The sequence below is a fragment of the Bos indicus x Bos taurus genome, chromosome 24 (assembly GCF_003369695.1).
Source record: "Bos indicus x Bos taurus breed Angus x Brahman F1 hybrid chromosome 24, Bos_hybrid_MaternalHap_v2.0, whole genome shotgun sequence".
Taxonomy (NCBI): Eukaryota; Metazoa; Chordata; class Mammalia; order Artiodactyla; family Bovidae; genus Bos; species Bos indicus x Bos taurus.
Window position 1 is genome coordinate 15,323,323 of NC_040099.1, and position 72,089 is coordinate 15,395,411.

The following is a 72,089-nucleotide window of genomic DNA, read 5'->3' on the forward strand; positions in this document are numbered from 1 at the left end:
TGCATCCCATAGATTTTGAGTTGTTGTGTTTTCATTGTTATTTGTTTATAGAATTTTTTTGATTTTCCTTTTTATTTCTTTAATAACCTGTTGGCTCTTTAGAAACATTTTGTTTAATCTCCATGTGTTTGTGTTTCTTATAGCTTTTTTCTTATAATTGATATCTAGTCACATAGCACTGTGTTTGGAGAAGATGCTTGATATGATTTGAATTTTCTTAAATTTACTGAGGTTTGATTTGTGACCCAAGATGTGGTCTATCATGGAGAATGTTCCATGTGCACTTCAGAAGAAGGTGCATTCTTCTGAATTTGGATGAGATATCCTGAAGATATCAATGAGACCCATCTCATCTAATGTATCATTTAAGACTTGTGTTTCTTTATTAATTTTCTGCTTTGATGATTTGTCCATTGGTGTGAGTGGGTGTTAAAGTCTCCTACTATTATTGTGTTACTGGCAACTTCTCCTTTTATATCTGTTTGTGTTTGTCTTATGTATTGAGATGCTCCTATATTGGGTGCATAGATATTTACAATTGTTATGTCTTCCTCTTGGATTGATCCATTGATCATTATGGAGTATCTTTCCTTATCTCTTGTAATATTCTTTATTTTAAGGTCAATTTTATCTGATATGAGAATTGTTATTCCAGTTTCTTTTGCTTACCATTTTCATGGAATATATTTTTCCATCTTCTCACTTTCAGTCCATATGTGTCTTTAGGTCTGAAGTGGGTTTCTTGTAGACAGCATATATATGGGTCTTGTTTTTGTATCCATTCAGCCAGTCTGTGTCTTTTGGTTGGAGCATTTAATGCATTTACATTTAAAGAAGTTATATATATACATATATATATATATGTATGTATGTATATATATATATATATATATACACACACACACACACACATACTCCTATCACCATTTTCTTAATTGTTTGGGGTTGATTTTTCAGATTTGTTTTCTTTACTCGTATTTCTTGACTATATAAGTCCCTTTAACATTTGTTATAAAGCTGGTTTGGTGGCACTGAATTATCTTAACTTTTGCTTGTCTGCAAAGCTTTTTATCACCATTAATTATGAATGAGATCCTTGCTGGGTATAGCAATTTTGGTTGTAGATTTTTCCCTTTCAGTACTTTAAATATATCCTGACATTCTGTTCTGATCTGAAGAGTTTCTGCTGAAAGATTAGCTGTTAAGCATATGGAGTTTCCGTTGTATGTTACTTGTTGATGCTACCTTGCTGCTTTTCATAGTCCAAGATAGACCAGAGGTTTATAACACCAATAAAAAATGTGACTGAGAAAAAAAAGTTCAAAAGCTTAATTGGGCTTCACAGAGCCAATAAAATTGACAACTACAACAGGGGAGGTGGGGGAAAGAAGGGGAGAAAAATCCAAAAGATTCTATCAGATCAGTCGCTCAGTCGTATCTGACTCTTTGTGACCCCATGAATCACAGCACGCCAGGCCTCCCTGTCCATCACAAACTCCCAGAGTTCACCCAGACTCACATCCATTGAGTCAGTGATGCCATCCAGCCATCTCATCCTCTGTCGTCCCCTTCTCCTCTTGCCCCCAATAACTCCCAGCATCAGAGTCTTTTCCAATGAGTCCACTCTTCTCATGAGTGGACTCCAAAGTACTGGAGTTTCAGCTTTAGCATCATTCCTTCCTAAGAAATCCCAGGGCTGATCTCCTTTAGAATGGACTGGTTGGATCTCCTTGCAGTCCAAGGGACTCGCAAGCGTCTTCTCCAATACCACAGTTGAAAAGCATCAATTCTTCGGCACTCAGCCTTCGTCACAGTCCAACTCTGACATCCATACATGACCACAGGAAAAACCATAGCCTTGACTAGACGAACCTTTGTTGGCAAAGTAATGGCTCTGCTTTTGAATATGCTATCTAGGTTGGTCATTACTTTCCTTCCAAGGAGTAAGCGTCTTTTAATTTCATGGCTGCAGTCACCATCTGCACTGATTTTGGAGCCCAGAAAAATAAAGTCTGACACTGTTTCCCCATCTATTTCCCATGAAGTGGTGGGACCGGATGCCGTGATCTTCGTTTTCTGAATGTTGAGCTTTAAGCCAACTTTTTCACTCTCCACTTTCACCTTCATCAAGAGGCTATTTAGTTTCTCTTCACTTTCTGCCATAGGGTGGTGTCATCTGCATATCTGAGGCTATTGGTATTTCTCCCAGCAATCTTGATTCCAGCTTGTGCTTCTTCCAGTCCAGCGTTTCTCATGATGTACTCTGCATATAAGTTAAATATAAAGGGTGACAATATACAGCCTTGATGTACTCCTTTTCTTATTTGGAACCAGTCTGTTGTTCCATGTCCAGTTCTAACTGTTGCTTCCTGACCTGCATACAGATTTCTCAAGAGGCAGATCAGGTGGTCTGGTAGTCCCATCTCTTTCAAAATTTTCCACAGTTTATTGTGATCCACACATTCAAAGGCTTTGGCATAGTCAATAAAGCAGAAATAGATGTTTTTCTGGAACTCTCTTGCTTTTTCCATGACCCAGCGGATGTTGGCAATTTGATATCTGGTTCCTCTGCCTTTTCTAAAACCAGCTTGAACATCTGGAAGTTCATGGTTCATATACTGCTGAAGCCTGGCTTGGAGAATTTTGAGCATTACTTTACCAGCATGTGAGATGAGTGCAACTGTGCAGTAGTTTGATCATTCTTTGGCATTGCCTTTCTTTGGGATTGGAATGAAAACTGACCTTTTCCAATCCTGTGGCCACTGCTGAGTTTTCCAAATTTGCTGGCATATTGAGTGCAGCACTTTCACAGCATCATCTTTCAGGATTTGGAATAGCTCAACTGGAATTCTATCACCTCCACTAGCTTTGTTCGTAGTGATGCTTTCTAAGGCCCACTTGACTTCACATTCCAGGATGTCTGGCTCTAGGTCAGTGATCACACCATTGTGATTATCTGGGTCGTGAAGATATTTTTTGTACAGTTCTTCTGTGTATTCTTGTCATCTCTTCTTGATATCTTCTGCTTCTGTTAGGTCCATACCATTTCTGTCCTTTTTCGAGCCCATCTTTGCATGAAATGTTCCTTTGGTATCTCTGATTTTCTTGAAGAAATCTCTAGTCTTTCCCATTCTGTTGTTTTCCTCTATTTCTTTGCATTGATCACTTTGCATTGATCACTTTGCATTGAGGAAGCCTTTCTTATCTCTTCTTGCTATTCTTTGGAACTCTGCATTCAGATGTTTATATCTTTCCTCTTCTCCTTTGCTTTTCGCTTCTCTTCTTTTCACAGCTCTTTGTAAGGCCTCTCCAGACAGCCATTTTGCTTTTTTTGTATTTCTTTTCCATGGGGATGGTCTTGATCCCTGTCTCCGGTACAGTGTCACGAACCTCATTCCATTGCTCATCAGGCACTCTATCTATCAGATCTAGGCCCTTAAATCTATTTCTCACTTCCACTTTATAATCATAAGGGATTTGATTTAGGTCATACCTGAATGGTCTAGTGGTTTTCCCTACTTTCTTCAATTTAAGTCTGAATTTGGCAATAAGGAGTTCATGATCTGAGCCACAGTCAGCTCCTGGTCTTGTTTTTGCTTACTGTATAGAGCTTCTCCATCTTTGGCTGCACAGAATATAATCAGTCTGATTTCGGTGTTGACCATCTGGTGATGTCCATGTATAGAGTCTTCTCTTGTGTTGTTGGAAGAGGGTGTTTGTTATGACCAGTGCATTTTCTTGGCAAAACTCTATTAGTCTTTGCCCTGCTTCATTCCGTATTCCAAGGCCAAATTTGCCTGTCACTCCAGGTGTTTCTTGACTTCCTACTTTTGCATTTCAGTCCACTATAATGAAAAGGACATCTTTTTTGGGTGTTAGTTCTAAAAAGGTTTTGTAGGTCTTCATAGAACTGTTCAACTTTAGCTTCTTCAGCGTTACTGGTTGGGGCATAGACTTGGGTTACTGTGATAACGAACAGAGATCATTCTGTCATTTTTGAGATTGCATCCAAGTACTGCATTTTGGATTCTTTTGTTGACCATGATGGCCACTCCATTTCTTCTGAGGGATTCCTGCCTACAGTAGTAGATATAATGGTCATCTGAGTTAAATTCACCCATTCCAGTCCATTTCAGTTTGCTGATTCCTGGAATGTTGACATTCACTCTTGCCATCTCTTGTTTGACCACTTCCAATTTTCCTTGATTCATGGACCTGACATTCCAGGTTCCTATGCAATATTGCTCTGTACAGCATCGGACCTTGCTTCTATCACCAGTCACATCTACAGCTGGGTATTCTTTTTGCTTTTGGCTCCATCCTTTCATTCTTTCTGGAGTTATTTCTCCACTGATCTCCAGTAGCATATTGGGCACCTACTGACCTGGGGAGTTCCTCTTTCAGTGTCCTCTCATTTTGCCTTTTCATAGTGTTCATGGAGTTCTCAAGGCAAGAATATTGAAGTGGTTTGCCATTCCCTTCTCCAGTGGACCACATTCTGTCAGATCTCTCCACCATGATCTGCCCATCTTGGGTTGCCCCACGGGCATGGCTTAGTTTCATTGAGTTAGACAAGGCTGTGGTCCTAGTGTGATTAGATTGATTAGTTTTCTGTGAGTATAGTTTCACTGTGTCTGCCCTCTGATGCCCTCTTGCAACACCTACCATCTTACTTGGGTTTCTCTTACCTTGGGCACAGGGTATCTCTTTATGGCTGCTCCAGCAAAGCGCAGCCAATGCTCCTTACCTTAGATGAGGGGTATCTCCTCACCTAGAACATGTCAAAGAATAAGAATAATAAATGTTTTTCTTGAGTCACTGCTGTTGGTGTCCTTTTCCTCACTGGGAGTCACAGTCCACCTTACCTTCCTAGGATGCCCTCCAACAATGTGCTGATCTCTGGACCTGCTGAGGGTGCAGCTCAGATTCTAATCTGGTTCTACTCCTGTGTGTTCTTGCCTCCAATGTCCACAGCTTTCAGAGCTAGTGTGTTTTCTTTTGTGGGAGCTCTCAGTGGCCTTTTATATATTCCATAGACACAGAGTCTGCCTAGTTGATCATGTGGATTTAACCTGCAGCTTGTACAGCTGGTGGGAAGGTTTTGTGTCTTCTTCCTTGGCCAAATTGCCCATGGGTTTCAATTGTGGTTTTATTTCCACCTCCACATGTGGGTTGTCCACTGGGGTTTGGTCCTGAGGCCGTCCTGGAGGGCTTGGGTTTGCCCTTATGAGGGCCAGGTGTGGAAGTAGTGCAGCTGCTTGGGTCGCAGGGGTTGTGGCAGCACTAGGTACTCATGAGAGTTTATGGCTAGGGCAGCAGGAAATATGGTGCTCTAGAAGGGTATGGCAACGAGTATTGGCCAATACACTCCAGTATTCTTGCCTGGAGAACCCCCCTCCCTGACATAGAAACCTGGCAGGACACAGTCTACAGGGTTCCAAAGAGTCTGTCATGAAATAAGCGACCCTGCATACATAGATGCAAGACATTTTTGCCTGTGGCAGCTCTGCCTCAATGAGAGTTGAGCATGAAGGTGGCACAGCTGCTTGGCTTATGGGGACCCTGGCAGTGCCAGGTGTATAGGGACATGGACTGCCTCCACTGCAGAAATTATGGCCCTATCAGTCTTTTTTAGAACCTCTTGTAGCTGGTCATCAGAAGGCCTCTTTAGCCAGTCTTTCTATGTAGCTCTACTCATTCAGGCACATAGAAGGCTCCCTAGCTTGGGATCCTTCTCTGTTGTTTGCTGCATCAGGCACATAGAAGGGACCCCTAGCTGGGGTCCTACTCATAGATGTGCCGTAGATCATCACATCAGTCACTTAAAGGAGCAGCCTTGGTGGGGTCCTACTCTGTAGTTCAGTGCATCAGGTCTTTGATGGGCCAGCCTCTCTATTATTCAGATGCTGGCCTGTGGGGAGAGAGAGGCTATGGTGATGGCTCCACACTCTACGTATGACTCAGAAGTACCACCTTGTTTCCATGGCTGCAAGGCTTTTTCCACAGTCATTTTCCCCCAGTCTTCTCCCTCACATTCCCTCAATGTGTCTCTCTGCAGTCAATGGCAGCCCTTGCCCTGAGATTGCTCCATAATCCCTAAACTCCAGCTCCCAGCTGCTGCACCTTTCAGAGGACCAGCGTTCCTGTCCAGGGTGTGTATGGCTGTGGCAAGGACGGTCTGATTCTCATTCCGTTTAGGCTGTCACAGATCAGCTGTTTCACTCTCAGCCTTAAATGTTTCTCTTCTGACTCAGACAGTTGCCCCGATGTTGTGATCGGACCCCTGCTTCAGTTCCCCCACCTGCTGAAGGTAGGTCCAGTCCTACTAACACTCTTCTTTTTCCCCTAGTTCCTTCCTCCTACTGAGTTTTGTATGGTTTTATATATTCTTTTCCACTGGTCAGGTACTCCTGTTTGCTCTCAGCTGGTGTTCCATGTGCACTTTTGTGTCTGAAGGTGTATTCCTGAGGTATCTGTGGAGAGAGATGTACTCCACATCTACTTACTCCTCCACCATCTTGTTCTCCTGTTTGCAGTTTTGGACAAGTGAAAATCAACCTGCTATGACCACTAATGTTCAAATCTTTGTATTGATGTAGGTTTTCATTTATTTTAATTAAATATCTAAGTGTGAAATGGCTAGATCATATATTACACGCATATTTAAGAACTCATCAAATATTTTCCATAGGAGTTGCACCACTTTACATTCTTACCGGTAGTGCACAACAGTGCCAGTATCTCCACATTCTAGCCTAAAGTTATAACATTTGTAACATGTGTGTAGTGGGTCTTGTGCTTATAATTTAAAATTTCCTCTTGATTATTGACTATATTTTTATGTTCCTTTGCATCTGTCTTCTGTGAAGTAAGAGAGGGGAGTAATTGCTCAAAAGTTTTGCCATTTAAAAATGTTGTTTTCTTATTAAGTTTTGATAATTGGATTTACTTATTTTGAATACAAGTTCATTATCAGATATAAAGTGAAAGTGTTAGTTATTCAGTCATGTCTGACTCTTTGTGACCCCATGGCTCCTCTGTTAATGAAATTCACCAGGCAAGAATACTGGAGTGTGTAGCCATACCCTTCTCGGGGGGATCTTGCCCTCCCAGGGATCAAACTTGGGTCTCCCACATTGTGGGCAGATGCTTTACCATGTGAGTGTCCATATATGACACTCACAAATTGCAAATATTTTCTCCATAACTGTTACTTATCTTTTCTTTCTTACAGTGTGCCTTTTGAACAAAAGTTCCATGGCTTGGAAATCCTCTCAAGGTAGTAAGCTAAGCCAATCACAGACCTCACTTCATCTGGTTACTCTTTTTCAGGCATCATTGTCCCTTATTTCAAGACACTGAGTGTCTTGAAAACCAGTGTTTCATATATTTTGTTTACTCCTTTGGTTGTTTCATTAGGAGGGCAAACCTAATTCCTGTTTTCCTTCTTGAATGGAAACCAAATTTTCCTTAATCCACATGAATGTTTTTAGATAATCTTTCTTTTCTCTTAATCAAGAGTATTTGCAAGTACTTTGTCGAAATTTAATCTCAGTAAGACATCGTCTATTTCAATATATCATTATTTTTAGATACCCCTCCTCCCAGAAGTCTAATGCCACTTTATGATCCAAGTGAGATTTTTCCATGTTCCAAAGTGCTATAACCCACTGACTTTAGAGAATCATCTCTAGCAGGAACCTCGTGCCTGATACCCAGGATTCACACAGCATCATCAGCTTCTTCCATCTCAAACTCTTTGAAGCATTTAGTGTGATTGACCTCTTATAGAATAAAATACTTTTTTCTATCTACCTATACCTAAGTCTCTAAATACTTAAGTTTTATTTTCATCATATTTCTACTTCTTCTACATAATGTCTTTCTAAATTTATATTATCTAGATTCCATCTGTATGGCAGTACTCTAAAATTATTTCTCTCCCTTTGATCTCTCCTTGAGAATCAGTCACGTATCTAATGCTGACTTAAAATCTCCATTTGGCTGTCTGTATCTCAACTCAATCTAAGTACTTTTCCCTTAACACTTCTCTTTTCTCTCCTCTCCTGACCAATCAACAAACCGATCAGACTCTACCTTTATTCCACTGAATATGTGTACCACTTTTTTAAAAAGTCTATTCCTCTTTTGGTAGACATTGAAATTTCTTTGTGTCCTGGCTATTACAAATAGTGCTACATTTAACACTGGGGTGCATGCATCCTTTAAAAATATGATTTTCTCTAGATAGATGCCCAGAAGTGAAATTGTTGGATCATATGGTCATTGTATTTTTTATTTTTTTTTAAAGGAAACTATACTGTTCTCCATCGTGGCTATACCAATTCACAGTCCCACCAATAGTATAGAAGGACTTCCTCCCCACACCCTCTCCAGCATTTATTGTTTGTAAACTTTTTGATGATGGCCATTATGATTGTTGTGAGGTGAAAACTCATTTTAGTTTTGATTTTCAATTCTCTCATAATTAGTGATGTTGAACATCTTTTCATGGATGTTCTGGCCATCTTCATGTTTTCTGGCTACTTATATGTCTTCTTATTTATAAGGCTTCATGAGGTGTTTTATATTTTGGAAATCAGTCCCTTGTTGTTTGCTGTGTTTGCAAGTATTTTCCCCCATTCTGGAAGAAATGTCTTTTCACTTTGTTTGTGGTTTTCTTTGTTTTGTGGGAGTTTTTAAGTTATATGGGCTTCCCAGGTGGTGCTAGTGGTAAAGAACCCACCTGCCAATGCAAGAGACATAAGAGATCTTGGTTCTATCCATGGGTTGGGAAGATCCCCTGGAGGAGGGCGTGGAAACCCACTCTAGTATTCTTGCCTGGAGAATCCCATGGATAGAGAAGCCTGGTGGACACCTCTCTCCACAGAATCAGACATGACTGAAGAGACTTAGCATGCATGTCCCATTCATTTTGTTTGTTTATTTTTATTTTCATCACTCTAGGAGGTGGATCAAAAAACTTATTTTAGTGATTTGTGTCAGACACTGTTCTGCCTTTGTTTTCCTCTGAGTTTTATAGTATCCAGCCTTACATTTAGTTCTTTAATTCATTTTAAGTTTATTTTTGCATACTATATTAGATAATATTCTATTTTCATTTTTTTTACATGTAGCTGTCCAGTTTTCTCTAGCACCACTTATTGAAGACACTGTCTTTTCCATTGTATATTCTTGCCTCCTTTGTCATGGGTTAATTGACTGTAGATGTGTGGGTTTATTTCTTGGCTTTCTATTCTGTTCCACTGATCTATGTTTCTGTCCTTGTGCCAGTACCATGCATTTTGATTTCTGTAGCTTTGTAGTATAGTCTTAAGTCAAGAAGTTGGATTCTTCTGTCTCCATTTTTTCTTAGGATTTCTTCAGCTTTGGGATCTTTTGACTTTTCACACAAATTTTATTTATTTATTTATTTTTTTTTTTTGGTTCTATTTATGTGAAAAATGTCATTGGTAATTTGATAGCGATTGCATTGAATCTTTAGGCTGCCTTGGCTAGTGTAGTCATTTTGACAATATCAATTCTTATATCATATATTATCTTATTTCATGTTGCACCCTCTTCTTTTTTCTTTTTTTTTTTTCAAGAAGATGACTTAAAATTCTCTTAAGCTTCATTTACTGATATTGAGATGAACTCTTTAGTTTTTACCCTCTAGCAAACGCTTTACCTCTTCTTCAGGTTTGAATGACAAACTTGCTTTGTAGAATATCCTAGGTTGTAGATTTTCCCTTGAAAGTGAAAGTGAAAGTTTCTCAGTCGTGTCTGACTCTTTGTGACCCCATGGACTATACAGTCCATGGAATTCTCTAGGCCAGAATACTGGAGTGAGTAGCCTTTTCCTTCTTCAGGGGATATTCCCAATTCAGGGATTGAGCCCAGGTCTCCCACATTGTGGGCAGATTCTTTACCAGCTGAGCCACAAGAGAAGCCCAAGAAAACTGGAGTGGGTACCTATCCCTTCTCCAACAGATCTTTCCAACCCAGGAATTGAACTGGTGTCTTTTGCATTGCAGGTGGATTCTTTATCAACTGAGCTATCAGGGAAGTTTGATAGCTTATAGCACTTTAAATATATCATGCTACTCCCTTTAGGCTTGTATAATCTCTCCTGAAAAATAAGCTGGTAGATTTATTGTACTTCCGTTTGTGATTTTTTGTGATTCCCTTTGTGAGTCTTTGTTCTCTCCCTGTCTTTAAAATTCTTTATCTTTAACTTTTTCTATTTTAGTTATGATGAGTCTTGGTGTGACTCTCTTAGGGTACATTTTGTTTGGGACTCTCTTTTCATCCTGAACCTGGATATCTGTTCCTTATTCAGGTTAAGGATCAGCCATAATTTTATCAAACATTTTTCTGCCTGTTTCTCTTCTCTTTTTGGCACCCTGATAATGTGAATATTAGTATACCTGATATTGCTTCAGAAGTACCTTAAAGTATCCTCATTTTACATTTTGTTTTTATTTTTATTTCTCATTTCTACTGTGTGATTCTCAATAGTCAGTCTTCCATGTCACTTATGCATTCTTCTGTATCACTGAATCAGCTGTTAATTCATTCTAGTGCATTTTTTCATCTCAGTTATCATGTTCTTCAGTTATGATTAATTCTTTTTTATACACCTTCTCATTCTTTACTAAAGTTTTCACTGTGTTCTTCTATTCTTTTTCTCTGTTCAGTGGCCATTTTTATTATTACTGTTTTGAACATTTTATCAGGTAAATTATCTCTGTTTCATTAAGGTTTTATTTTGTGATTTCATCATCTTTCATGTGAAATGTATTCCTCTGTATTTTCGACTTTCTGTCTATGAAATTTGGTGAAACTGTTTCTTATCTCAGTCATGGAGGAGTGTTTTTGCATGGAGGGAGCATCCCTAAGTAATCTGTGTATTCCCAGTGGTTTTGATGGAAGAGCTGGAACTGAAGTGAGAAGTGAGTTCAGGCTGCTGCTTTTCCTGGATTATACCAGCAGCCATTGCCTTGAAGGGAGATGGAACTAACACTAGAGCAACTAGAACCAGAGCTGTGTGCAAGCTGAGACTTCTCCCAGGCTCAATGCTAGCTGCTATTCTATTAGAGGCTGGGGCTAGAGTCTGAGGAGTTCAAATAGGTGTCTTGAGGGAATTGGGATTTTCCTTATTGTGATGGAAGTCTCTGCTTTGGATGAGACATAGCCAGGACCTGAGGGCATGGAGCTACAGTTCTGAGTTGGCTCTTCTTTCCCCATGTTTGCATGTGCACTGGTGATGATGGTTTCTCCATCTTGGTTAGAAGTGGGCTTGGGTCCTGAAGGGTTGGAGCTGCACTTCTGAGCTGGCTCTGCTTTTTTTCTGGTGTGCGTACATTTACACATTGGCAATGGCAGTCTCACCCTTAGCAAGGAGCAGTGCTAAAGCGTGTGCTTCATATGGGCTAGGGGTGCATTGGGGAAGTACTGGAAGGTCAGCCAGAACATCAAGCAGTTTTCAATCTGCTGATTTTGAACTGGGATTGGGAATAAAAATCTATGTATGTGCTCTTTAAGAATGGATGCTCAGTTCCTTACAGGGCTTTAGTAAACCCCACTGGTTTTTAAACCAGTTAAGGAGGCTCATCTTCCTCATAATGGATCCCAGGGCTAGGGTGCCTAATATAGAACTTGCATCCCTCACTCCATAAGGATGATCCCTGAGGCTGTGATATCATCTTCCTTTTCTACATCAGCCACTAGGAATGTGGGTCATGACTAGATTGCTTCTCCTCCCCTCCTACCAGATACCATGTGGTTCTTTCTTTACGGCTACTGTAGAAAAGCCATTCTGCTAATCGATCTTCAGATTGGTTTCAGTGAGAGTTGTTGTATATGTAGTTGCAGTTTTGATGTATTTGCACAGAGCCTCCTACTCCATCATCTTGATTCTTCTTTCTCTCTCACGTTTCTTTCTTTCTCTCTTTCTTTCCTTCCTTCTTTCTTTCTTGATATGGGATCAGGCTCTGTACTAAATATCATCAGGGTATGCTGAATAGACCAAGTGGCTGCTTGTGTCCTTTTGTAGCTGATAATTATTTGGAAATTTTAGATGCTTTAGGCCTAGTGATTCCTATTAAATCACAGTACACAGGGATCTACCATTTATTTTTGTGGCTAACTAGAACTACTAGTCGTAGTGTAGTAGTGTTAGTCACTGAGTTGTGTCTGATTCTTTCTGACCCCACAGAGTGTAACCCACTGGCTCCTCCATGCACGGAATTCTCCAGGCAAGAATACTGGAGTGGGTTGCATTCCCTTCTACAGAGAATCTTCCCAACCCAGGGATTGAACCTGGGTCTGCTGCATTGCAGGCAGCTTCTTTTCTGTCTGAGCTACAGTGCAGTGCCAGTTATAAATACACAGGTGAACAACCTTTGTAAAGAAAATTTGTGGAAATAATACTACATTTTACCACTTTTGTGGTTTAAACTTTGAAAATAATTTTATTTGCATTTTTGTTTCATCAACATAGCACTCTGAGAATTCAGGATGTTGTGATGGATTTGCATTGTCATTGTCGTCTATATTTCCTTGGCTTTTCCTTCTCTATGCAATTCTGGGTTAATGTGAGATCCAAGAGTGTTTGCATTGGAGTTAAGTTAGAAGAGAAGCACTGGCCCTATTCCTTTAACATTCATATGGTTTATGCACGGTTCTAGTACTGCTTCAACTTACCAATGATATTTATCTGCTGGCTCATTTCATGGGCATGGAGCATCAGCCAGCCCTGCAGCTCCTTTAACTGCTGCCAGATTCTACTTCAACATTCTAATTCCTAGATCTGGTGCATATTTAGGTCCATGAAAAAGAGTATCAGCTTCTCTTGTACATACCCTGCATCATAAATGTTGGAGGCTTGGAAGTGGTGGTGAGACATCAACATGGGATCTATTATATTCTGTGTCCCCAGTTTATCCTTGTTGTTTTTTAGTCAATCAGTCATGTCTGACTCTTTGCCACGTCACAGACAGCAGCACACGAGGCTTCCCTGTCCTTCACCATACGACGGAGTTTGCTCAAACTCACATCCATTAGTTAATGATGTCATTCAACCATCTCATTCCTTCTCCTCCTACCTCCTGTCTTTCACAGTATCAGGGTCTTTTCCAATGAACTGGTTCTTCACATCAAGTGACCAAAGTAGTAGAGCTTCAGCTTCATCATCAGTCCTTCCAATGAATATTCAGGATTGATTTCTTTTAGGACTCATTGGTTTGATCTCCTTGCAGTCCAAGGGACTCTGAAGAATCTTCTCCAACACCACAGTTCAAAAGCATCAGCATTTCAGCCCTCAGCTTTCTTTATGGTCCAACACTCACATCCACACCTGGCTACTGGAAAAACCATAGCTTTGACTATATGGAACTTTGTTAGTAATGTCTCTGTTTTTTTAATATGCTGTCTAGGTTTGTAATAACTTTTCTCCCAAGGAGCAAACATCTTTTAATATCATAACTGCAGTCACCATCTGTAGTGATTTTGGGGTCCAAGAAAAGAAAGACTGTCACTGTTTCCATTGTTTCCCTATCTATTTGCCTGAATGGAAACAGTAAGAGAGTTCCAGAAAAACATCTATTTCTGCTTTACTGACTATGCCAAAGCCTTTGGCTGTGTGGATCACAAAAATTTTCCACTGTGTGGAAAATACTGAAAGAGATGGGAATACCAGATCACCTGACCTGCCTCTTGAGAAATCTGTATGCAGGTCAGGAAGCAACAGTTAGAACTGGACATGGAACAACAGACTGGTTCCAAATAGGAAAAGGAGTACGTCAAGGCTGTATATTGTCATCCTGCTTATTTAACTTATATGCAGAGTACATCATGAGAAACGCTGGACTGGAAGAAACACAAGCTGGAATCAAGATTGCTGGGAGAAATCTCAATAACCTCAGATATGCAGATGACACCACCCTCATGGCAGAAAGTGAAGAGGAACTCAAAAGCCTCTTGATGAAAGTGAAAGAGCAGAGTGAAAAATTGGCTTAAAGCTCAACATTCAGAAAATGAAGATCATGGCATCTGGTCCCACCACTTCATGGGAAATAGATGGGGAAACAGTGGAAACAGTATCCGACTTTATTTTTTGGGGGCTCCAAAAATCACTGCACATGGTGACTGCAGCCATGAAATTAAAAGACACTTATTCCTTGGAAGGAAAGTTATGACCAACCTAGATAGCATATTGAAAAGCAGAGACATTACTTTGCCAACAAAGGTTCGTCTAGTCAAGGCTATGGTTTTTCCAGTGGTCATGTATGGATGTGAGAGTTGGACTGTAAAGAAGGCTGAGTGCCAAAGAATTGATGCTTTTGAACTGTGATGTTGGAGAAGACTCTTGAGAGACCCTTGGACTGCAAGGAGATCCAACCAGTCCATTCTGAAGGAGATCAGCCCTGGGATTTCTTTGGAAGGAATGATGCTAAAGCTGAAACTCCAGTACTTGGCCACCTCATGCGAAGAGTTGACTCATTGGAAAAGACTCTGATGCTGGGAGGGATTGGGGGCAGGAGGAGAAGGGGACGAGAGAGGATGAGATGGCTGGATGGCGTCACTGACTCGATGGACGTGAGTCTGAGTGAACTCCGGGAGTTGGTGATGGACAGGCAGGCCTGGCGTGCTGCTATTCATGGGGTTACAAAGAGTCAGACACGACTGAGCGATTGAACTGAACTGAACTGAACTGAATGACCTGGATGCCATGATCTCAATTTTTTGAACGTTGAGTTGTAAGCCAGTATTTTTACTCTCCTTATTCACCTTCATCTTCTCTTTAACCTTCATCAAGAGGCTCTTCAGTTATTCCTCACTTTCTACCATAACGGTGGTATCATCTGAGGTTATTGATATTTCTCCCAGCAATCATAATTCCAGTTTGTGCTTCATCCAGCCCAGCATTTTGCATGATGCACTCTGCATATAAGTTAAATAAGGAGAGTGACAACATAGCCTTGATATACTCTATTCCCGTTTTGAACCAGTCCATTTTTTCATGTACAGTTTTGACTGTTGCCACTTAACCTACATACAGGTTTCTCACGAGGCAGGTAAGGTGGTCTGGTATTGCCTACTCTTGAAGGATTTTCCACAGTTGTTGTTATCCACACAGGCAAAGGCTTTAGCACAGTCATTGAAGCAGAGGTAGTGGTTTTCCTGGAGTTCTGTTGCTTTTTCTATGATTCCAGATATTGAGAATTTGAACTCTGTTTCCTCTGTCTTTTCTAAATCCAGCTTGAACATCTGGAAGTTCTCAGTTCACATACTGTTGAAGCCTGTCTTGGAGAATTTTGAACATAATTTTGGTAGCAAGTGAAATGAGTGCAATTGTGCAGTAGTTTGAACATTCTTTATCATTGCCCTACTTTGTAACTGGAATGAAAACTGACATTTTCCAGTCCTGTGATCAGTGCTCAGCTTTCCAAATTTGCTGGCATATTAAGTGCAGCTCTTTAACAGCATCATAGTTTAGGATTTGAAATATTTAATAGTTTAGGATTTGAAATAATTGATATTTATCCTGGTAATCTTGATTCCAGCTTGTGCTTCATCCAGCCTGGCATTTCACGTGATGTACTCTGCATGTAAGTTAAATAAGCAGGATGAAAATATACAGCATTGATGTAATCCTTTCCCAATTTTGAACCAGTCCTTTATTCCATGTCCAGTTCTAACTGCTTGTCCTGCCCTTTCTCATTTTGTATCTTTCCTTCCCAATTGCTGGGGCTTCCCTAGTGGCTCAGCTGGTAAAGAATCAGCCTGCAATGACTCTGCATTATTCTGTAATACAATGGAGAAAAGATAGACTACTCATTCCAGTATTCTTGGGCTTCTCTGGTGCCTCGGCTGGTGAAGAATCCCCCTGCAATGTGAGAGGCCTGAGTTCAATCCTTGGATAGGGAAAATCCCTTGGAGAAGGGAATGGCTATCCACTTCAGTATTTTGGCTTGGAGAGTTCCATGAACTATATAGTCCATGGGGTTGCAAAGAGTGGGACTCTACTAAGCGACTTTCACTTCCCTTTCCCAATTGTTGACATCAAGCCCCAGAACACAGGCACAGATAACAGTGTTATATCGAATGTATAATTTGATCCCAAATTGTGCAAGTTTATATTCCTATAATAAATCCTTTATTCTATATCCTTATAGTAGTTCTTCTCTGACTGAAACTTAACTGACAGAGATACATATTACTAGATGAGGAAATTATCTCAGAAAAAATTACATAGTAAGTGACAGACATTAAGCTAATGAAGGCTGATGTATTAATTAGTTCATGGACTATAATAATGTGACAAATTAACAGATACAGTGAAATGTAATAATTTGGTAAATTTTCTGAGGTACTAGAGTCATTATTTATCAAAAGTAGAATGAGAACATATACATAAAGAAGAATTGGGCCATTAATATAATTTAAACTTTAGAGATTCCATGTTTAGTATCTCCAAAGAATTCTCTTCTTCTCTTAGATTTCTGCTACCATTCTTGCTTTTCTAAACACATTTCAGGTTATTTCTAGAATCTATTAGCCCTTGAATTTGAATTTCTATTTTGAACAGCAATTCTTTCTTCAATATCTTCTCAAAAACAACTCATTCCTTTATCACTCTATATTTACTTTTGTGCCAAGGTCTGTATTTATATAAGTGATATATAAATATAAATGTAGAATATATATCTAATGTATATATATATATATATATATATTTAAAGAATGAAAGTGTTAGTCACTTGGTCGTGGGCCACCCCTACGGACTGTGGTCTGCCACACTCCTCTGTTAATCATTTTACCTTTGTTTTAATTTTTAGATCATTATTTAGGACATGACAATCAAGGACAGGAAGTTTCATTAAACAAGAAGTATTAAGAGATTAAGCAATCCCTGTGTCACATGTTGATAGACAAGATTTTGCAGTGGAAGATCTCATCTTCATTCTAAATAGTTCACATAGAGACAAAAACAATTTCTTGAAAAAAAGAGAAAGAAAAATGAATATATTTCTTTGAAAATGGTAGTTTAACTTTTCAATATAATTCCAGTTTCATTTAATCCCAAATTATTAATTATGGATGATAATTGTTTCTAAACATATATTTATAGTTTGATATAAAATTTAGGACAACTTGTTCAATATTTCACAATATTCTAGATTTAAATTAAATATTATCAATATCAAAAGTACTGAACAATAACCAATATCCACCACAGGCAGAAAAGTTATCAAATATATTAATCAGAGTTTGGTAACAGAATTTTATGGGGGGTAATCTCTTACCTTGATTGGGCTTCCCAGGTGGCATTAGTGGTAAAGAACCTGCCTGCCAGTACAGGAGACATAAGAGACAGAGAATTAGGTTCAGTCCCTGGGTGGGGAAGAGCCCCTGGATGAGGAAATGGCAACTCTCTCCCTGTCTGGCATTCTTGCCTGGAGAATCCTTTGGACAGAATCTGTTGGACAGAATCTCCAAACTGGAGAGTTTGGTCAGATAATTTTATTAATGGGTAATCTCTTGCTTATATTATGGTATAGAACTATATGTAATTTAAGATTAAAATTAGGACAAATATTTTTCTTTAAATAATAAAATATGATTTTCTGAAATCAATTTTTGCCACCAAGTGATTAGTTTTGGAAAGGCAAATAGATATTAATAGAAGGTCTATACTTAGTCACTTGGCAAACATTTTTGAAACCATCAGGAATGTTCTAGCCATGGAGATACAATGATAGGTCATATATAGTCCCTGCTCCTTGCCCTTTAAGTTATTACCTAAACACTTGTGTTGTTCAGCATGTACAGATTATGACTGATAGATGTGTCCTCAGATAAAGTGAACTCAAGGAGAGGCAAATTCACAGATTTCAAATGAACCCAAAAAGGTGAATAGAGAGAAGTTTGTTCTGGGACTTGAAGCAGAGAGGTTAGCCTGTGCTCTCAGCCAAATGGGATTACAACATGGAAAAGCATACCTATGAAGAAAAAGGAAGATGGAAAACTGTAGGCCTTACCACTTACCTAAAACACAGAAGTAGATAAGGAAGAAAAGCAGTATTCTCCTTACATTTTACATTTAGAGAAAAAGGTGAGGGTCAAAATACGGTTTATATCTTCAAATAATTATTTGATAATAAAATTTCAGAAAAGTAAATCACAGAGAATTCATCTTATCAATTAATTCACATTTCCCTCTTAACTTTTATGTTCCACTAAATACACCAGAATACAGGCCTGACGATGATACCACTGCATTCCCATGAAATGCATTTACTTCATTGAAGAGAAAACCATGGTTTTTAAAAATATAGTTATTAAGTCAAGCCATCAGATTAATTTTGCCCTTTGATCTTAAAACTAAAATAATAAGTTTTGCAAAAAGTATAGATTTCCAATCTTTAAGCAATGATTACATGTTTATAAGCAAATTACTAGTCTCGGGTTCTGAGTCTAATGCCATATGTACTACATTTACTCGCTCAGTCATGTCTGACTCTTTGACTCTGGACTGCAGCCCACCAGGCTCCTGTGTCCATGGGATTTTCCAGGCAAGAATACTGGAGTGGATTGCCATTTACTTCTCCAGGGTGTCTTCTCACCCAGGGATTGAACCTGCATCTCCTGCATTGGCAGGGGCAGAGCTGGGCGGTGGGGGGCGGGGAGCGGGGGGTGGTTGGGGGAGGGGTTCTTTACCACTGAGCCACCAGGGAAACCCCTTGTATGTACTATAAAAATTGTTTAAAGTATTAATCGTGTCCAATTCTTTGCAACCCCATGGACTGTAGCTTGCCAGGCTCCCCTGTCCAAAAAATTCCCCAGGAAAGAATACTGGAGTGGGTTGCCATTCCCTTCCCCAGGGGATCTTCCTGAGCCAGGAATCAAACCCAGGTCTCCTGCACTGCAGGCAGATTCTTTACAATTTGAGCCATCAGGGAAGCCGCATATGTACTATGGTGAAATATAAATTCTAATTTATAGATGGGTGATGGTTCTGGGACTGCAAACCTAGCAAGATGCTCTTGGTGAATATTAGCTCACATTCCCAGTTCTTTCCCCTCCCATCTCCTAAAAGCACAATGCCACAAATCCATGCTAATTGAGATCCAAGTTACATGAGCAGATCAGAGGGGAGTTGGTATATTCATCAAAAGAGAAGAAATGAAGCCTATATCCCAAAGGATCCTGCCATTCTGGTGGTATGGGTTGTGGGGAAGCATACTGAATAGTAGGGCTCTCTGGTTCACATTGTTAACTGCAAAAAAGAAAAAAAAAAAAAAAAAAAGGGAGAGCTTTAAAATTCTCTGTCAGAGGCAGTAGAGCCAATGCACAGAAAATCATTTGGGATTCATTTTTCATCAGGGAGGATTTAAGCAACAGATACAGCACATATCTTTTCAAACTCAAGTATTCACACTCACTTTCTCCCACTCCAACACACATGGTAGTAACAATGAACCATATATAAATCCTGTGAATTTCACAGTTGAAATAACAAGAAAATGGCACCCAAATCTTTGCCAATAAAAACTTTGGTTAAAAGAAAAAAAATCTGGTTAGAAACAGGAGTTTCTTTAAAGAAATTAAATGTGTCTTTTAGATAGTCCCTCAGTCTCCTACTTTTGCTACAGTATAAACTTCTGAGAGAGAGAGGTATTCTCTCTTTTTTGCTGTTTGACCTTGTCAAGTTGCAGAAGTTAAATGGAGCACAGGTTGGGAACATCCATTGTTCTCATTTCAGCTGCTCTGAACTTATAGAGCACATTGTCGGTGAAAAGAGAAAGAAATTAGCAGCTCATTTTGTGCAACATTAACTTTCTTTCTCTGTCTCACTCAAGCTTGATAGATGTACTCTCTTTGATAAATTAGTCCTCATGTCTTATTGCCATGCAAGAACTGGAAGTAAGAAACATCAACAGCAATCCTCAGCTTCCATTAGAACTAATCCAATGTTTTATCTGCCAAGATAGTTAACTTTTAGGGTTAGGTAGTAGCAGGTAATCCTGCTGAGCAGTTAACTTTTATTTGGATGTTCCTGTTTTGGGGGGATTCGGTTTAGAGGGCAATTATGAAGATAACTGAGGACTAGACCACTCAAATGCACCAGATTCCAAGGCCTTGAAATAGTTACTTGCTCTGTACCTTAGCAGTGACTGTGGTAAAGGGCTGATTTTGTATGCTACTGTGAGGAGATTATACCTCACTGCATACCTTTGGCCTCCATGCACACAGAGTTCAATTAGCAGCTAACGATGAGTTCAAATAGATTTAAAGAATTAGTTCTGTTTGAGACCTTTATTGGGAAATTAACTTGGTTGTATTCTTAGCCAGCAGAAGCTAGCTGAATGTGCAGATGTGGCATTATTGGAGCATCTAGAGATGAGGGCAGGCTGAGTATCTGCTGAGTAGCCAGCAGTTCCAGGAGAGTAAAGGCTGTTTTAAGGTCACAAGAATCACTGTTGAAATGCAGTGCACTGGCAGTAACAAATATTCAGGGGAAATTGGTATCACAAAGACTGAAGGTCAGCATATCTAGGAAATTGTTTAAGTGACTATGTTTCTTTATAAATTTGCATTACATGAATAATGCCTTGAAAAAGGTGACCTCCTCTGGCAACCCTGTATAAGGCCACTATTCTTAATCACTCTCTTCTGGGTATCCAAGTTCACAGCCTTTAAATGACAAAAAGTATACAGGTTTTCCACAGCTATGTCAGAATCTGTTCTGGGCCCATTAAGAAAAGAGTGAGTATTTGGGAGAGAAATAAATGGACCACTGGTTGGGATGACTCTAGAAACTGAGACATCTGGAACATCATATATTTCACTTATTTTGTACTGAGTGTCAGTTTGGTAGGCCTGGACAGGAGTTTGTTCAGCATCAGCAACATCATAGGCATCATTTGATTCAGTCATAAATTGTATGTGGCACATGATACAAAGACCTAAATAGAAAATCTGAAGTTAGATCTTAACACAAAGCCACCAAGAATCCAAGTTCCTTGTACATTTATGCCTCACATTCTTTGGCATCCATTATTTTTGCATTTGCAGATTCACAAGATGACAGTCACATTCATATTCCAGGCATAAAATAAAAAGTATCCTTTTAAGATGCTAACTTAGACTTGAGCCCCACAACTTCTGATTACAACTCATTAGCCAAAATTTTGTCATATGGCCACACTTAGCTAGAAAATGTGTTATTTTACTAGAGCTCATATGTAATAAAATAAGGGTTCCTGGGACATTAGATATTAGTTAATCAAGTCATAGTTTCTGACATATCATTATTCATTAATAGAAACAAGTGAGAAAAACCAAACAAATAACTTACTATAGAATGGTATGGAGCTATGCACCATGGTAAATAAATTCGTATAGAACATTATCTGTACAAAAAGGCATAAAATATCAGTAATAAGGCTGGTATTGGATATTAGCAAATACTTTAGTGTCTAGACTAGTTCTTGACATGAAGTAAGTGATTAATAATTGTTAAGTAAATACATAAATACATTTATCTATTAACTGTAGAATATCTACTAAATGCCAGGAGCAGTGTTAAGGACTTTTTTGAGATAAAGATTTAAACATTATTATGACAAAGAAGGATATTCATAAGGAAGAAAGTATTCTTTCATAAGGAAACTATTACCATTATAAATGGACATAATTAAAAAGTCTTTATACAGAGGAAAAACATACAGAATTAAAAGGCAAAATAGACCATTAAATAATAGTACTTGGAGAATTCAATATGTTTTTTAATGATTGATAGAACAAAAATAAAGAACATTAGCAAAAAAACAAATATTTGAATAATATTATCAATTAGACCTATCTCTTATCTATAAAATACTCCACCATCAAGAGCAAAACACACATTATAATCTCCATGTCTTAGGCTATAACCAGTCTCAAACAATATTTGAATTGAAATAATGTAAAGTGGAATTGGGGGCAGGAGGAAAAGGGGACGACATAGGATGAGATGGCTGGATGGCATCACCGACTCGATGGATGTGAGTTTGAGTGAACTCCGGGAGTTGGTGATGGACAGGGAGGCCTGGCGTGCTGCGATTCATGGGGTCACAAAGAGTAGGACATGACTGAGTGACTGAACTGAACTGAACTGAACTGAAAGTAAGTTCTATTACCAAAATGTAATCACATTAGAAATCAATAATGGAAACAAATTGAAAATTTCCTGAACATTTGGAAAATAAAGTATCTCTATATAGCTAATGGGTCAAATAAAAATCACAAAATAAATAAGAAAATATTTGAAAGTGAATGCATATGAGATCAAATTATGTTATAACTTCTGAGATGCTTTCAAATAAGTTACTAGAAGAAAGTTTAAAAATATACATGTTGATAATAAAAAAAATAAATCAATGCAAAAGTTTTCATCTTATTAAGTCAGAAAAAGGATGAAATAAACCTAGGGGAAGAAGGACAGAAAAGACAAAATTTAGAAAAGAAATTAATGAACTAGAAAACAGAATAGCAAAAGAGAAATTTTTTGAAGTCACAAATTGGTTCTTTATAAAGAAAAAACTAACAATTTTTTTGTTAACATAAGCAAGAAAAGGGGAAAAGAAGCAAATTACAAAACTTAGTAATGAAAAAGGGAGCATCAGTAAGGATCTTATGGAAATTGAAAGAGTTATAAGGAAAGAACATGAACAACTTTATGTCAACAAATAAGACAGTTTGTGTAAAAAGATAATTGCCTAGAGACACATTATAAAATTGACTCAAAAAGAAATAGAAAACTGAAAGAGCTAATAACAATAAAAATATAATTGGAAATTAAACACTTTCCCACAGAGAGAAGCCCAGACTCAAATGCATAATAAATTCTACCAAATATTAAAGAAGGGATGATATTAATTACTCACAAATTCTTCCAGAAGATAGAGAAAGATAGATTTTCCAATACATTCTAAAAGGGCAGTATTACCCCAACAAAAGGCTTATAAAGACTTTAAAAGGAAACAACTGATAAATGTTCCTAATAAATTTAAACACAAGAGTTCAACAAATTTAGCAAACATATAAAATAGACTATATACCATGGGGCAACTGTGATTTATACCAGAAATGTAAGACCAATCTGATATCTGAATATCAATGTGATACACTATATTAATAAATACAGCTCAACCATAGTAGATGCATGAAGGACATTTGAGAAAAATCTAGCATCCATTCATGATTAAAGCTCTCAAATTACTAGAAATAAAAAGGAACATCCTCAACAATTAAAAGACACTTGTGAAAACCAGACAGATAAATTTATAATTAATGGTAAAAAATCATTGATTTCATCTAAGATTAGAGAAAATATAAGAATATCTACTCTTGCCACATCCACTTAATATTTCACTGGCTGTTTTTTCCTGTGCTAGAAAACAAATAAATAATTACAGATTCACAGGATTTTGCAAAAATAGAACACAAAGGTACTTGTTACTCAGTAGTAACATCGTACATGTCTATTTCTTATTTAATCTCTCAGTGTGTCCAAGTTGTTTTCATCCCCATGGACTGTAGCCTGCCAGGCTCCTCTGTCTTTGGGATTTTCCAAGCATGAACAGTGGAGTGGGTTGCCATTTCCTTCTCCAAGGACTTACATGTCTAGAGTACAATACTAAAAAAAAAAAAAAAAAGGAAAATTGATGCTCTATAATACACAGAACTCATTCAGATTTTACCATTTGTACATGAACTAATTTGAGTGTGTGCACTTCTATGAAATTTCATCATATTTACTAACATATAGTAACCATGAACACTATTAAGACCACAACTATTTCTTTACCACAAAGATCTCCCTTGTGTTATACTTTTATAGTCAACAGTCTCATTTCACTGTTCCAATATCTTTAACCTTTTGTAACCACTAATCCATTTCCATAATTTTATCATCTGGATAATTTATATAAGTGGAATCATACATTATGTAACCTTTTGAGATTGTCCTTTTTGTTTCATTGTATTCAACATTATTTTTAAGTGTATTCAATTTGTTGTATATATCAGCTGTTCCTTTTTTATTGCTGAGTCTTATTCCATGATATGTATCTAACAGTTCAATTGAATGACATTTGGGTCATTTCCAATTTTTGGCTATTACAGATGAAGCAGTTACATTCATGTGTAGGTTTATATGTGGATATAAGCTTTCATTTCTCTGTGCTAAACGTCCAGGAGTGCAATTGCTAGGTCATTTAGCGAACACATGTTTGGTATGAATATGCCAAACTATTTATAATCTAGATATGTGTCATTTGTCAGTTATAAAGTCTGAGAACATTTCTCCCATTCTGAAGCTTGACTTTTTATTTCCTTAATGAGAGTTTTGCAAAGTTTTTATTTTTGATGAAATCTAATTTATTACATATATCTTATGGCTCATAATTTTTATGTAGTATCTCAGAACTCTTTAGCCCTAGATCCCAAGTCTTTTTTTTTTCTTTCTATGTTTATTGTTTTACATTTTGATATAACTTTATTATCCATTCTGAGTTAAATTTTGTATAAGGTGTGAGGTTTAGGTTCAATTTTAGTTTATTTTTATTTTTTTTTAATCTGTTTTTGCTTGTGGATGTCTGATTTTCTAGGTTCCATTTATTGAAAATATTTTGTTTTCTATTTCATAGAGCTTTCTGTCGTATCTCCACTAATATCACCCTGTCTTATCAGATCAGATCAGATCAGATCAGTCGCTTAGTCGTGTCCAACTCATTGTGACCCCATGAATCGCAGCATGCCAGGCCTCCCTGTCCATCACCAACTCCCGGAGTTCACTCAGACTCATGTCTATCGAGTTAGTGATGCCATCCAGCCATCTCATCCTCTGTCGTCCCCTTCTCCTCTTGCCCCCAATCCCTCCCAGCATCAGAGTCTTTTCCAATGAGTCAACTCTTCGCATGAGGTGGCCAAAGTACTGGCCACCTTTAGCATCAGCTTTAGCATCATTCCTTCCAAAGAATACCCAGGACTGATCTTCAGAATGGACTGGTTGGATCTCCTTGCAGTCCAAGGGATTCTCAAGAGTCTTCTCCAACACCACAGTTCAAAAGCATCAATTCTTCAGTGCTCAGCCTTCTTCACAGTCCAACTCTCACATCCATACATGACCACTGGAAAAACCATAGCCTTGACTAGATGAACCTTTGTTGGCAAAGTAATGTCTCTGCTTTTGAATATGCTGTCTAGGTTGGTCATAACTTTCCTTCCAAGGAGTAAGCATCTTTTAATTTCATGGCTGCAGTCACCATCTGCAGTGATTTTGGAGCCCAGAAAAATAAAGTCTGACACTGTTTCGACTGTTTCCCCATCTATTTCCCATGAAGTGATGGGACCAGATGCCATGATCTTCATTTTCTGAATGTTGAGCTTTAAGCCAACTTTTTCACTCTCCTCTTTCACTTTCATCAAGAGGCCCTTTAGTTCCTCTTCACTTTCTGCCGTAAGGGTGATGTCATCTGCATATCTGAGGTTATTGGTATTTCTCCCGGCAATCTTGTTTCCAGCTTGTGTTTCTTCCAGTCCAGCGTTTCTCATGATGTACTCTGCATATAAGTTAAATAAACAGGGTGACAATATACAGCCTTGACGTACTCCTTTTCCTATTTGGAACCAGTCTGTCTTAAATATTGTAGTTATATTGTAAGGATTGAAAATCTGGTAGTTATTCTTTCACATTTTTTTTTTTTCAACTTTTTCTGGGTTGCCACACCTTCCTCCAGCGGATCTTCCCAATCCAGAGATTGAACCCAGATCTCCTGAATTATATGCGGATTCTTTACCATCTGAGCTACCAGGGAAGCCACATTTTTGCTGATATTTTGATAAGAACTACAATAAACATATATTAATTTGTCAAGAATTTCCATATGTATGTTTTAATTTTCTAATGATATCAAAATACATTTATATTTATTTGACTTCTTTCTTCAGAGTCTTTTTAGTTTTAAACATAAGTACTGATTACAGCAGCAACTGATTAAATTTTGTTAAATTTATTTGTAAGTGTTCTATTTTAAGTAAAGTTGAATTTTATTTTTATCTCCACATTTTCATTACTAGTTTATAGAAATACAGTTGATTTTTTTATGTTAACCTAATTCTCAGCATTCATTTACTAGTTCTAGAGTTGATATTGATTTTTAAAACTAATTTGGGATATTCTATACAAACCATGATGCCAATTATAAATACTGTAGTTTATTTCTTCCTTTGCAATCTATATGCTTTTATTTGCTTTTCTTGCCTTATTGCACTAGCTGGGGCTTCTTAAATGTATTTTTAAATTTAGAGATGACCATTATTTAATTCATGATATAGATAATTTGTGCTGACTCCCTTGCTAGTCTTGCTAGAATTTTTTCAGTTTTATTGATCATTTCAAAGAATGAGCCTTTTTATTTTATTTATTTTCTATACTGTTTTTCTGTTTTTAATGTCATTGATTTGTGTTCTTTATTATTTTGTTTCCTTCTGCTTACTCTGAGTTCACATTGTTCTTTTTTTTTTCAATATTAGTGTAAGAGCTTATATTACAGATTTAAGCACTGATTTATAAATTTAGCAATGCATTATAAATGTCTTAGCAATGTTTTAGCTGTATTCTACACACCATATTTTCATTTTAATTCTGTTTCATGCATTTTAAAAAATTTCTTCTGACTTCTATTCTTCATTGTGTATAATTTTATTAGCTTTACTTTTCTTAATATGCAGTTTAATAAAAAAAATAGGTCAGTGACTAAGTTTTAGTCACCTTCACAGATAATTTGAAACCTGGGAAAAATCATGAAAAGATTAGAGAATGACTTGAGAAAATTCATGTCTGAAGGATCCTTAGTTGATGATTTCTTACCAACCTATTCCAATTAAACAGTTGCCCTGTTTTTTTTTGTTGTTGTTGTTATTGGTTGGTTGGCTTTTGGTTCCAATTCTTACCTGATGTTCTTTCTGAATTTTCTGATTCTTAATCATTTCAAAGAATGGACATTCAACTTCCCACATATTTTGTGGAAGTGCTCCCGTACCAATAATCTCTTACTAAAGTCCGTGTTTAGAGAGAAATGATTTACAATTATCAGAAACAAGACCTCATTGTGCTGATAAGGGATTTTTCTTATTTAGGCTGTGGAGTTTCTAGAAAAGTAGCATAAAAACCTTTCACCTGCTGAAACATACTACCTGTGAAATCTTAGGAAAGTTAATTAGCCGTCTCATTTTGAAACTTGGATTATTAATGCTCCCTATTTCAATGAGCTATATTGTGAGGATGAAAAAAAAGTTAACATTGCTAAAGAGCTTGGAATATTGGCTAACACCTATTAAACATTTAAAAAATATCAGAAATACATTTTTATCTTATGCTACTTATGAGAAGCCTCACCAAAAATACCAAATTTTAGAAAAAATTTGAATATAGGAGAGGGTAAAAAACTTCTAATTATTATCTTGGAAGGTGTTCTATATCAAGTCGTCAAGAAATTAAATTTCTTTCTTAGACACACATTTAAGAAACCAAGTCAGATTTGAAGGTAATCAGTAAGCCTCTTCAAGTAATCATAAGACAAGTTCAGTGAAAATAGGAAAGAGCAAACTTTACTCGTGGTGCCAAGGAAATTCCTGAGGAAGATCATAAAATGTTCCACACATCTACCCTTAGTCATCATTCAAAGCCAAACTTAAGTCTGACTTCATTCCAGACCTTTCCCACATCTCTACCTTCTTCTTGACCTTATGAAGTACAATTCATCTGGCTATTCATTATTGAATGCAAGAAATCTTTGGTGACTTTTTGTTCTCTTTGTCCTCTCTCTTCACATTTATTTATCTCTAAATTATATGTCCAATTCATTCACTTTTTAAAATCCCATTACTGCTCCTACAATTTAAGCCACCATCATTCTCACCTTGAGTTTACAATAGCTTCTTAAGTCGTCTTCCAACTCTAGACTTGACACCTCTGCCCCAATGACTTATCTTTATTTCTATCCTTTTCCAATCTGTTCTGTAGTATGCCACCAAAATAATGTCACAAAGTCCACAACTGTCACCTTTTCTCCAAAGCTTTTTTAGAAGTCTATATCTTATTAAATAGAGTTCTTTTATGTGTCCTCTTTAGCATTTAAGAAGTTTTATTACAAACTGAAAAAAAAAATCCAGTTTTCCTACCATTTTTGTCACATTTTAAGTACTTCCAAGCAAAGAAGTGTTTCTATTAGCATTTCTATTTGCATGCCTCGTATCTTAGCACTATTGATTGACAGAATAATATTGCTTCAAGAAAGTGAAATTGAAATTATAAGTTGCTCAGTTGTATCTGACTCTTTGAAACCCCATGGAATTCTCCAGGCAAAAATAATGCAGTAGGTAGTCATTTCCTTCTCCAGTGAATCTTCCTTAACCCAGGCATCAAACCTGGGTCTCCTCCATTGCAGGCAGATTCTTTACCATCTGAGCCATGAGGGAAGTTTACTTTAAATTAAAATAAATTTATCTCTAATTGTTATTTATCTGTGTATCATAGCTTCTTACTTTTTCTTCCTTGAGGTAGGATATCGGAACATATTTTCTCATTCTGTCCATAGCACCTAGCAAAATGCTATGTCTAAAGGCTCATTAAATTGTTGCAATGAATTGGAAAATTTAGGAACTGGAAGAAGTACATTTTCTTTAATTTTGTCTATTTATTGTATACACATTTTTGGATTGTTCACCTAAATACACAGAACCTCACTTTCCTCATCTCTTAAATGTCAATGATGGCATTTTCTTTCCTTTCTGGGTCCATTCAGAAATAATGAATGTATGTTGTATGGGTGTGGAAAATGTTAAGAGATGAATATATTAATCACCATCAGGAGAAAAGTCTTACTAAGTATTAATATGTGAATGACTTTTTGCAGACAGGATAAGTAGGCAAGCTACTTGTCCTCTGGAAGCCCACAATCAAAAATGCACAATAAATACAGATATAATGTATTCAAAGAAATATATACTCAGGGCACCCAGAAACAAATGCCAAAACAAGATTGTGAAATTCCTGGAGCCAGGTATTAATACACAATGCATTAAGAATATTAATAAATCATATCTTGAGATAATGATTTAATCACTGTCATATCAGATAGACTTGGAGCCAATTTCTATAGACATTATAACAAAAAAAGTCAAATGAAGTTAGAATCTTGATAGGGAAAGAAACTTCAGATTCATAAACAGTCTTGGATGGGCTGCTTGAGTGGAACCAGAATGGGGTTTGTGTGTATACATGTGTATATGGATGTGTGCACTGATGGTTGGGGTGTTGATGAAGAGGGCAAAGATTTAGAACCAATTTTGGGAGAAAGCAGATTCTGTATATAATAGTGGACCATTATTGGTCTTTTAAACACACAAAATAAACCTTAAAAAAGATGTCTTTTTCATCATAGGGGACTTGAATGCAAAAGTAGCAAGTCAAGAGATACCTGAAGTAACAGGCAAGTTTGGCTTTGGAGGAGAAAATGAAGCAGGGCACAAGCTAAGAGATTTTTACCAAGAGAACACACTGGTCATACCAAACAACCTCTTCCAACAACACAAGAGAAGACTACACATGGACATCACCAGATGGTCAATACTAAAATCAGATTGATTATATTCCTTGCAGCCAAAGATGGAGAAACTCCATACAGTCAGCAAAAACAAGACTGAGAACTGACTGTGGCTCAGATCATGAGCCCCTTTTTGCAAATTCAGAATTAAATTGAAGAAAATAGGGAAATTACAAAGTAGAAGTGAAAAATAGGTCCAAGGGATTAGATCCAATAGACAGAGTACCTGAAGACTATGGATGGAAGTTCATAACATTGTACAGGAGGCAGTGATCAAAACCATCCCCAAGAAAAAGAAATGCAAAAAGTCAAAACAGTTGCCTGAGGATGTCTTAAAAATAACTATGAAATGGAAAGAAGTGAAAAGCCAGGGAGAAAAGGAAAGATTTATCCATCTGAATGCACAGATCCAAAAAATAGCAAGGAGAGATGGGAAAGACTTCCTAAGTGATCAGTGCAAAGAAATAGAAGAAAACAATAGAATGGGAAAGACTATAGTTTTCTTCAAGAAAATTAGAGATACCAAGGGAATATCTCATGGAAAAATGGTCACAACAAAGGACAGATACAACATGAACCTAACAGAGGCAGAAGATATTAAGAAGAGGTAGAAGAACACAAAAATATACAAAAAAGACCTTTCAGTTCAGTTCAGTCGTTCAGTCGTGTCTGACTCTTTGCGACCTCATGAATTGCAGCACGCCAGGCCTCCCTGTCCATCACCAACTCCCGGAGATCACTCAGACTCATGTCCATCGAGTCAGTGATGCCATCCAGCCATCTTATCCTCTGTCTTCCCCTTCTCCTCCCGACTGCAATCCCTCCCAGCATGAGAGTCTTTTCCAATCAGTCAACTCTTCGCATGAGGAGGCCAAAGTACTGGAGTTTCAGCTTTAGCATCATTCCTTCCAAAGAAATCCCAGGGCTGATCTCCTTCAGAATGGACTGGTTGGATCTCCTTGTAGTCCAAGGGACTCTCAAGAGTCTTCTCCAACACCACAGTTCAAAAGCATCAATTCTTCAGCGCTCAGCCTTCTTCACAGTCCAACTCTCACATCCATACATGACCACTGGAAAAACCATAGCCTTGACTAGACGGACCTTTGTTGGCAATGTAATGGCTCTGCTTTTCAGTATGCTTTCTAGGTAGGTCATAACTTTCCTTCCAAGCAGTAAGCATCTTTTAATTTCATGGCTACAGCCACCATCTGCAGTGATTTTGCAGCCCCCCCAAAAAAGTCTGACACTGTTTCCACCGTTTCCCCATCTATTTGCCATGAAGTGATGGGACCAGATGCCATGATTTTCGTTTTCTGAGTGTTGGGCTTTAGGCCAACTTTTTTCACTCTCCTCTTTCACTTTCATCAAGAGGCTTTTAGTTCCTCTTCACTTTCAGCCATAAGGGTGGTGCCATCTGCATATCTGAGGCTATTGATATTTCTTCGGGCAATCTTGATTCCAGCTTGTGTTTCTTCCAGTCCAGAGTTTCTCATGATGTACTCTGCATATAAGTTAAATAAGCATGATGACAATATATAGCCTTGACGTACTCCTTTTCCTATTTGGAACCAGTCTGTTGTTCCGTGTCCAGTTCCAGCTGTTGCTTCCTGACCTGCATACAAATTTCTCAAGAGGCAGGTCAGGTGGTCTGGTATTCCCATCTCTTTCAGAATTTCCCACAGTTTATTGTGATCCACAGAGTTAAAGGATTTTGCATAATCAATAAAGCAGAAATAGATGTTTTTCTGGAATTCTCTTGCTTTTTCAATGATCTAGTGGATGTTGACAACTTGATCTGTGGTTCCTCTGCCTTTTCTAAAACCAGCTTGAACATCAGCAAGTTCATGGTTCACGTATTGCTGAAGCCTGGCTTGGAGAATTTTGAGCATTACTTTACTAGCGTGTGAGATGAGTGCAATTGTGCGGTAGTTTGAGCATTCTTTGGCATTGCCTTTCTTTGGGATTGGAATGAAAACTGACCTTTTCCAGTCCTGTGGCCACTACTGAGTTTTCCAAATTTGCTGTCATATTGAGTGCAGCAGTTTCACAGCATCATCTTTCAGGACTTGAAATAGCTCAACTGGAATTCCATCACCTCCACTAGCGTTGTTCGTAGTGATGCTTTCTTAGGCCCACTTGACTTCACATTCTAGGATGTCTGGCTCTAGGTCAGCGATCATACCATTGTGATTATCTGGGTCGTGAAGATCTTTTTTATACAGTTCTTCTGTGTATTTTTACCACCTCTTCTTAATATCTTCTGCTTCTGTTAGGTCCATACCATTTCTGTCCTTTATCGAGCCCATTTTTGCATGAAATGTTCCCATGGTATCTCTAATTTTCCTAAAGAGATCTCTAGTCTTTCCCATTCTGTCATTTTCCTCTATTTCTTTGCATTGATCGCTGAGGAAGGCTTTCTTATCTCTTCTTGCTCTTCTTTGGAACTCTGCATTCAGATGCTTATATCTTTACTTTTCTCCTTTGCCTTTCGCTTCTCTTCTTATCACAGCTATTTGTAAGGCCTACCCAGACAGCCATTTTGCTTTTTTGTATTTCTTTTCCATGGGGATGGTCTTGATCCCTGTCTCCTGTACAATGTCATGGACCTCATTCCATAATTCATCAGGCACTCTATGTATCAGATCTAGGCCCTTAAATCTATTTCTCACTTCCACTGTATAATCATAAGGGATTTTATTTAGGTCATACCTGAATGGTCTAATGGTTTTCCCTAGTTTCTTCAATTTAAATCTGAATTTGGTAATAAGGTGTTCATGATCTGAACCACAGTCAGCTCCTGGTCTTGTTTTTGTTGACTGTATAGAGCTTCTCCATGTTTGGCTGCAAAGAATATAATCAATCTGATTTCGGTGTTGACCATCTGGTGATGTCCATGTATAGAGTCTTCTCTTGTGCTGTTGGCAGATGGTGTTTACTGTGACCAGTGCATTTTCTTGGCAAAACTCTATTAGTCTTTGCCCTGCTTCATTCCGTATTCCAAGGCCAAATTTGCCTGTTACTCCAGGTGTTTCTTGACTTCCTACTTTTGCATTTCAGTCCCCTATAATGAAAAGGACATCTTTTTTGGGTGTTTGTTCTAAAAGGTGTTATAGGTCTTCATAGAACCGTTTAACTTCAGCTTATTCAGTGTTACTGGTTGGGGCATAGACTTGGATTACTCTGAGAACTTAGTGACCCAGATAACCATGATGTTGTGATCACTCACTTAGAGCCAGACATCCTAGTGTGTGAAGTCAAGTGGGCCTTAGGAAGCCTCACTATGAACAGAGCTGGTGGAGGTGATGGAATTCCACCTGAGCTATTTCAAAACCTGAAAGATGATACTGTCAAAGTGCTGTACACAATATGCTAGCAAATTTGGAAAACTCAGCAGTGTCTACAGGACTGGAAAAGGTCAGTTTTCATTCCAATCCTAGGGAAGGCAATGCCAAAGAATCTTCAGACTACCAGAGAATTGCACTCATTTCACACACTAGCAAAGTAATGCTCAAAATTTTCCAAGTGAGGCTTCAATAGTCCATGAACTGTGAACTTCCAAATGTGCAAGCTGGATTTAGATAAGGAAGAGGAACCAGAGATCAAATTGCAAATATCAGTTGAATCATAGAAAAAGCAAGAGAGTTCCAGAAAAACATATACTTCTGTTTTATTGATTACTCCAAAACCTTTGCCTGTGTGGATCACAACAAACTGTGGAAAATTCTTCAAGAGCTGGCAATATCAGACCACCTTACCTGCCTCCTTACAAACCTGTATGCAGGTCAAGAAACAACAGTTAGGACTAGACATGGAACAATGAACTGGTCCAAACTTGGGAATAGAGTATGTCAAGGCTGTATTTTGTCACCCTGCTCATTTACCTTATATGCAGAGTATATTATGTGAAATGCTGGGCTGGATGAAGCACAAACTAGAATCAAGATTTCTGGGAGAAATATCAATAATTTCAGATATGTAGACGACATCACCTTTGTAGCAGAAAGCAAAGAAGAACTAAGGAGCTTCGATGAAGGTAAAAGAGGAGAGTGAAAAAGTTAGCTTAAAATTCAATTTTCAAAAAGCTAAGATAATGGCATCGTGTCCAAATGGATGAGGAAACAATGGAAACAGTGAGATACTTTATTTTCTTGGGCTTCAAAATCACTGCAGATGGTGACTGCAGCCATGAAATTAACAGATGCTTGTTCCTTGGAAGAAAAGCTTTGACCAACCTAGATAGCATATTTGAAAGCAAAGACATTACTTTGCCAACAAAGGTCCATATAGTCAAAGTTATGATTTTTCCAGTAGTCATGAATAGATGAAAGAGTTGGACTGTAAAGAAGACTGATCCCCAAAGAATTTATGTTTTTGAATTGTGGTGTTGGAGAAGATTCTTGAGAGTCCCTTGGACTTCAAGACCAAACCAGTCAATTCTAAAGGAAATCAATCCTGAATATTCATTGGAAGGACTGATGCTGAAGCAGAAGCTCCAATACTTTGGCCACCAGATATGAAGATCTGACTCATTAGAAAAGACCCTCGTTAAGATTGACAGTAGGAGGAGAAGGGGACAACAAAAAAGGAGATGGTTGGTTGGCATCACCAACTTGATAGACCTGAGTTTGAGCATGCTCCAAGTGATGGTGAAGTACGGGGAGACCAGGCATGCTACAGTCCATGGGGTTGCAAATAGTTGGACACAACTGTGCAATTGAATGACAAAAATGACAAACTTCTTTAAGGAAAGAAGAATGCTTAGATAGGTGTTTAGTCTTGGCAGAAGAAGGTCTTTGGTAACAGTAATATCATATAAATAATTTGGGTTTGAAAAAGACTGTACAGCTGGGGTAATAGGTATTAGATCCTAGCCTCCTTTACTTAAGCTAAACAGTGTGTCTGTCATGCTAATTCAAAGCCTTAGATCAATCCCTGGCACCTTTGAGAGAATAAAGGATAATAAAGAAATTGAGTATTTTACTGAAATTATCACATAATTAATTAGTTGCTTTAAGGAAAATAATAATAAAAGGGAAGACCGAATGGTTTGATAGAACCTTCAGTTTCTGACCAGTCATGCTGGCCATGTGTCAACAAGTAGGCACCAAACTTGTTCCTATTAATCCTGGGTTTGAGATGGTTCATAATGGTGTTCTGAGAAAAATTGAGTAAGATTATTTAGCCCCTGGCTGCAATGGGCACCTCAGGTCCAAAGTGACTGCTTTTTGAGTCTCTATTCCAGGGGGCTGGCAGGACCCCAGGCATTTCACAACTGAATCACTTTGATCCAGAGTCATTTGTTCAATCATGGTTGACAAAAGTTAACTTTCTACTGTTCGGAAAACAAATGAATCTCTTGGCTGTTTTCATAAAGATCGACGGAAACTAAAATAGCCTGAGGTTAATATTATAAATCTTTCTAAAAGAGATTTTCAGAACATATTCTTTATCCCAGCTTTGGATCAATCTCACAAAATGACTTATTTTCAAACTATAGGGAAGGAAAACAAGTTATTCTTGAAAAAGTTGAAAATATTAAGAAAGCTTTTATTTTCCTGGCTTTTTTGTTTGTTTTGTTTATCCTTTTATTTTTGAACATCAACCAAAGCAAGAACTCAAACAGAAATGTGTGATGAATATGGATTGGCCTTTTCAATAGCTTTGTGCCTATTCATCTAATCTTCACTGGTGTCCATAGATTTCTTGGATGCTCACAGTGGGTATAACTCTATGTTAGCTGGCATGAGATGTAGACTTTAAAAACTGTATGGGATAAGAAAAACAAAATATGATAAAAGAATCCAATTCTCACTCATGTAATCATAAAAACCTACTGTAAAATTGAAATTCACTGGGTATGTTGACTAGTAAACATCTTATAGTATGCATCATCCTATACATGTTAATTAAACAAGAGTAGAGTTAATAATCAAAATTAACTTTGAGCTTTGGGTTAAAGGGTATTGTGAGGGTATACAAAGGAGTCTAAATGAAAATTGAAACAGTGAGAATAATGACGAGACTTTAAAAAAGAATAAGCATTGTAGACAAATAAAGCAGACTAGTTCATAATAATTTATTCATTTTATAAAATACTAAAACATTGCCCCCTTTTCCTTTTTGTGTGTTTTATTAAAACTTGTTGACATTTCATCTTGCACTGGAAAGCTTTTGGAATCAAAATGACCTGACTTTCAGTTGTAACCGCATTACTTACTAGTATAACCAAAATGAAGGAACTTTCAAACTGTCCTTTAAATAATATGAAGCATTTTTATAGCCCTGACTGTTTACCTCCTTACACAGTTTTCAGTCTCAGTTGATTACTTGTGACTGTGTGTGTATTCAGAGATGTGTGAGAATTGTTCCTATTTCAATTTAAATTAATTTAGGGCTGAAAGTAAGGTTCAATTTCATTCTCTTTGAGGTTGGAGGACACCATAGAAGCTATAATCATCAGTTGTTTACAAATTTTTATCTTTCAGCCAGATTGTCTGGCTGGGGAACTGTACCAAGAAAGGAGTCTGGAGGGTATGTTTGTCAGCCACTATCGTCTGGCCACAAGAACTTTGTTAGGAAGATGATCCTTCATTTTTCTTAGTTTGAAAAAGAAAACTTGATCAGGAAAGCTCTTAATGAAATATATGAAATAAAGCTGCTTTTAGTGATAGTGACAAAAATAAAGAACCAGCAAAGAGATCTACTAGGAAGGTGGCTTTTATACAGAAAATGCAAATTTTAGAAAAATGTTTAAAACTGGAATAAATTTGATGTCATTTTGCATTTCTGATACAAAATGAGTTCACTGTATATATCTGTATCCATGTAAGTATGTTTGTGTGTATGCATACACATACTTATGTGTGTGCATATGTGTCAAAAAAAAAAACCTAACCAATATAAAAATTCAAATAAGAGGTGAAGGTTGATGAAAAGTTGTAAAGTCAATTTATGTAAAGTATAAGGACATGCATAGAAAACTCATATGTCAATGAAAATGTAATTCAAGAGAAATTCATTTTAATGTCTTTAGCCTTATATTTAGAGTCACTAAGGATATGAAGGATCCCTCATATCTATAACACATAATCACCTTTTATGGATAAATTTCCAAGACAATGATAATATCTAATTTGGAAATTAAGGAAAATTTTTCCTTTCGGCATATCTTTGAGGGTGTGCTCTTTCTTTTTGAAAATCTCCTACATGTCTATAGTGTCTGTCATAGGATCAGCTGAATGAGTTGTTTTTTGTTTTTTAATAAAAATATCACTGACTCTAACAGAGACTGCAGAGATTGCTCTTGACCTTCCTTCAGAGCTTTGAGACCACAGTTGTCCTTAAGTTTTGATTTCCAATCTGTCTCTCTTCTGCTACTTGTTAGCCATTCTGAGCCTCAGTTTTCTCATCTGAAAAATGAGATAGTTGAGTGTAATCATCTCTAAAATCATTCTGAATATCAAAAAAGAAAAATAAAATTAAAAAAAAAAAGAGAATAAGGACAAAGAGGACGTTTAGAAATACTTGAATACCTTCGCTTCATGGTCTGGTAGAGAGAGACACCATTTGTTATCCACAGACCCTGCACCGCTTAAATGTAGTGGCAAGGTAGCAAGCACAGCTCATAGCTCTGAGGCTGAATGCATGCTCATTGTTATGTAATTTTTCTTTGGTGCCAGGTGGGTGCAGTGTTTGCCAGGAATTAATACTTAGTAATACAACAGTGCACACCCAGACAAAGAGCTTGGTTGGGATATCTTTGTTCAGCAGACAATTAAAATGCATTTGTGAACGTGAAAGTGTTAGTTGCTCAGTCCTGTCTGACTCTTTGTGACTCCATGGACTGTAGAATTTTTTGTACTGAGTGATGAAAACCTTCCCCAAATGTTAGGCACTGCAGCAAAACACAATGTGTGATTGTACTTTCCAGGTAATAATGTAAATGCAATTCCTCTGTACATGTTGGTTATTATAGAACAAAGTTATTGACATTTACAAAAAAAAGGGAAAAGTTTGAGAAGAACATTTCATCAAGTTTCCAAATGTTCAAATGCTGAATATATTTCAATTTTTTTTTTTTACTCCAAATGGAGTTAGAGATTTATGAAACTATATGATATAAAAGGAAAGTACATAGGACTGATAATTTGAGAAGTGTTTCTGATCTTCGACATGGGCAATCACTCTCTTTTTACAGAATAGGAACTTTTAGTTCATTTCAAAATGGCTTTTGTAAAAGCAAGGTCTTGCAAAATCCAAGGGCCAAGATGGTTCTTTGACCATGTATCTTATTTCCTTTGTCAACTTTACTCCTGGGACACAAGAATGCTTCTCTCCATGTCTTACAGCTAGTGAAAACAGAAGAAAGAACCGTGCCTCTGATGGATGAGTCATCCTGTTAGCAGTAAATTATGTTTCCTTCACTGTATACTTGAGTCATTATATTCAATGTTGGCTTGCATGAATGTGAAGTTGCTTCAGTTGTGTCTGACTCATTGCGACCATATGGACTTAGCCTGCCAGGCTTCTCTGTGGAAGGGACAGAGCTAGATTACTGGAGTGGGTTGCCATGCCCTCATCCACGGGATCTTCCTGACCCAGGGATCGAACCACATCCCTTACATCTCCTGCATTGGCAGGCGGGTTCTTTACCACTAGTGCCACTTGGGAAGCCCCAGTGTTGGCTGAAGATGTGTTTTAGGGCTTTCTTGTCTATTGCAGCCTGAAAGCAAAAGGGTTTTGAACAAAGTTTTCTTGGACCTACAAAGCAAATGCTTCCAACATGATTTGTTTGTCAGAAGACTGTACCCTTTGTTCAATGCTTGACAAATTATCTCAGTCTCAGCCACACTTTGTTTTCCTCAGAGCAAACAGCTCTGCAGCATCATTTGTGATAGAAATCACTGTGTGCTCACCCAAGCCAGATCATCTCTCATCCAGAAGGAGAAAATCAATTTTAATTCTTCAAAGAAGAGCAGCAAGTGGTATTTGTTATTTATATTTAAAGAAGAGTTATTAAGCATATTTTTTTTCTCTCCACCTACAGGCTTAAACAGGAAATGTACAGGAAAAAAAAAAAAATAGATGTGGGTAGATTAGATGTAAGGCTAATTTAGCTATAAAGCCGAGTACTAGATAAGTGTCTTTGACATTCTGAGAATAATCTTAAACTCAGAGTTGAAAATAAAGGGAAATTCTATCTGAAAACCCACTTTTTTTTTTCCTTAAACTGGCAAATTCAGCAAGTCAGACCACTGCACTCAGATCTGGATTTAGTTTACATTTTTATGTGACAAAGTTTAGCTTTCACACAGAGGGAAATTTTTTACATGATGGAATGTCACTTTCAGCAATGAAAATTCATGTATGTTACAATATAGTTACATTCAGATACAGAAAATAGTCTGGAGTAGGCATTCAATATTTGTTTGAATGAATTATTGCACAATGCATGTTCTAGGGAATGTAGGAACTTGGTGCCTTATTTTATGTTGAAAGCATTATATATTATTTTTCAGCTTTAGTTAACCTTCCATTCTTGATCTTACCTATTTTATTTCTTAGAGAGGCTATTTAACTCATCATCTATTGAACATGTGATAATAAGTTCACTTCAGTTCAGTCACTCAGTCATGTCAGACTCTTCATGACCTCATGGACTGCAGCATGCCAAGCTTCCCTGTCCAAAACCAACTCCCAGTGCTTATTTAAACTCATGTCCATTGAGTTGGTGACGCCATCCAACCATCTCATCTTCTGTCATCCCCTTCTCCTCCCACCTTCAATCTTTCCCAGGATCAGGGTCTTTTCAAATGAGTTAGTTCCTCACATTAAGTGGCCAAAGTTATTGGGGTTTCAGCCTCAGCATCAGTTTTTACAATGAATATTCAGGACCTATTTCCTTTTGGATGGACTGGTTGGAGCTCCGTGCTGTCCAAGGGACTCTCAAGAGTCTTCTCCAACACCACAGTTCAAAAGCATCAAATCTTTGGAGCTCAAGTTTCTTTTTAGAGTCCAACTCTCACATCCATACCTGACTAATGGAAAAGCCATAGCTTTGACTTAATGGACCTTTGTTGGCAAAGTAATGTCTCTGTTTTTAAAATGCTTTCTAGGTTGGTCATAACTTTGCTTCCAAGGAACAAGCGTCTTTTAATTTCAAGGCTGGAGTCACCATCTGCAGTGATTCTGGAGCCCTCAAAAATAAAGTCTGTCACTGTTTCCATTGTTTCCCCATCTATTTGCCGTAAAATGATGGGACCAGATGCCATGATCTTGGTTTTCTGAATATTGAGTTTTAAGCCAACTTTTTCACTCTCTTCTTTCACTTTCATCAAGGGGTTCTTTAGTTCTTTGTTTTATGCCATAAGTGTGGTGTCATCTGCATATCTGAGATTATTGGTATTTCTCCCAGCGATCTTGATTCCAGTTTGTGCTTCATCTGGTCCATCATTTCTCATGATGTACTGTTCATATAACTTAAATAAACAAGGTGACAATATACAACCACAACATACTCCTTTCTGGATTTGGAACCAGTCTGTTTTTCCATGTCTAGTCCTAACTGTTGCTTCTTGACCTGCATACAGATATCTCAGGAGGTAGGTCAGGTGGTCTGGTATTCCCATTTCTTTAAGAATTTTCCACAATTTGCTGTGGTCCACACAGTCAAAGACTTTGGCATAGTCAATAAAGCAGAAGTAGAAGTTTTTCTGGAACTCTCACGCTTCTTCAATGATCCAATGGATGTTGGTGATTTTATCTCTGGTTCTGCTGCCTTTCCTAAATCCAGCTTGAACATCTGGAGGTTCATGGTTCACATGCTGTTGAAGCCTGGCTTGGATAATTTTGAGGATTACTTTGCTAGCTTGTGAGATGAGTACAATTGTGAGGTAGTTTGAGCATTCTTTGGCATTTCCTTTCTTCAATATTGGAATGAAAACTGACCTTTTCCAGCTCTATGGCCACTGCTGAGTTTTCCAAATTTGCTGGTATATTAAGTGCAGCACTTTCACAGCATCATGTTTTAGGATTTGAAATAGCTCAACTGGAATTCCATCACCTCCACTAGCTTTGTTTGTAGTGATGCTTCCTAAGGTCCACTTGACTTGGCATTCCAGGATATCTGCTTCTAGGTGAGTGATCATACCATCATCATTATCTAGGTCATGAAGATTTTTTTGTACAGTTCTTCTGTGTATTCTTGCCACCTCTTCTTAATAACTTCTCTTTCTGTTAGGTCCATAATATTTCTGTCCTTTATTGGGCCCATCTTTGCGTGCAATATTCCATTTGTACCTTTAATTTTCTTCTCTAATTTTCTTAAAGAAATCTTTAGTCTTTCCCATTCTATTGTCTTCCTCTATTTTTTTGCACTGATCACTGAGGAAGGCTTTTTTATCTCTCTTTGCTATTCTTTGGAACTCTGCATTCAGATGGGTATGTCTTTTCTTTACTCCTTTGCCTTTCGCTTTTCTTCCTTTCACAGCTACTTGTAAGGCCTCCTCAGACAACCATTTTGCCTTTTTGAATTTCTTTTTCTTGGGGATGGTCTTGATCACTGCCTCCTGTACACTGTCATGAACCTCTGTCCATAATCAGATCTAATCCCATGAATCTATTTGTCACTTCCACTGTATAATTATAAGGGCTTTGGCTTATGCCATACTTTAATGGACTAGTGGTTTTCCCTACTTTCTTCAGTTTGAGTCTGATTTGGCAATAAGGAGTTCATGATCTGAGCCACAGTCAGCTCCCAGTCTTGTTTTTGATGATAATATAGAGTTTTGCCATCTTTGGCTGCAAAGAATATAATTAATCTGATTTCAGTGTTGACTATCTGGTGATGTCCATGTGTAGAGTCCTCTCCTGTGTTGTTAGAAGAGGGTGTTTGCTATGACCAGTGTGTTCTCTTGGCAAAACTCTATTAGCCTTTGTCCTGCTTCTTTCAGTACTCCAAGGCCAAACTTGCCTATTAGTCCAGGTATTTCTTGACTTCTGCTTCTGCATTCCAGTCCCCTATAATGAAGAGGACATCTTTTTGGGGTGTTAATTCTGGAAGATGTTTTGGTCCTCATAGAATTGTTCAACATCAACTTCTTCAGCATTACTGGTCGGGGCATAGACTTGGTTTACTGTGATATTGAATAGTTTGCCTTGGAAATGAACAGAGGTCATTCTGTCAGTTTTGAGATTGCACCCAAGTACTGCATTTTGGGTTCTTCTGTTGACTATGAAGGCTACCCCATTTCTTCTAAGTGATTCTTGCCCACAGTAGCAAATATAATGGTCATCTGAATTAAATTCACCCACTTCGGTCCATTTTAGTTCACTGATTCCTAGAATGTCAATGTTCACTGTTGCCATCTCTTGTTTGACCACTGCAGATTCACCTTGATTCATGGACCTAACATTCTAGGTTCCTATGCAATATTGCTCTTTACAGCATCAGACCTTGCTTCTATCACCAGTCACATCTACAACTGGGTGTTGTTTTTGCTTTGGCTCCATCTCTTCATTTTTTCTAGAGTTATTTCTCGACTGATCTCCAGTAGCATATTGGGCACCTACTGACCTGAGGAGTTCCTCCTTCAGTGTCCTATCGTTTTGCTTCTTCATACTGTTCATGGGGTTCTTAATGCAAGAATACTGAATTGGTTTGCCATTCCCTTCTCCAGTGGACCACGTTTTGTCAGAAGTCTCCACCATGACCTGTCTGTCTTGGGTGGCCCTACATGACATGGGTCATAGTTTCATTGAGTTAGACAAAACTGTGGTCCATGTGATCAGATTGGTTACTTTTCTGTGATTGTGGTTTTCTTTCTGTCTTCCCTCTGTTGGAGAAGTATAAGAGGCTTATGGAAGGTTCCTGTTGGGAGAGACTGACTGAGGGGGTATTGAGTCTTGTTCTGATGGGCGGGGTCATGCATAGTAAATCTTTAATCCACTTTTCTGTTGACAGGGGGGGTTGTTTTCCCTCCCTGTTATTTGACCTGAAGCCAAACTATTGTGGAGGTAGTGAAGATAATGGTGAGCTCCTTCAGAAAGATACAGTCCCATGAATGAACCGCTGTACTCAGTGCCCCCAACCCTGCAACAGGCCTACACCGAACCACACCTCTGCCACGGACTCCTGGACTGCTCCTTTCTCCTGGGTCCTGGTGTGCAGAAGGTTTTTTTTGTCCCCTCCAAGAGTCTGTTTCCCAGTCCTGTGTAAGTTCTGGTCACTTTATGATGGGGTTAATGGCAACCTCCTCCAAGAGGGCTTATGCCATACCCAGGTCTACTGCAGCTAGAACCCCTGCCCCTGCAGCAGGCCACTGCTGACCCATACCTCCACATGAGACATTCAAACACAGTACTGAGAAGAGTCCCCAGCAAGACAGTAGGAGCAAGAGTGGTGGCTGTAGGGTGCTAGAAAGACTTTGAGGACATACCCCATGTCCAAGGGCAAAGGAGAAGCCCCAGCAAAATGGTAGGAATGGTGAAAATGTGTTTAGAATCAAACCCCATAACTTCTAGAGACACTCAGAGTACTCAAACAAACCTTGTGCAAACCAGATTCCAGAGACCCCACAGAGACTAAGATGTTGTAATACATACAAATTTTTTTTAAAGTACTTACATAGTTAAAAGTACTAACAAAATTATGCCTCTGTTCTGTGACCAGGCATTCTCTGAACTTTCCCAGAAACATGATGAGAGCTTTAGATAAATGTGTTCTGTTGGTTTCAAGAGGTAGAATGCATGAAAAACAAACAATGTAACAACTTACAGAATAGTATAAAGATATCTATAAGTGATAAGAGAGAAATAAGAGTGGATCAATAATTAGACAGATTTTGATGTTGGACACCTAAAATGTACTTGACTTGTAGTAAGAGTATAAATAATATTTTTTTAAAAGAGTAGATATTTAGATAAATACATTGATAGACACAATGCATTAGGACACAATTTAGTGTCAGAGCTAAAATTGGAGTCTAAGCTTAGAGACTTTCTGCCTCTGCAACCTAGGACAAGTGATCTTGGCCTTTAGTAGTTCATTAACTATTTCTCTAAATATACATTCAGCATCTCCTATGAACATACTTCTTACCCATATGCTTACTGGGTTTCTGAAGAAATGCCCCAGTTTAGTTGGGGAGATAGAAACTAAACACATTAAACTTGTGAGACTCAACATGGTCTCCAGTTCAGTTTAGTTCAGTCGCTCAGTCGTGTCCGAATCTTTGCAACCCCATGAATCGCAGACGCCAGGCCTCCCTGTCCATCACCAACTCCTGGAGTTCACTCAGACTCATGTCCATCGAGTCAGTGATGCCATCCAGCCATCTCATCCTCTGTCATCCCCTTCTCCTCCTGTCCCCAATCCCTCCCAGCATCAGAGTCTTTTCCAATGAGTTAACTCTTTGCATGAGGTGGTCAAAGTACTGGAGCTTCAGCTTTAGCATCATTCCTTCCAAGGAATTCCCAGGGCTGATCTCCTTCAGAATGGACTGGTTAGATCTCCTTGCAGTCCAAGTAACTCTCAAGAGTCTTCTCCAACACCACAGTTCAAAAGCATCAATTCTTCAGCACTCAGCCTTCTTCACAGTGCAACTTTCACATCCAAACATGACCACTGGAAAAACCATAGCCTTGACTGGATGGACCTTTGTTGGCAAAGTAATGTCTCTGCTTTTCAATATGCTATCTAGGTTGGTCATAACTTTCCTTCCAAGGAGTAAGCGTCTTTTAATTTCATGGCTGCAGTCACCATCTGCAGTGATTTTGGAGCCCCAAAAGATAAAGTCTGACACTGTTTCCCCATCTATTTGCCATGAAGCGGTGGGACCGGATGCCATGATCTTCATTTTCTGAATGTTGAGCTTTAAGCCAACTTTTTCACTCTCCACTTTCACTTTCATCAAGAGGCTTTTAGTTCCTCTTCACTTTCTGCCATAAGGGTGGTGTCATCTGCATATCTGAGGTTATTGATATTTCTCCTGGCAATCTTGATTCCAGCTTGTGCTTCTTCCAGCCCAGCGTTTCTCATGATGTACTCTGCATGTAAGTTAAATATAAAGGGTGACAATATATAGCCTTGACTTACTCCTTTTCTTATTTGGAACCAGTCTGCTGTTCCATGTCCATTTCTAACTGTTGCTTCCTGACCTGTATATGGGTTTTTCAAGAGGCAGGTCAGGTGGTCTGGTATTCCCATCTCTTTCAGAATTTTCCACAGTTTATTGTGATCCACACAGTCAAAGGCTTTGGCATAATCAATAAAGCAGAAATAGATGTTTTTCTGGAACTCTCTTGATTTTTCCATGATCCAGCAGATGGCAATTTGATGTCTGGTTCCCCTGCCTTTTCTAAAACCAGGTTGAACATCTGTAAGTTCACGGTTCATGTATTGCTGAAGCCTGGCTTGGAGAATTTTGAGCATTACTTTACTAGCATGTGAGATGAGAGCAATTGTGTGGTAGTTTGAGCATTCTTTGGCATTTACTTTCTTTGGGATTGGAATGAAAACTGACCTATCCCAGTCCTGTGGCCACGGCTGAGTTTTCCAAATTTGCTGGCATATTGAGTGCAGCACTTTCACAGCATCATCTTTCAGGGTTTGAAATAGCTCAACTGGAATTCCATCACCTCCAATAGCTTTGTTCATAGTGATGCTTTCTAAGGCCCACTTGACTTCACACTCCAGGATGTCTGGCTCTAGGTGAGTAAGCACACCATCGTGATTATCTTGGTCGTGAAGCTCCTTTTTGTACAGTTCTTCTGTGTATTCTTGCCATCTCTTCTTAATATCTTCTGCTTCTGTTAGGTCCATTTCTGTCCTTATCGAGCCCGTTTTTGCATGAAATATTCCCTTGGTATCTCTAACTTTCCTGAAGAGATCTCTAGTCTTTCCCATTCTGTTGTGTGCCTCTATTTCTTTGCATTGATCACTGAGGAAGTCTTTCTTATCTCTTCTTGCTATTCTTTGGAACTCTGCATTCAGATGCTTATATCTTTCCTTTTCTCCTTTGCTTTTCACTTCTTTTCTTTACACAGCTATTTGTAAGGCCTCCTCAGACAGCCATTTTGCTTTTTTGCATTTCTTTCCCATGGGGATGATCCTGAAACCTGTCTCCTGTACAGTGTCATGAACCTCTGTCCATAGTTCATCAGGCACTCTATGTATCAGATCTAGTTCCATAAATCTATTTCTCACTTCCACTGTATAAGCATAAGGGATTGATTTAGGTCATACCTGAATGGTCTAGTGGTTTTCCCTAGTTTCTTCAATTTCAGTCTGAATTTGGCAATAAGAAGTTCATGATCTGAGCCACAGTCAGCTCCTGGTCTTGTTTTTGTTGACTGTATAGAGCTCTCCATCTTTGGCTGCAAAGAATATAATCAATCTGATTTCAGTTTTGACTATCTGGTGATGTCCATGTGTAGAGTCTTCTCTTGTGTTGTTGGAAGAGGGTGTTTGGTGTCCAAAACCTCCCAAATGATTTATGTTTAAATTTCAGTGGGGCACAAATTAGGATGGGGAAAAATTGCATCTTTCTCTTCATTAGCATCTAACTGAAATTTATTTTTTCCTTCAATTGTGAATGTAGGCTACAAACCACAGTATTATTAACAGTTCCGCAGGCAGTCCACAGTAGATACCACAGACATTTTCACATTACATTACTTTGGCCATAGATACCTTGAGATTTCTCTCAAAATTATACTAGTTATTAGAATTGTTGTTTAGTTTTGTTCTGTGTGAGACAATCATGCAATACACAGTTCTCATCACAAATTTAGATTTTATAATATATTGTGACTGTATTTTAATGTAATTGGTTTCTTGTATATAATCTTATATATCTTGTTTTATCACTTAAAATTATCATTCTGAAAATGAATCCCAGCCTTTATCCAGCTGCTAACCAAATTCATGCCAGAGAAAGGTTAAGAATCTCAAGAATAAAGAGATGATTTGGAGGGGAAAGGAACATGATTATTGTCTAATGATTGAATTATATTATGCAAATGAATGTGTATGCTGGGTAGCTCCAGATAGAAACAAGTCTTCCTGAATTTAGGAGGAAAAAAAAATGGTACCCTGTGAGTGTTAGGCAACCTAAAACTACTGGAATAGATAGCATAATTGGTAATGTGCTCTGGCAAAGGAATATTCAGGTTAATTTGGTTATGTACTCCTTAAAAAATGCTTTAAGTTGGCTTTTAAATTTTTTAAATTATAAATATGAGAATATAATTTCTGTGTCCTGTAAATAATAATATTTTAAATAAAACTATTAAAGATTTACAGTAGCTACAAAGGTAATTTAATATCCAGCAGTGTCTATTTAATATGCTTTACAAATTAGTTGGAAACTAATTACTAATAGTTCATAGTTGGAAACTTTGTATCCATTCTTTAACTTTTTAAAATAATATTTCTGTTCCTTTTCCCTTGCAGAATTGTATTTTAATAAATAGCCCATGTAATATTATTGAGTGATATTTTATTGATCAACTTAAAATATTATTGAAACAAATTATGTACATAAATTGAATTTTAAAAGTATTTATTTAACCAAAGAGCTCTAAGTGTTAAAATAATACTTATGGAACATGTTATAATGATAATTATTAGGCCCTGATAAAAGGCAAAAATGTAATATATATTTTTTCATATTAAGATGTGTGTTTTATTTACATTATTATGCTGGAGTAATAGAACTTTCTAAAAATACTGTTATACACACTTTTTATATATTTTTCTTTTTTCTGTAATTATCTCTGTTGCTATCATTCAAAGTGTCTGATGTATATTTCCCATGGTTGCTGTAACAAGTTAACACAAAATAGTTTGTTTAAAACACAGATTTATTCTCTTGTAGTTCTGGAAGTCAGAAGTCCAGAATTAGTTTTACTGAGCTGAAATTAAGTCATCAGCATGGCTGCATGCTCTCTAGAGGCCCTGGGGGACAACCTGTTCCTAGGTTGTCCCAGCTTCTGGTGACTGCCAGTGTTCACTTTGCTATATAAATATAATATAATTTTTGATAAATAATTTTTTGTTAAAAAGTAATGCACTATTTGAAATTCATCATTTAATGAGATGGTTGGAGGCATGGGCTGAATGGTTTGAAATGATGATCACATCTTCCCTCCCATCCTGCAAATCCTCTGCAGTGTGATTTTGTAGTTCATCCCATTAAGAGGAGGAGTCTAATCTCCTCTCCATTCATATAGACTGCCTCTGTGATTTGCATTGACCATCGAATGCAGTGAAGTATATGCAACTTCCAGGGCTAAATATTGAAAGGGTTTGAGACTTCTATTACTGCCGTTTTCAAACATTCCATCACCAAGTTAGGAAGCCCCAATTAGACTACTGAATTACTAGGAAACTATGAAACAAAGGTCCTGAAACTAGATAAGAGGGTGAGCCCAACCTTCCCTAGTGTCTATGTTGAGCCCTACCTAGCCAACCCATAAGCTGAATATAGCACCATGAATGAGCTCAGGCAAGACAGGAAGAATGACGACATACAAATGATAATGTGATGAATTATTACTGGTTTAAACCAGTAGGTTTGGGTATATAGTTTGCTAGATGGCATTCAGTTCAGTTCAGTTCAGTCGCTCAGTGGTGTCCGACTCTTTTCGACCCCACGAATTGCAGCACTCCAGGCGATTCAGGAATCTTGGGGTAAAGAAACCAATGTGGGGAACCAAACGGTGGTGCGAGTCTCCTTACTGGGCCAGACCCCCGCAGAGGACAACCGTCCTGGCCTTTCAGATATGCTGAAATTTGAGAATGAGAAGCACCAAGACATTCTTTTGTGGAACTACAGAGATACATTCTTCAACTTGTCTCTGAAAGAAGTACTCTTTCTCAGGTGGGTGAGCACTTCCTGCCCAAATGCCGAGTTTGTGTCCAAGGGCGATGATGATGTTTTTGTGAACACCCATCATCTCCTGAATTACTTGAATAGCTTATCCGGGAACAAAGCCAAAGATATGTTTATTGGTGACGTGATTCATAATGCTGGACCTCACAGGGATAAGAAACTCAAATATTACATCCCGGAAGTTGTTTACACTGGAGTCTACCCACCTTATGCAGGAGGAGGCAGATTCCTCTAGTCCAGCCACCTGGCCCTGAGACTGTACAATGTGACTGACCGGGTCATTCTCTACCCTATCGATGATGTTTATATTGGAATGTGCCTTCAGAAACTCAGCCTCGCTCCAGAGAGACACGAAGGCTTCAGGACATTTAATATAGAAGAGAAAAGCAGGAGTAACATTTGTTACTATGTAGATGTGATGTTGGTACGTAGTAGAAAACCTCAAGAGATGATTGATATTTGGTCTCAGTTGCAGAGTGCTCATTTAAAATGCTGAATTATGTGTAAACTACATTTTATGTAGAAATGTATCTAAAATAGTTCTCATTTGTGTTCTCTTTCATTAGACGTCATTTCTATGTAAAACCGTCAAAATTGCCTTTATAGGTCATGTCCATTTGATGGCCTCTAAACCCTTCAGTTCAGACGGTAAAGCGTCTGCCTGCAATGCAGGAGACCTGGGTTCGATCCCTGGGTCAGGAAGATCCCCTGGAGAAGGAAACGGCAACTCACTCCAGAATTCTTGCCTGGAGAATCCTATGGACAGAGGAGACTGGGGGGCTATAGTCCAAAGGGTCACATGGGTCGGACACAACTGAGAGCCTTCACTCACTCACTCAGGCCTCCCTATCCATCACCAACTCCCAGAGTTCACTCAAACTGACATCCACTGAGTCGGTGATGTCATCCAGCCATCTCATCATCAGTCGTCCCATTCTCCTCCTGCCCCCAAACCCTCCCAGCATCAGAATTTTTTCCAATGAGTCAACTCTTCACATGAGGTGGCCAAAGTACTGGAGTTTCAGCTTTTTAAGCATCACTCCTTCCAAAGAACACCCAGGGCTAATCTCCTTTAGAATGGACTGGTTGGATCTCCTTGCAGTCCAAGGGACTCTCGAGAGTCTTCTCCAACACCACAGTTCAAAAGCATCAATTCTTCAGCACTCAGCCTTCTTCACAGTCCAACTCTCGCATCCATACATAACCACTGGAAAAACCATAGCCTAGACTAGACGGACCTTTGTTGGCAAAGTAATGTCTCTGCTTTTCAATATGCTATCTAGGTTGCTCATAACTTTCGTTCCAAGCAGTAAGAGTCTTTTAATTTCATGGCTGCAATCACCATCTGCAGTGATTTGGGAGCCCAAAAAGATAAAGTCTGACACTGTTTCCACTGTTTCCCCATCTATTTGCCATGAAGTGATGGGACCAGATGCCATGATCTTTGTTTTCTGAATGTTGAGATTTAAGCCAACGTTTTCACTCTCCTCTTTCACTTTCATCAAGAGGCTTTTTAGTTCCTCTTCACTTTCTGCCATTAGGGTGGTGTCATCTGCATATCTGAGGTTATTGATATTTCTCCTGGCAAACTTGATTCCAGCTTGTGCTTCTTCCAGCCCAGCGTTTCTCATGATGTACTCTGCACAGAAGTTAAATAAGCAGGGTGACAATATACAGCCTTGACGTACTCCTTTTCCTTTTTGGAACCAGTCTGCTCTTCCATGTCCAGTTCTAACTGTTGCTTCCTGACCTGCATATAGGTGTCTCAAGAGGCAGGTCAGGTGGTCTGGTATTCCCATCTCTTTCAGAATTTTCCACAGTTTATTGTGATCCACACAGTCAAAAGCTTTGGCATAGTCAATAAAACAGAAATAGATGTTTTTCTGGAAGTCTCTTGCTTTTTCAATGATCCAGCGGATATTGGCAATTTGATCTCTGGTTCCTCTGCCTTTTCTAAAACCAGCTTGAACATCAGCAAATTCATGGTTCAAGTATTGCTGAAGCCTGGCTTGGAGAATTTTGAGCATTGCTTTACAAGCGTGTGAGATGAGTGCAATTGTGCGGTAGTTTGAGCATTCTTTGGCATTGCCTTTCTTTGGGATTGGAATGAAAACTGACCTTTTCTGGTCCTGTGGCCACTGCTGAGTTTTCCAAATTTGCTAGCATATTGGATGCAGCACTTTCACAGCATCATCTTTCAGGACTTGAAGTAGCTCAACTGGAATTCCATCACCTTCACTAGCTTTGTTCATAGTGATGCTTTCTAAGGCCCACTTGACTTCACATTCCAGGATGTCTGGCTCTAGGTGAGTGATCACACCATCGTGATTATCTTGGTCATGAAGATCTTTTTTGTACAGTTCTGTGTATTCTTGCCACCTCTTCTTAACATCTTCTGCTTCTGTTAGGTCCATACCATTTCTGTCCTTTATCGAGCCCATCTTTGCATGAAATGTTCCCTTGATATCTCTAGTTTTCTTGAAGAGATCTCTAGTCTTTCCCATTCTGTTGTTTTCCTCTATATCTTTGCATTGATCACTGAGAAAGGATTTCTTATCTTTTCTTGCTATTTTTCAGAACTTTGCATCAGATGCTTAAGTCTTCCCTTTTCTCCTTTGCTTTTCGCTTCTCTTCTTTTCACAGCTATTTGTAAGGCCTCCTCAGACAGTCATTTTGCTTTTTGCATTTCTTTCCCATGGGGATGGTCTTGATCCCTGTCTCCTGTACAATGTCATGAATGTCTGACCATAGTTCATCAGGTACTCTATCTATCAGATCTAGGCCCTTAAATCTATTTCTCATTTCCACTATACAATCATAAGGGAATTGATTTAGGTCATACCTGAATCGTCTAGTGGTTTTTCCCTAGTTTCTTCAATTTCAGTCTGAATTTGGCAATAAGGAGTTCATGATCTGAGCCACAGTCAGCTCCTGGTCTTGTTTTTGCTGACTGTATAGAGCCTCTCCATCTTTGGCTGCAAAGAATATAATCAATCTGATTTTGGTGTTGCCCATCTGGTGATGTCCATGTGTAGAGTCTTCTCTTGTGTTGTTGGAAGAGGGTGTTTGCTATGACCAGTGTGTTCTCTTGACAAAACTCTTAGCCTTTGCCCTGCTTCATTCCGTATTCCAAGGCCAAATTTGCCTGTTACTCCAGGTGTTTCTTGACTTCCTACTTTTGCATTCCAGTCCCCTATAATTAAAAGGACATCATTTTTGGGTGTTAGTTCTAAAAGGTCTTGTAGGTCTTTTTAGAACCTTTCCACTTCAGCTTCTTCAGCATTACCAGTTGAGGCATAGACTTGGATTACTGTGATATTGAATGGTTTGCCTTGGAAATGAACAGAGATCATTCTGTTGTTTTTGAGATTGCATCCAAGTACTGCATTTTGGACTCTTTTGTTGACCATGATGGCTTCCCCATTTCCTCTAAGGGATTCCTGCCCGCAGTAATAGATATGATGGTCATTTGAGTTAAATTCACCCATTCCAGTCCATTTTAGTTCGCTGATTCCTAGAATGTCAATGTTTACTCTTTCCGTCTCCTGTTTGACCACTTCCAATTTGCCTTGATTAATGGACCTAACATTCCAGGTTCCTATGCAATATTGCTCTTATAGCATCAGACCTTGCTTCTATTACCAGTTATATCCACAACATTTGCTTTGGCTCCATCCCTTCATCCTTTATGGAGTTATTTCTCCACTGATCAGCAGTAGTATATTGGGCACCTACTGACCTGAGCTGCAAATCCCAAAGAAAGGCAATGACAAAGAATGCTCAAATTACCGCACAATTGCACTTATCTCACACGCTAGTAAAGTAATGCTCAAAATTCTCCAAGCCAGGCTTCAGTAGTATGTGAATCATGAACTTCCTGATGTTCAAGCAGGTTTTAGAAAAGGCAGAGGAACCAGAGATCAAATTGCCAACATCCGCTGGATCATTGAAAAAGCAAGAGACTTCCAGAAAAACATCTATTTCTGTTTTATTGACTATGCCAAAGTTTTTGACTGTGTGGATCACAATAAACTGTGGAAAATTCTGAAAGAGGTGAATACCAGACCACCTGACCTGCCTCTTGAGACACCTGTATGCAGGTCAGGAAGCAACAGTTAGAACTAGACATGGAACAACAGACTGGTGCAAAATAGGAAATGGGGTATGTCAAGGCTGTATATTGTCACCCTGCTTATTTAACTTCTGTGCAGAGTACATCATGAGAAACGCTGGGCTGGAAGAAGCACAAGCTGGAATCAAGTTTGCCAGGAGAAATATCAATAACCTCAGATATGCAGATGACACCACCCTAATGGCAGAAAGTGAAGAGGAACTAAAAAGCCTCTTGATGAAAGTGAAAGAGGAGAGTGAAAACGTTGGCTTAAATCTCAACATTCAGAAAACAAAGATCATGGCATCTGGTCCCATCACTTCATGGCAAATAGATGGGGAAACAGTGGAAACAGTGTCAGACTTTATCTTTTTGGGCTCCCAAATCACTGCAGATGGTGATTGCAGCCATGAAATTAAAAGACTCTTACTGCTTGGAACGAAAGTTATGAGCAACCTAGATAGCATATTGAAAAGCAGAGACATTACTTTGCCAACAAAGGTCCGTCTAGTCTAGGCTATGGTTTTTCCAGTGGTCATGTATGGATGCGAGAGTTGGACTGTGAAGAAGGCTGAGTGCTGAAGAATTGATGCTTTTGAACTGTGGTGTTGGAGAAGACTCTCGAGAGTCCCTTGGACTGCAAGGAGATCCAATCTAAAGGAGATCAGCCCTGGGTGTTCTTTGGAAGGAATGATTCTAAAGATGAAACTCTAGTACTATGGCCACCTCATGGGAAGGGTTGACTCATTGGAAAAGACTCTGATTCTGGGTGGGATTGGGGGAAGGAGGAAAAGGGGATGACAGAGGATGAGATGGTTGGATGGCATCACTGACTCGATGGACCTTAGTTTGAGTGAACTCCAGGAGATGGTGATGGACAGGGAGGCCTGGCATGGTGCAATTCATTGGGTCACAAAGAGTCAGACACAACTGAGTGACTGAACTAAACTGAACTGACCTGGGTAGTTCCTCTTTCAGTATCCTATCATTTTGCTTATTCATACTGTTCATGTGGTTCTCAAGGCAAGAATACTGCAGTGGTTTGCTATTCCCTTCTCCAGTGGACCACATTCTGTGAGACCTCTCCACCATGACCCGCCCTTCTTGGGTGGCTCCACAGGCCATGGCTTAGTTTCACTGAGTTAGACCAGGCTGTGGTCGATGTGATATGGCATTAGGCAACCAAAAAGAAAGAGTAGTTACAGCACTTGATGATAAAAAAATGACCCCATTGCCCTTTGTTTGGTGCTCTGCTGGCTTTCCTTTGGTCAATAAACCAATTATTACTGTGAGAAATAGGAAAAGAGTTGAGGTTCTGAATAACACAGTTGAGAATCTAGGGATTAATTCTCTTAAATCTATCCACATCCTTGTACCTCTCAGAAATTCTTTATACATCCCCAGTTGAGGACCACTCTTCTAACCTGAAGGACTTGATAAAACAACCTGTGGAACAGTGATAAGACATTTCTGATGCAAGAGTAGGAGAAAAGAAATAAGGTTTGCCACAATTTGTTCCTTTGAGAAGATGCCCTGAACTATTTTAGTGGTGAGTCAGGATCATGAATTACACCTGGGCAAAATATGAGAAACAGAGGGGTAGAAGTAATGGGGTATTTGACTTTATCCAAAGATATACTCTTTTTTGGCTAGCTTAAATCACACAACCCCATGAGTACAATGGATACCTTTCTTAGGGTAACGTTGCCTACACCACTGGGACTCTAACTGCAAGTAGATTGATATAAAACATTGGCATTTCTTGATAACTACTCGAGGATAAAATGTATATTAATTATTTCTATTTGTGTGTGTTTGTATTTAATCACTCAGTCATGTACAACTCTTTGCGACCCCATGGACTGTAGCCTGCCGGGCTCCTTTATTTATGAGGTTCTCTAGGAAAGAATACTGGAGTGGGTAGACATTCCCTTCTCCAGGAGATATTCCTGACACAGAGATTGAACCTGGGTCTCCTGTATTACATGAAGACTCTTTATTGTCTGAGCCATCAGGGAAGCCTATATTATTTCTTATTTCAAATCAACTCTGTCTAATGGTATTATCACCATTTCATAAGTGAGGAAAATCAGAAAATTATAACTCACCCAAGAAAGCATACTCAGTGGCTGAGATGGACTCAATTTCAATTTTTTTTTATGATTCCAATGTCATACTTATGCTGCTGAGAGTAGATTAGATTCACTCACTTCTAGCTTCTCACCAGATAGAAAACCAATCTTCATGCCAAAGCAGATAATGTGTAGTATAAGGGAATCATCATGAACATACGGTATAGTGTAAGCTCAGTTAAGATCAAATAACTGTAGGCTGGCTGTCCTGGAGAAGGTTTCTGGAGGCTGCATAACATGAAGTGGAGTGTCTAAAATGCATAAGAGTGGGTAAATAGAAAAGCATAAGGACAATTGAGAAAAAAAGTAATAGGGTAAGGATAGACATAAAACAAAAATTAGCCTTGCTTTTAGAGGATTCATTAAGGATACTGGCCTGAATGAAAAAGAAGGAATACATAAGGGAAAGAGTGAAGTTGCTTGTGACAAACTAAGATTACAGAGGGTCTTGACAGCCAGGTGCTTTGAATCATAAGCAAAGGGGAGAATTTGACACGTAAAAACATTAGTGATATTTTTTTAACAGTCACTAAGACTTTAAAATATTTATTTATTTTGCCAAAGACCTCAAAGAATATTTCATTTCCAAATTTTTCATTTACATCAAATCTAGGGATAGTGCATAGTTTATATGACCATCAACTTCCAATATTTTACATACATACATATACGTATATTTGATTTCTGTTCTTGGAGCAGTGGGTTTGCTCCTGTACCTTTAAGCCATTGTAGAAATGAAATCAGCTAAGGGAATTTAAGGTAAAATAAAAATAGAATGTCTGTAGTATAAAAGAAATCAGGTATTGAAGAGAAAGAAGATAAGTAAGATTGTAGGAGGTCTCAGACAAATGCCAGGATGTGGAGAAGAAAGAATCGCAACAAAAGGCAAGAAAGAACCAACAGGTAGCAGTGCTGGGAGCAGCTAAGGAGAGCTCAGGAAAAGGCCAGAATGATTACCGCTCCAAAGCAAAGGGATATATTGATGCTTTTTTTCTTTTCTTTCTTTCTTTCTTTCTTTTTTTTTTTAAGTCTGAATCTTCCAAGATTAATACAGGGGAGAAAAGCATGCTGGCTTGACTTTTGTGGGTAAAGTGTTAGGTCTTAATGATGAAGATATTTTCTTTTGTTCTCTGTTTTGAAAGCTCTAAAAAAGCCTATTTTGAAGTATACGCATTACTTTGTTTTTGCAGAGGGAAAAAATAGTCGTTTTTTGGCCTGCCTTTCTGAAAAAACGGAGCATCACAGAGCTAAAAGTAACCTCAGAAAGTTATTCTGTCTCCTGAAGAAGCAACATGGAAGGCCCTACAGTTTGTCCTTCTGTTTAAGTATTCATTGCTCCGCTGTTTGTATAAGCCTTCATTAACTAAGCAACTGGTTTCTCCAGACACTTTGCATATCACATATCACTTAATTCTCTCCATAGCACTGCAATGGGTATATCATGCTCATTTAACTTTAGAGAGTTAATAAGACAAAATGAAAGTGAAAGTTGCTGAGTCATGTCTGACTCTTTATGGCCCCAAGGGTAGCCTTTCACTTCTCCAGTATTCTGGCCTGAAGAATTTCATGGACTGTATAGTCCATGGGGTCACCAAGAGTTAGACATGACTGACTTTCACTTTGGGTTTACCTAGTAGCTCAGCTGGTAAAGAATTCATCTGCGATGCAGTAGATCCCAGTTCAATTCCTGGGTTGGGAAGATCCCCTGGAGAAGGGAAGGGCTACCCACTCCAGTATTCTTGTTCTTCCCTGGTGGCTCATCTGGTAAAGAATCTGCCTGCATGTGGGAAACCTGGGATTGATCCCTGGGTTGGCAAGATCCTCTGGAGAAGGGAAAGGCTACCCACACCAGTATTCTGGCCTGGAGAATTCCATGGACTGAATAGTCCATGGGGTCACAAAGAGTCGGATACGACTGAGCAACTTTCACTCGAGGCAAAATAAATAAACTACAATTTGCAGCAGAGCTGAGATTGGATTCAATGACAGAAAACGTTCCACTTGTCATGTTGACACCACACAGGGTTGCCCATCTTTGTGGTCCCTTGAAATTGCCTGTGTTTTCTTGTTCTGTCATTCCTATCCTCCTCGACTCCACTCTGCTCTCTCACAGGGAAGAAAGATCCGTTTTGTGTACATTTCAGTGAATATGGTTACCTCTGTGAATGTTGCCTGTTGTTTTAATATGATGAAATGCAAAACCTGACTCTACACTTTAATCTTAAAATTTCTAAATCATCCCTGTTTTGAAAGATCCTCCAGGATGTGGTTGCTACATACTCCCTTGGTTACCTTTCCAGTCCAGCTGTATACTCCCTTGGTTACCTTTCAGACCTAAGAGAACAAAGCCATTTGAAACCACATTTATTTGGACCTAGGGTTGTTCCTGCAGGCATAAGCCTCTCCTTGAGTTGCTATTATCAGCCCATCCACCTGCCTGACAGCATCTTCAAGTTGGTACAGTTTCCGGGTCTGCTTTATTTTGTATCAAAATTTATTTTTGTTGTCAAAGTAGATCTAGGAAAATAAGGGTGTATTCTTGTTAGTATTTGGACCTCCTTCTGTTCACCACACTGTACATATGGAGAACTTACTACATTCTGCTTTGTTTCAAAGTGAAAGTGGAATCTCTTCGTCACGTCCAACACTTTGTGCGACCCTACCAGGCTTCTCCATCTGTCCATGGGATTTTCCAGGCAAGAGTACTGAAGTGGGTTGCCATTTCCTTAAAGTTAGCACTTTATTAGTTGATTAGGTATTTTCTTGCCTGGCAACACGGACAGCCCTCTTAAGGTGCCTGAGCCCTGCCTGAATAATTGAAGTAATCGCTATCTGTGTATGCAGCAATATTTCAGTCCTATTCCATGAACTATGTAAATTGCTATGATTTATTTAACTCCTGGGGGATTGTAGTTCTAAGGTCTTCTTTCATTCCCATCTCTGTCTTTGATGAACTCTTCTCACTCAAGTCACCGTTTCCCTTAACCTTCCATTCTCTTTGTGTCTGCCCTTTTCTGAGATAAACCAAAAATATCACTGACACAAAATACTTGGTAATATTCAACCAAATACTTCTGAAAGCAAGCACTCAGAGAAAAGAATATAACATATCACTATGTAACATGAATTCTCTCTCTAAATCTCTCTGTAAATCCTCATAACCACCCATATCAGAGACCTCTTCCTTGGTCCTCTTCTGTGGGGATGCTGTTCATACTATATTGCTCAGGTTTCAAATGCTTTCTTTCTTAATTTCTTCGAGTTCCTTCTTAATCTTACTTCCAAAGTATAATCACTCCTCTCACCCAGAGCATCTTGAGAACAGGTCAAATTTTAAAAGTGACAGTAATAAATATACTTGTGTGTTAGTCACTCAGTCGTGTCCAACTATTTGCAACCCCAGGGGGTGTAGCACTCCAGGCTCCTCTGTCCATGGAATTCTCTAAGCAAGAATACTGGAGTGGGTTGCCCTTCCCTTCTTCAAGGGATCTTCCCAACTCAGGGATTGAACCGAGGTCTCCTGCATTACAGGTAGATTCTTTATGGTCTGAGCCACCAGGGAAGCACAGTAAATAAATAAACTCATACATAATAAGCATTTGCAAAAATAACTATTTAGAACAATTTTCTTTCCCTTTGCTTCACTTTTCTACCTTCTCTACCACTTCTTTGACTCCTTCCCACAAATAAAATAATCCTTCAAAATAGTTAAACTTTAAAAGAACCTTTTACTTTCTCCTTGGTAACACTATAATGATGATGAAATTTTGGAATCAAACCAAAATGGACGACAACAAAATTGTGGTTACACATACTCTTAATTGCTCATAAACTATTTTGTAGCTATTAAAATATATTCTCTCAAGCAATATTAAATTATATTGAAAAATATATATATGCCATGTATATATATTGCATATAGATATAGGTATATAGCTTTTTTAAGTTTTCAAATGAAATAAATATTCTATTAAAGAAATATTAAACTAATAATAAAAGGAAATATGCAAGGAAGAAAATATATCATTATTCACCAGAAAATTCCTACTAATTTATATGTCTATCTGTATCTTTCAAACGTAGAATTTGCCTTAACACTCACCAAAATTGCTTTTGCAACTTGAAAAATTTAAATATTTGACAAATTTAATGCTGAAACTAATTTGATCTTAAACTTCATTCTTTGATTACTGATGAATATCCTGAAGATTGAGTAAATTTTCAAGAATATTACAAGCTTTTTCTTTTAATGTTTGTCTATTCTTTACAATTTTTTAACATCACATGTTTTCTATATTGAAGAATACTAACTCACTGGCAACCATGCAATTCACTCATTGTGTGTTAGTTTTTTCTGTATGGGCATATAGTCAAATATACCAAATTTTTCACTTATAAATGTAATAATGATATTATTTACAAATGTCTTCTGTAAGCCAAACACTCTGCAGAGTGCTTTACACTCACTGTTTCCTAAGAATTTGATGCTGGATGTCCTAGTTTTCCCGGGTAGCAAAGGGTAGGTCAGATCCCCTGTAGAAGGAAATGGCTACCCACTCCAGTGTTCTTGCCTGGAAAATCCCATGGACAGAAGAGCCTGGCCTGTTACAGTCCATGGGGTTGCAAAGAGTCAGATACAACTGAGTGACTAGCACTTTCACTTTCTCACAGCAAGGGGTGGATGGTTTAGAGAGGTTAGGTAGCCCAAAGTTACAATTTGTCAATAACAGAATTAGAATGGTTTAAACTTTGGGAATATTTTTTAAATGCTATACAATTCTCTTTATAGTATCTATTTTTGTGTCATTGTTTAAATAAACTCTCCTCCACCCTAAGATTGCACACATATAGATAAATACATTTCTTTCTAGCTTTCTATGTTTTGTGTTTTGTATTTAAATAATTTCGTTTACTGTTTGTATACATTGTAAAGTGTATATTCAACTTTATTCAACAAATTATTTTGGGAAACCAACTGACTTTTTAGCAAAAAAAAAAAAAGAATCCATCATTTGTGCACTAAAAGAATGGAAATTGAGTAGAGACAATGCATTAAAATATTGATGGAGGCATGTGACAGGATACTTTGCAATTGAGGCTTGGTGTGAGCTGAAGCACACAGTAAATATGATACTACGGAGTAAGAAAACTGCTTAAGTGATATAGTGGTCTTCCCTGCTGTTCAGCTGGTAAAGAATCTGCCTTCGATGCAGGAGATCCTGGTTCGATCCCTGGGTCAGGAAGATCTGCTGGAGAAGGGGTAGGCTACCCATTCCAGTATTCTTGGGCTTCTCCGGTGGCTGAGCTGGTAAAGAATCTGCCAGCAATGTGGGAGACCTGGGTTTGATCCCTCGGTTGGGAAGATCCCCTGGAGAAGGGAAAGGCTACCCACTCCAATATTCTGGCCTGGAGAATTCTATGGACCGTATGCTGCTGCTGCTAAGTCACTTCAGTCGTGTCCGACTCTGTGTGACCCCACCAGGTTCCCCCATCCCTGGGATTCTCCAGGCAAGAACACTGGAGTGGGTTGCCATTTCCTTCTCTAATGCACGAAAGTGAAAAGTGAAAGGGAAGTGGCTCAGTCGTGTCCGACTCTTTGCGACCCCATGGATTGCAGCCCACCAGACTCCTCCGTCCATGGGATTCTCCAGGCAAGAGTACTGGAGTGGGGTACCATCGCCTTCTCCGATGGACTGTATAGTGCATAGGAAAAGTGCTTAAGTGATATATAGGATTGCACATTAGCCAAATTGTAGCCTGATGTTTGGAGAAAGCAATGGCAAACTGGTCCTCCCAGATGCAGTGACAGCTTCCAGGTTCATGGCAACCGTAAGAAATACAAATCTGCATGCATGGCTTTATAGTCCTAGAAAAGGGAACTATTTCAAGTCAAAAATGACTCACTAAGACAATTTTTGTTGGGCTGGCTGAAAGCAGGACCTAATTTCTATTAGTCTTGAGGAATTTTTCATTTCACCTAATTATTTCTGTTGTAGATTGTTTTTAGATGTCTCAAGATAGAGAGGTAATTAATTAATGTATTGAAAAATTTCTGAACAATTTACCTAACATGATGTGCACTTTCAGAAAACCCGTGCTGCCATCTTCGGCTGTCCATGTACTACTGTCACATCATCAGGGAGAACAAGTTTTACAAATGAGTTGTCTCTTTAGGAGCATTGAGATAAAACAACAGAAAGACAAAAACACTTTTTTTTTAGAGAGAGGGATTAAGTGAAAAAAAAAAAAAAAAAGCTATGAGGAAAATACTTATACCACTTTGGTGGGTCAATTCTCATACAAGAAAACTTTTTGGCTGGCAAGTTCAAACCGGTAGATGACATGACAATAAAGCAGAATACTCAAATCTTATCTCTATCTGGATTAACTTTACATGCATATAAAAAGGGGCAGGAAGAAGCAGAAGGTAGATCTTAGCCTCACGCATTTGTCAATGTCCTTGGCCAAGACAGAAATGGCAGATAACCCCAAAGGAGTTCTGTGAAACTACAGAAGCGGTTACTTAGAGAAATATTCTATCTGCATGTTATTTTGGCTTCAAGGACAGTATTTTTCAAGAATCAAAATTTTTCTAAGAAGGGAAAAAAAAAAAGGACCTTTCTAAACTTTCCCCTCTGTAACCCAAATTAAAATCTAATTTAAATTAAAATCTAACTAGAAATTTTAGACTGAATTGGCTTTCAGTAAACATATTAAATTGAATGTTGAATGGACAGTGCTGAATCCCCAGTTTTCTAGAACTGAGTGGAGGGCGTGCTTATCTTTAATTTTCACCTAGCTCTTTGTTCCCTTATATGTCTTTTTTTTTTTTCTCTAGTTTAATTTATCATGTGAAGACAAGCTAATTTCCAGCAAGAGTGCTAATGTTTGTCACCCATATGTAGGTAATCAACAGAAAGGGAAACATAGACACACTTGACAGCCTCATGCTTTTATTAAATTTTTTTTTCTTACAGATTTTCTTGAGGTGTCTGGATTCATAATAAACACATAAACATAGGCTACAGTAATTAACAAATATAATTACAGTAGTAAAATGAACATAGTTCTAATAAAAGAGAAAAAGTAGTGTTTTTTTTTTTTTTCCTATCTTTAGGATCATTCCTATTGAGTATTGAAAAATTGTAACCTCCATTGTATATGTCAGTATAAAATGGTACTTATTGACAGATTTGAATCTCAGATCAGGCAAACCACCTTGAAGGATATTATAAGGTATAGAAAGTGAAAGTGAAAGTGAAGTCGCTCAGTTGTGTCCAACTCTCTGTGACCCCGTGGACTATAGGCCACCAGGCTCCTGCGTCCATGGGATTTACCAGGCAAGAATACTGGAGTGGGTTGCCATTTCCTTCTCCAATTACAAGGTATAGGAAAGTCCTTTTATATAGACAATGAAGTATTTTTCTTTTGAAGTTCAGAAGATGACCTGAAATAGTCTTTTACAAGTTAGGTTGTCTCAGACTGCATAGATAATGAAAAATGGCCTGCTTACACTGCAAGAGTAGCAAAAAGATATGTTTGTTTGTGTGTGTGTGTGTGTGTCTTGTCTTTTGGGCCAGAAAAGAAGTAGAATGACTAACGCAAACACTGAACAAAATTAATACATATTTTTATCATCCTTAATTTCTAACAAATTGCAAGAAATGACTGGATGAGAAGTCAGTGCATCTCTAAAGAATAGAGAAAAGCAATACTAGGCCCTAGTGAATTATTAGGTACGGTTGAGTAGAACTGATTTTATACAGCCCTTAATATGTATTCCTATGTCACAGGATTTCTAGCATATTCTATAAATGTAATTCATAAAGTGAGCCAAGATCTGTCCAAAATAAGACATGGTACAGGGTAGATAATAACTGGATCCTTTTGAAAGTGAATTTAGATCCAGCATATATCATCTGGTTCCAAATTACAAAAAAAAAAAAGAAAAAAAAAAAAACAAAGAACTAAAAGTTTGGAGAGTGCTGTTTTGCTGATACCAGTCTATAAGTGACATTAGAGTCTGTCCATGTCACAACTGCATATAGTATAATTCCAGTCAGGTCAATATGTTGCTCTTACCTTTACCTATGCATTGGGGGTTTAAATATATATATATATATATATATAGAGAGAGAGAGAGAGAGAGAGAGAGAGAGAGAGAGTAAGTAAAAATAAACACTTTATCTTGTGGCAAACTTCAGTCAGTTTCCTAACCACTATTTATCCACTTGCCTTGGCTCGATCTCTGGGACTTTAGTATTTCTAATCAATAAGAATATATTCTGACATGATTATTTATTTTGAATCTTGAAAGTTTTGTAACTACTGTCTGTCTGCCTGCAGCTTCTGATTCTGTTTTTAAAACAAATTCTGAGAACTCCTTGGATGTGGTTTATTCTCATGATATGTCCTTTCATTTTTTTTTCGTCTTTGCCTGGCAATCTTCAGCTGGTAATTTGAGATCACAAATGTGCCACTTTTAAAAAGTGGAATATATAAATAATTTTACCTAAGTCAATATCATATAATAGACATTTCTGTTGTGTTGCTAACTTTTATTCAATACAAAACATTATCATTCTCCATCTAATCTTTTGTTTACACTGTTCCACCTGCCTGAAATAATTCTCTTTTAACTCCCTTTATATAACTCCTTTGGGGGATTCCCTCATAGCTCAGTTAGTGAAGAATCTGACTGCAATGTGGGAGACTTGGGTTTGGTTCTTGGGTTGGGAAGATCCCCTAGAGAAGGGAAAGGCTATTCACTCCAGTATTCTGGTGAATTTCATGGACTGTATAGTCCATGGGGTCGCAAAGAGTCAGACAGGACTGAGTGAGTTTCACTTTCACTTTTCATATAGCTTCCTTGCCTTCTCTTTTTATCTTTTCTTTCCCATCTTCCTGTTTATTCCATTCTCCTCCATCACTTTTGGAGATTGACAATTTCATGCCTCTTTTACCTCACTCTACCTTAGTTGCAAATACACCACTCAGAGCTATAGCAATATATAGTAAACAAGAAGTAGTACTCATAGAGCAGAAAACAACCCACTAAGGATGTGATGACTGATACAAATGATCTTGGCAGCATAGTTCTTATTATGGGAGAAAAATAACAACAAAATATTTATTTTAGTCAATCTTAAATTATCCATCATGCTTAGTCACTCAGTCGTTCCAACTCTTTGCAACCCTATGGACTGTAGCCTGCCAGGCTCCTCTGTCCATAGGGATTTTCTAGGCAAGAATACTGTAGTGGGTTGCCAAGCCCTCCTCCAGGGGATTTTCACAACCCACATCTCCTGCATTGCAGATGTAGTCTTTACCACCTATGCCACCAGGGAAGCCAAAATTGTCCATTAGTTTCAGTCAAATATATTTCAAACTGGTAAAATAATCCAAACATATTATTAAGCAGATAAATAAATGAGTGATTGTAGGCTTGTCCATTGCTTGCTTTAACTCCCAGTGATATTTCTTCCATAAACCCCTGTGTATTTTTTCTTGATACCATCCTATGCAGGATCATTACTGAGTCTTCTATGCATTTGTGCTATACCCTGAAAATGACTCTTCAGAGGCAGAGATTGTGACTTACTCTTTTTTTTTTTTTTTTCTACTAGCCCAGTATGTAGCAAGAACTTGATGATTTTGATGATAATGGTGGTGATGAAACTAATTAGATAGTGAAAGACAGGGAAGCCTTGCATGCTGCAGTCCATGAGGTTGCAAAAAGTTCAACATGACTTAGTGACTGAACAATAGCAACAATAAAACATCTGCAGTGAAAATAATTCAATTCTACTGTCAACTGCTCACTTGCTTCAAACCATGACTGGCTCTGTTCTATTATTTCCAAACAAAACCGTATGATACACATCGGAATTTGTTGTAACTATTAACAGTAGCAATTGACCTTAAATTTGTTTCTCAGTCTCATGCTGAAGAGTTCTTAAAACAAGGTCTCTGATGGATACCAGCTTTGGCGTGACTCTCAGGCCTGCAAATGTGCCTATACAACCTTATAAACAGTCTAGTGATCTCCAGGGAGAACAATAACTGGTCTGAACTAACTTTATTACCAGCATAGCCAGTTCTTTCAATTAAAGGGCTTTTACTCTCAGTTTTGTTAGCAAAATATGGTATTTTTCATACTCTATTTAAAGTCATACTGCCTTGCAAAGAATAAAAATAAATAATGATAGATCAGGAAATAAAGAAAATTTGCGAAGACTTCTTAACTGAAATGTGCCAGAGCAATCAGGTTTTTTTACAGTCAGCATCTATTGAAAAGTATTCTATACCTTCCTCATCACTCCATCAGTCTACCACTCATTATGTCACAGCGCTCTTACTCACAAATAGTTGTTAACTAGGTTAAGTTAAAGCAATAGTACAGCTTTCAGAGGGCATTCTTAAGTCTGAGACTTTTCATGACACCTACTTTACAAATACCAATTCAGAAAAAAATTAAACCTGCTAAAGTCACCACTTAATGTTATTTAAAGGAAAAGGCTGTGTGTTATTGAATCCCTTTCACCTTTTCTGTTAGTTGTTTTTGTAAAGTACATATTATTAGATTTTATTTACTCTAGGCCAGATGTAGTCATCATAGGTTCCATTCTTGACCAGATAATTTCACAGCAAGTGAGTATTAAACTCTAGAAATAAGCTATTTAAAGAGGTTGTTGGGTTGATTAGAAAAGACTCCGGATGAGATTTTGAAAGTTTATGTCAATTTGGACCAAGCTTTAATCTCACTAATTAACTCAAACTGTATCTTAAGCATGAAGCAGCTTCTCTTTACATTTACTGATTTACCACGTTCACACAGTACAAACACAGGCAGTTTTCCTCCAGGAACCAGAAGAGTTTGGGAACATCCTTTACTACTTTCTTGTGGCTTCTTAGGGTTATGCCTTTTCTAATTCTGGAAAATGAGCAATTTCTGAGCCATTGTAAACTTGAAATTATATTCTGAACTTTTAAGAGACCAAAAGACATACACATAAATCTAAGATGTTATGAAACAAAGCATATGTACATTGAGGATAATAATGTCTTACTCTGTTCTGTCTTTTAGTAAGCTACCCCAAAATGTTTTTTTGACCCTCAAAACAACTCTGGGAGATAGGTAAGGGATAAAAGCTATTCTGAGACTTTAGAGAGAGGAAACCAAGATTCATAGAGGGCCCTTTCAAAAATTCATAAATATTAAGTGATTCAACTGGAACATCTCATTGGTCCTTCTGTTAAAATTCCTGCCTGTCCTATAGCTCATGCTGCCCCTCAGCCTCCATGAGACACAGGGTGTTTGCTTTCAAACATCTCACAAATCCAACTGCATTTTAATCATTCTTTCATGATTTATAAAAGCCAGTAGTGGTTCTTTTTCAGTCCCTTACAACTAGAAAGTGTTGAGCGTATACAATTCCAAATACCTAGTAAGCCACTTGCATTTATTTGAATATGCAAAGTTGTGCACCACAGAATTCAAATTTATCAGCATGCATGTTGTGCCAGATCATAGTGGGTTGATGATGTTCCTTTTTCTGTTTCTTCTGAAATTTTTCATTTGCTTGAAAGTTTTCCAGGCAAAAACAAGGCTGCACCAATTCTGAGCTGTCAATTTGATCATCATTTCTACAGTGACAAACCAATCGAAAGGATGGACCTTAATACAAATCTTTAACAGTCTCTCTTCTACTATGTGTATATGGGATATGTGTGCATTTGTGTGTACTGTTATTACTCTTTACGTAGGTGATGCTAATGATAATGTTCCATTACATTAATTTAACATTTTTAAGTAATAAATGAAGATAGAGGTCACTTTTTAAAGAAGAAAAGAATACTAACTCTGTCAACACAATTTCTATAAGTGTAAAATTGATTTATTTGGTGGATAGTTACCTAAAATTAATTAGTATTAACCATAGGAAGTTTGGGAGAAGGCAATGGCATCCCACTCCAGTACTCTTGCCTGGAAAATCCCATGGATGGAGGAGCCTGGAAGGCTGCAGTCCATGGGGTCACTGAGGGTTGGACACGATTGAGTGACTTCACTTACACTTTTCACTTTCATGCATTGGAGAAGGAAATGGCAACCCACTCCAGTGTTCTTGCCTGGAGAATCCCAAGGACGGGGAAGCCTGGTACACTGCTGTCTAAGGGGTCACACAGAGTCGGACATGACTGAAGTGACTTAGCAATAGCAATAGCAATAGGAAGTTTGATATTTTCTTTAAATTTGTTTTTATGATAAATAAGTTTATTTTTATGTTAAACACAGTTTATCATAGTGTGTTAGGAAGTATATAAATGATGAGACAAAAACATTGAAAGTGAAGGACAATTTTCCATTTTTACTGATATCAGGGACTTATTTGGCACTTATTCACAACAGGCATGCACTATTTATGTTCAATGCATAGGTAGAATCATATTTTGAATTTTCAAAAAATAGATGCTTTCTCATACAACCTTTCACCACAACATTCCCTCATAAACCATATATATGCAGATATATATACTTTAGAAAGGCATGGCAACCCACTCCAATATTCATGCCTGGAGAATCCAAAGGACAGAGGAGCCTGGTGGGCCACAGTCCATAGGGTCACAAAGAGTCAGACATGACTGAAGTGACTTAGCACAGCAACACGTGGCACATACATACATACATATATTTGTATATAATATATCTTAGATTTCTCTGAGTAGTTCTGTGCTGTATGATATGGAGGACAAACTCTTCAATTGTTGAAAACTGATTTGAGTTAAAACTAGAACTGTTGTATCTTCCTTGCAATGGTTTAAAATTTTTGAACCTAGAATCAGCTATGGCATTCTTTATTTTTTGGTTTTCTATAACCACAATTTTGCTAAATAAAACCTTGATATTGTTATTTAAACTTTTGACGTATCTTTGTTACACAAGGGCAAGGGCAAATTGTGGTAACTCCACTTTGTTAGTTTGATAAAAACCTACTATGGCATTTTTGAGAGAACAGCTGGAGTGATTTTTTCCACTAATTATGAACCTACATATTGGTACTATCATATAATTTTTATTTTCCCACTTAGCAACAAAGATTTTATGTGAGGCACTGGGAGAAGTTATACAAATACAAAAGCAATACAATCTAGATCTAAGGAATTCACTTTTTTTAATCAAAATACCTTGGAAAATGTTTGCAAGGTCAGTCTGCCATGACAGAGCCAAATGAACTAATCCATTATTTATTAATGATATACTATAGAATTTTAATATAATAAAACAACAAAATAGTTTTTCTAATCCAAGTATCCACTTTTTAAATTTCCTTATATTTTGTTTTGTCAGGGAATAGATTTGTGCAAAGTGAAAGTAACGCAATTCTGTTTATTTTTTTATATTTTCAGTTCTTTATTTAACAATCATTTTTAGGAAAAAAAAAACTAAAATCTAAAAGATTTTAAAAAATGTTGTCAATAATTATATAACATGGTATTGCCAACAGTTATTTTTGTTTATTTATTTTAATTTGGAGAGTTTGATGTGATTAGAATTCTGAATGACTTTTCATTTCCTGGTCTCAAATTTTCCTATAGTGTAAAATATAAATAAAAACTGTCTTGTGGGAGAGATCCATATGAGTCTTCTTTTGGTCCAACATGCTTTGAAGTTACTTTTTTCTCTTCAAGTATTAGGAGAGATTTTCTTTTTCCCTCTAATATAGGCTTATTGGCCTCAACCAACAAACCATGAAAACAATAACACCTCAGCATTACCATGCTTATTAAGGCTTGTTCAAAATTGTCAAAAATAATCCCTTAATCTTTATATATATAAGCTTCCCTGGTGGCTTAGATGGTTAATAATCTGCCTGCAATTCAGGAGACCTGAGTTCAACCCCTGGGTCAGGAAGATCCCCTGGAGAAGGAAATGGCTACCCACTCCAGTATTCTTGCCTGGAGAATTCCATGGACAGAAAAGCCTGATGGGCTACCATCCATGGGGTCACCAGGAGTCAGACACAACAAAGGGACTAACACACACACATACATATGCATGCACACATACACACACACATATGTATACACATAACAGATTACTTGAGCATGAAATATGAAACAGGGAGAAAAATATACTTTAATAGAAAAGGGAGAAGGGCCATGGAAGAAACAAACAGAAGAAAGAGAATCAGAAATGTGTCCATGGGTCTCTGTGTCTCCACTATTTAACCACTATGAAATTAAAAGACGCTTACTCCTTGGAAGAAAAGTTATGACCAACCTAGATAGCATATTCAAAAGCAGAGACATTACTTTGCCAACAAAGGTCCGTCTTTTCAAGGCTATGGTTTTTCCAGTGGTCATGCATGGATGTGAGAGTTGGACTGTGAAGAAAGCTGAGTGTCAAAGAATTGATGCTTTTGAACTGTGGTGTTGGAGAAGACTCTTGAGAGCCCCTTGGACTGCAAGGAGATCCAACCAGTCCATTCTAAAGGAGATCAGCCCTGGGTGTTCTTTGAAAGGAATGATGCTAAAGCTGAAACTCCAGTACTTTGGCCACCTCATGCAAGAGTTGACTCATTGGAAAAGACTCTGATGCTGGGATGGATTGGGGGCAGGAGGAAAAGGGGACGGCAAAGGATGAGATGGCTGGACGGCATCACCAACTCGATGGACGTGAGTTTGAGTGAACTCTGGGAGATGGTGATAGACAGGGAGGCCTGGCGTGCTGAGATTCATGGGGTTGCAGAGTCAGACAGGACTGAGGGACTGAACTGAACTGAACAGAGGTCCAAGTTTATGTTGTGGGACCAAGGGATAAGACTTAGAGTCCACATTCTAAACACACTGTTGTGATATTGACTCAGAGCTCTAGTTTTTCAGTAATTAAGGCAACATCCAGAAAGAATATAAATGACTCATCCAGTAGTTCTATTGATATGCAGCAGATAAAGGAGGCAGGAAGGCAACAGGCTGAAGACAGTTGGAAAAGACATACAGTGAAGAGGAGGAAGAGGGGTGACAATAGATCAGATTAAGAATTAGAACTACGTCATCTACTGCAATACTACAAATACATATAACACTTCAAATATCTTTGGACTACATTTCTTTAGGGGTTAACTTCTTGGCTTTGTGTAAAACTTGGCTACTTATATTGGCATAGCAAACGGATTTATCTGTATTGTTATCTTGATTTGAACTCACTCATTCTTTCTCTTTCATTGTGCTCCCAATTTTGCAAGAAAATTCACTTTCAATTACATATATATATCATAACACTTAAACATTAGTTTCACTTGCCTCTGGTTAATAACTCACCTTATATTCAAACATCCATCAACATAAAATCAGCATAACAACTTTTATGAATCCCTTTATCATCAGCACATTCTAAATGCTTATACAATTCACTCCCTGGATTCATATAGGAACTTGCTTAATAGCCCTTAAACTTACTATAAACCTTGGTTGCTTTCAATCATAAGAATATTATTCATGTTTTCAGAGTGAGCACAGTTTTGGTAATTGTTAAAGTTTAAAATCACTGGTATATAGATTCAGTTATCCTTGTAATAAAAAAAATCCTTTTTTCAAGTAGCTATAGTCTGTCGAATTTTCAGGTGCCTTCTATCCACTAGTAATTCTTCACATGCATCTTGATATAGCAAGGGATGAGACTTTAGAGTCCACACTCTAAACAATAGTTGTGATATTGACTCAGAGCTCTAGTTCTTCGGTAATTAGGACAGCATCCAAAAAGAATATAAATGACTCATCCAGTAGTTCTACTGATATGCAGCAGGTAAAGGAGGCAAGCAAGGAGGCAACAGGCTGAAGAAAGTCAGAAAAGACATACGGTGAAGAGCAGGAAAGGGGTGACTCAATAGATCAAATTAAGAATTAGAACTGTGTCATCTTCTGCAAGACTACAAATGTATATAGCACTTCAGATATCTATATCTATCTATATATTTATATTAGATATCTATATCTATATGTATAGATATATATTCAGTTCAGTTCAGTTCAGTCACTCAGTTGTGTCTGACTCTTTGCAACCCCATGAACTGTAGCACGCCAGGCCTCCCTGTCCATCACCAACTCCCGGAGTTCACTCAAACTCACGTCCATACATATTAGTCTCTTGGTTATGTCCAACTCTTTTTGATCCCATAAGCTATAGCCCTCCAGGCCCCTCTGTTCATGGAATTCTCCAGGCAAGAATACTGGAGAGGGTAACCATTCCCTTCTCCAGGGGATCTTCTATGACCCAGGTCAAACACACGTCTCCTGCATTGTGAGCAGATACTTTACCATCTGAGCCACCAAGGCTCAGATGATATATATATATATATATATATATATATATATATATTATATAATATATATAATAAGCCTATATATATAATAAGCATATATACATATAAGTTTTCGATGGAGGAAACTTCTGAATGCCCACATTCTGGTGGTTTGGTAGGACATTGGAGCAGGAGGTTCTGTTTGACCTGAAATAAACTCAGAGACTGCTGTGGAAACTTATCTCCATTGCTTCGTGGTAGAAAGATTATGTTCAAGTAAAGCAGCTTTCAGGTAGCCAATAAGCATTAAACAGGTGTTAGGTGTGGACAAAGGGATGTTTCTGGAAGGGTTAAAGGAGCATGAAAAGAAAACACTGAAAGATAGCTAATGATATACTTTCCTTTTTTTTTTTTTTTTCATTTATACCCGGGGCCCTTCTTGAATGATGCTAGCTGTTTTTCTTGAATTTCAGCAATGATGCACATGGAAATGGTGTAAGCTATTTCAAAATAATTACATTCGTTGAAAATGGCAATAAATATGACAATAGACAGAAAATGAATTTTAGATGTATAATTTTTCTGCCTGCCACTAGCATTTTACTTTATCTAGATGTTCAAAGAGAAATAATCTAAGAAAGTCTGATCAGTATAATCAAGTTGTAATGTTTCATGTTAAGCTCAGTCTATATATTTAAGATGACATGTAGAAATTGTAGGGGAAGGAATAGAAAAACATATAAGAAGTTCACATGTATTTTCCTTCATTCTTTCAACATGAACTGGTGAAATAAATGCTGTATGTCCACTTTATATATATTATACTTTGATTAGCTACTATAGGAAAGTAAAGAGAAGTTGATATCAAGGTCCTCTTATTTGAGGTCTTTACAGTTTATCAAAACAATATTTAAACTAGATATTATCATACTCAGTGAAATAGGTGTACTCTATTGATACAAACTAATGTGATGACTTTGGGCTAGTCA

The 72,089-nt window shown here is 38.0% G+C and overlaps 1 pseudogene; it reads left to right on the plus strand.

Annotated features, from left to right (window-relative positions):
* Positions 1-47,595: 47,595 nt before the first annotated feature.
* Positions 47,596-49,052, plus strand: LOC113882603 (annotated as a pseudogene).
* Positions 49,053-72,089: the final 23,037 nt, after the last annotated feature.